This window comes from Muntiacus reevesi, unplaced genomic scaffold (assembly GCF_963930625.1).
Source record: "Muntiacus reevesi unplaced genomic scaffold, mMunRee1.1 SCAFFOLD_50, whole genome shotgun sequence".
Taxonomy (NCBI): domain Eukaryota; kingdom Metazoa; phylum Chordata; class Mammalia; order Artiodactyla; family Cervidae; genus Muntiacus; species Muntiacus reevesi.
Genome location: NW_027077807.1, coordinates 188,529 through 259,266, shown reverse-complemented (window position 1 = coordinate 259,266; position 70,738 = coordinate 188,529). Strand labels below are relative to the sequence as shown.

General features: G+C 53.1%; 1 non-coding gene across 1 annotated transcript; it reads right to left on the bottom strand.

The window, feature by feature from the left end:
* Positions 1 to 42,541: 42,541 nt before the first annotated feature.
* TRNAC-GCA (transfer RNA cysteine (anticodon GCA)) lies at positions 42,542 to 42,613 on the bottom strand. Its single transcript has one exon. It is a non-coding gene; the product is annotated as a tRNA-Cys (tRNA).
* Between the last annotated feature and the right edge of the window lie 28,125 nt (positions 42,614 to 70,738).

Sequence of the window (70,738 nt, the reverse complement as noted above, 5' to 3'; positions counted from 1 at the left end):
ACTTCCAGCGGCACAGTGCTGGTTCTGCACAGAGGATCCACAGGCCCGCGGCAGGTCCCAGCACGGACCCTGCCCCAGGCCAGCCTTGTCCAGACCTACCTGGCCTCCGAGGATACTGCCTCACGAAGGGGCAGGTGGTGGGGAGTGTGTCCAGACATGCCCAGGCACCTCCCCAGGCTCATTCCCTGAGCGCCTTTCCCATGGTTCCTAGGCCTCATTTGAGGCCTGCTTGGAGGGGAGGTTTCTGGCAGGGCCTCACTCCAAACTGCAAGGGAGTGGAGCACGGACGGCCTGGTCAGAGGAAAGAGGCCAGCAAGGGGGTCTCTGTCCCCTCAAGGCCTCTTTGTCCCAGAAGCGTCAGTGCAGCATTGTGAGCAAGTGGCCCTCAGTGCCCCTAGGTCGGCCCTGCCCCATCACACACAGGCATTGCTGCTGGGCCTACCCAGGAGCTGCCTGACAGACTCTTGCTCACCCAAGCTCTCTGATGGTGCAGGGGTAGGAAAATACTTGTGCATGTGGTTCTTCCTTGACTGGGTGTGTGGAGCCCCTAGCTGGCGCCCAGGCTTGGGGCAAGGTCCCTGAGAGAGCACAACCCCGAAGCGCTTTTCTCCCGGGCTTGGGGGCAGAGTGCGCAGCTTACGGGAATTGCGGGCCACCCTCGGGGAGGGTGCTTGCAAACTGGCCTTTGGAGGCAGCCGGGGAGGTCTTCCAGCGGCAGAGTGTTGGTTCTGCTCAGAGGCCCCAAAGGCGACAGGGAGGATCCAGCATGGACACTGCCCCAGGAGAGCCTTGTCCAGACCTTTCTGGCCTACGGGGGAACTGCCCCACGAAGGAGCAGGCTGCCGGAACTGAGTCCAGACATGCTCAGTCACCTCCCCAAGCTCATTCCGTGAGCGCTTTTCCCTGGTGCCTAGGCCGCATTTGAGGCCTAATTGGAGGGGAGGTTTCTGGCAGGGCCTCTCTCCACACTACAAGGGCCTGGAGCTCTGATGGCCAGGTTAGAGGGAAGAGGCCAGCAAGGGAGTCGATGCCCAAGGCCTGTTTGGCCCAGCAGCCTCAGGGCAGCAGGGGAAGCAAGTGGCCAACTGTGCCCCTAGGTCGGTCCTGTCCCGTCACACACAGGCGCGGCTGCTGGGCTTGCCCAGTAGCTGCCTGACACACTCTGGCTCACCCGAGCTCTCTGACGGTGCAAGGGGCAGGAAGATACGTGTGCATGTGGTTCTGCATTGGCCTGGGTGTATGGAGCCCCTAGTTGTCCCCAAGCACCAGGCCAAGCGCCTGACAGCGGACAAACCCAATGCACTACTGTCCTGGGCTTGGGACCAGAGTGGGTGACTTGTGGGAAACGCGGGTCTCCCTCGGGGAGAGTGCTTGCAAACCGGCCTTTGGAGGCAGCCGGGAGGTCTTCCAGTGGCAGAGTGCTGGATTTGCTCTGTGGCCCCACAGGCCAGGGGCAGGTACCAGCATGGACCCTGCTCCAGCCCAGCCATGCCCAGACCTTCCTGGCCTCTGGGGGTACTGCCCCATGAAGGAGCAGGCTGTGGAATGTGTGTCCAAACATGCCCAGGCGCCTCGCTAGGCTCATTCCATTAGCGCCTTTTCTCTGTTGCCTAGGACTTTTGAGGCCTACTTGCAGGGGAAGTTTCTGGCAGGGGCTCTCTCCACACTGCAAGGGTCTGGAGGACAGATGGCCTGGTCAGAGGAAAGAGGCCAGCAAGGGGGTCGTTTCCCAAGGCCTCTTTGTCCCAGCAGCCTCAGGGCAGCAGGAAGAGCAAGTGGCGCACTGTGCCCTTAGGTAGGCCCTGCCCCTTCACACAGAGGCGCTGTTGCTGGACTTGCCCAGGGGCAGCCTGATAGGATCTGGCTCACCCGAGCTCTCTGATGGTACAGAGGGCCAGAAGAGACGTGTGCATGTGGTTCTGCCTTGGCCTGGGTGAGTGGAACACCTAGCTGTCCCCAGGCTCCGGGGCAAATGCCTGAGAGAGGAACACACTGAAGCGCTTTTCTCCCAGGCTTGGGAACAGAGTGTGCGGCTTGTGGGAAAGACGGGCCTCACTCAGTGAGGAGAGGCGGCCAGCTGGTGAGACTGCATGCAAACCGGCCTTTGGAGGCGGCCGGTGAGGTCTTCCAGCGGCACAATGTTGATTCTGCTCAGAGTACCCACCGGCCAGGGGCAGGTCCCAGCATGGACCCTGCCAAGGCCAGCCTTGACCAGACCTTCCTGGCTTCCGCGGGAACAGACCCACGAAGGGGCAGGTGGCAGGGAGTGTGTCAAGACATGCACAAAAGCCTCCCCAGTCTCATTCCCTTAGCGCCTTTCCCATGGTTCAAAGGCCTCATTTGAGGGCTACTTGGAGGGGAGGTTTGCGGCAGGGGCTCTCTCCACACTGCAAGGGCCTAGACCCCGGACGGCCTGGTCAGAGGGAAGAGGCCAGCAAGGGGGTCGATGCCCAAGGCCTCTTTGTCCCAGCAGCCTCAGGGCAGCAGGGTGAGCAAGTGGCCCACTGTGCCCCTTGGTCGGTCCTGACCCTTCACACACTGGCGCTGCTGCTTGGCTTGCCCAGGATCTCCCTGACAGACTCTGGCTCACCCGACCTCTCTGATGGTGCAGGTGACAGAAAGACTCCTGTGCACATGGTTCTGCCTTGGCCTGGGAGTTTGGAACCCCTAGCTGACCCCAGTTTCAGGGGCAAGGCCCTGAGAGGGGACCACACAAGAGCTTTTTTCCTGGGCTTGGGAACAGAGTGCATGGCTTGCGGAAATCGCAGTCATCCCTCGGTGAGGGAGAGGTGGACTGCCGGCGAGAGAGCTTGCAAACCGGCCTTTGGAGGTTGCCGGGGAGGTCTTCCATCGCCACAGTGCTGGTTCTACTCAGAGGACCCACAGGCCAGGGGCAGGTCCCAGCACGGACCCTGCCCAGGCCAGCCTTGACCAGACATTCCTGGCCTCCGGGGGTACTGCCTCACGAAGGGGCAGGTGGCGGGGACAGTGTCGAGACATGCCCAGGCACCTCCCCAGGCTCATTCCATTATGCCTTTTTCCTGGTGCCTAGGCCTCATTTGAGGCCTACTTGCAGGGGAGGTTTCTGGCAGGGGCTCTCTCCACATTTCAAGGGCCTGGAGCACAGAAGGCCTGGTCAGAGGGAAGAGGCCAGCAAGGGGGTCGATGCCCAAGGCCTCTTGGTCCCAACAGCCTCAGGGCAGCAGGGTAAGCAAGTGGCCCACTTTGCCCCTAGGTCGGCCCTGCCCCTTCACACACAGGCTCTGCTGTTGGGCTTGCCCAGGAGCTGCCTGACAGACTCTGGCTCACCTGAGCTCTCTGATGGTGCAGGGGGCAGGAAGACTCGTGTGCATGTTGTTCTGCCTTGGCCTGGGAGTGTTGAGCCCCTAGCTGGCCCCCAGGGTCAATGGAAAGGGCCCTTAGAAAGGACCACCCCGAAGCGCTTATCTCCCGGGCTTGGGAACAGAGTGCACAGCTTGCGGGAAGCGCGGGCCTCCTTTGGGAAGGGTGCTTGCAAACCGGCCTTTGGAGGCAGCCGGGGAGGTCTTCCAGCGGCAGAGTCCTGATTCTGCTCAGAGGCCCCACAGGCCACGGGCAGGTTCCAGCATGTGCCCTGCCCCAGGCCAGCCTTGACCAGACCTTCCTGGCCTCTGGGGGGTACTGCCCCAGGAAGGTGCAGGCAGCAGGGCATGAGTCCAGACATGCTCAGGCACCTCCCCAGGCTCATTCCATTAGCGCCTTTTCCCTGGTGTCTATGCCTCATTTGAGTCCTACTAGGAGTGGAGGTTTCTGGCAAGGCTCTCTCCACACTGCAAGGGCCTGGAGCCCGGACGACTTGGTAAGAGGGAAGAGGCCCGCAACGGGGTCAATGCCCAAGGCCTCTTTGACCCAGGAGCCTCAGGGCAGCAGGGAGAGCAAGTGGCCCACTGTGCCCCTAGGTCGGCCCTGCCCCTTCACACACAGGCGCTGCTGCTGGGCTTGCCTAGGAGCTGCCTAAAAGACTGTGGCTCACCCGAGCTCTCTGTCGGTGCAGAGGGCAGGAAGAGCCGTATGCATGTGGTTCTGCCTTGGCCTGGGTGTGTGGAGCCCCTGGCTGTCTCCCAGGTTCAGGGGCAATGGCCTGAGAGTGGATCACCCTGAAGCAGTTTTCTCCCAGGCTTCGGAGCAGAGTGCGCGGCTTGTGGGAAACGCAGGCGTCCCTTGGTGAGGGAGAGGCAACCATGCGGCGAGAGTGTTTGCAAACCGGCCTTTGGAGGTTGCCGGTGAGGTCTTCCAGCGGCACAGTGCTGATTCTGCTCAGAGGACCCACAGGCCATGGGCAGGTCCCAGCAAGGACCCTGCACCAGGTCAGACTTGACCAGACATTCCTGGCCTCTGGGGGTACTGCCCCACAAATGGGCAGGTGGCGGAGAGTGTGTCCAGACATGCCCAGGCACCTCCCCAGTCTAATTCCTTTCATGCCTTTCCCATGCTTCATAGGCCACATTTGAGGCCTACTTGGAGGGGAGGTTTCTGGCATGGCCTCTCTCCAACTGCAACGGACTGGAGTCTGGGTGGCCTGGTCAGAGTGAAGAGGCCAGCAAGTGGGTTGATGTCCAAGGCTTCTTTGTCCCAGCAGCCTCAGGGCAGCAGGGTGAGCAAGTGACAAACTGTGCCCCTAGGTCAGCCCTGCCCCTTCACACACAGGCACTCCTGCTGGGCTTGCCCAGGAGCTGCCTGACAGACTCTTGCTCATTCCGAGCTCTCTGACGGAACAGAGGGCCGGAAGAGACGTGTGCATGTGGTTCTGCCTTGGCCTGTGTGTGTGGAGCCCCTAGCTGTCTCCCAGGCTCATGGGCAAAGGCCTGAGATGGGACCACACAAGCGCTTTTCTCCCAGGCATGGGAGCAGAGTGCGCGGCTTGCGGGAAACGTGGGCCTCCGTCGGTGAGGGAGAGGCAGCCAGCCTGCGAGAGTGATTGCAAACCAGCCTTTGGAGTCTGCTGGTGACGTCTTCCAACGGCACAGTGTTGTTTCTGCTCAGAGGCCCCACAGGACAGGGGCAGGCCCCAGCAAGGACCCTGCCCCAGAACGGCCTTGACGAGACCTGCCTGGCCTCTGGGTGTACTGCCCCACGAAGAGGCAGGCTGCAGGGAGTGTCTCCAGACATGCCCAGGCGCCTCCCCAGTCTCATTCCCTGAGCACCTTTCCCATGATACCTAGTCCTCATTTGAGGCCTACTTGGAGGGGAGGTTTCTGGCAGGGCCTCTCTCCACACTGCAAGGGACTGGAGCCCAGGCGGCCTCATCAGAGGGAAGAGGCCAGTAATGGGTTCGATGTCCAAGGCCTCTTTGGCCAAGCAGCCTCAGGGCAGCAGGGTGAGCAAGTGGCCTTCAGTGCCCCTAGGTCAGCCCTGCCCCATCACACACAGGCGCTGCTGCTGGGATTGCACAGGCGCTGAGTGACACACTCTGGCTCACCCGAGCTCTCTGACCGTGCAAGGGGCAGGAAGAGACGTGTTCATGTGGTTCTGCCTCTTCCTGGGTGCGTGGATCCCCTAGTTGTCCCCAAGGCAAATGGCCAAGGGCCTGAGAGCGGACGAACCCGATGCGCAATTGTTGTGGGCTTGGGAGCAGAGGGCGTGGCTTGCGGGAAATGCAGGTCTCCCTCGGGTAGAGTGCTTGCAAACCAGCTTTTGGAGGCTGCCGGGGAGGTCTTCCATCGCCACAGTGCTGGTTCTGCTCAGAGGCCCCACAGGCCAGGGGCAGGTCCCAGCACGGACCCTGCCTCAGGCCAGCCTTGACCAGACATTCCTGGCCTCTGGGGGTACTGCCTCACGATGGGGCAGGCAGCGGGGACAGTGTCAAGACATGCCCAGGCACCTCCCCAGGCTCATTCCATTATGCCTTTTCCCTGGTGCTTAGGCCTCATTTGAGGCCTACTTGGAGGGGAGGTTTCTGGCAGGGGGCTCTCTCCACATTGCAAGGGCCTGGAGCCCAGAAGGCCTGGTCAGAGGGAAGAGGCCAGCAAGGGGGTCGATGCCCAAGGCCTCCTTGGCCCAGCAGCCTTAGGGCAGCAGGGAGAGCAAGTGATCCATTGTGCCCCTAGGTCAGCCCTGCCCCTTCACACACAGGCGCTGCTGCTGGCTTGCCCAGGAGCTGCCAAACAGACTGGCTCACCCGAGCTCTCTCACAGGGCAGAGGGCCAGAAGAGACGTGTGCATATGGTTCTGCCTTGACCTGGGTGTGGGGATCCCCTAGCTGTAACCAAGGCCCTGGGTCAAGAGCATGAGAGCGGACGAACCTAATGTGCTATTGTCCTGGGCTTGGGAGCAGAGTGCGTGGCTTGCGAGAAACGCGGGTCTCCCTTGGGGACAGTGCTTGCAAACCGGCCTTTGGAGGCTGCCAGTGAGGTCTTCCAGCGGCACAGTGCTATATCTGATCAGAGGCCCCACAGGCCAGGGGCAGGTCCCAGCACGGACCCTCCCCCAGGCCAGCCTTGACCAGATCTTTCTGGCCTCCGGGGGTACAGCCTCACGAATTGGTAGGCGGCGGGGAGTGTCTACAGACATGACCAGGCGCCTCCCCAGTCTCATTTCCTTAGCTCCTTTCCCATGATTCCTAGGCCTCATTTGAGGCCTACTTGGAAGGGAGGTTCCTGGCAGGGCCTCTCTCCAAACTGCAAGAGACTGGAGCCTGGACGGCCTGGTCAGAGGAAAGAGGCCAGCAAGGGGGTCGATGCCCAATGCCTCTTGGTCCCAGCAGCCTCAGGGCAGCAGGGTAAGCAAGTGGCCCACTGTGCCCCTAGGTCGGCCCTGCCCCTTCACACACAGGCTCTGCTGTTGGGCTTGCCCAGGAGCTGCCTGACAGACTCTGGCTCACCTGAGCTCTCTGATGGTGCAGGGAGCAGGAAGATCGTGTGCATGTGGTGCTGCCTTGGCCTGGGTGTTTGGAGCCCCTAGCTGTCCCCCACGCCTAGGGGCAAATCCATTAGAGGGGACCACTCAAGCACTTTCCTCCTGGGCTTAGGAGCAGAGTGCATGGCTTGCGGGAATCGCGGGCCTCGCTCGATGAGGGAGAGGTTGCCAGACAGCGAGAGTGCTTGCAAACCGGCCTTTGGAGGCTGCCAATGAGGTCTTCCATGGCCACAGTGCTGTTTCTGCTCAGAGGCTCCACAGGCCAGTGGCAGGTCCCAGCACGGACCCTGCCCCAGGCCAGCCTTGACTGGACCTTCCTGGCCTCCGGAGATACTTCCTCACAAAGGGGCAGGCGGCGGGGTATGTGTCATAACATGGCCAGGGACCTCCACAGGCTCATTCCCTGAGCGCCTTTCCCTTGGTTCATAGGCCTCATTTGAGGCCTACTTGGAGGGGCGGTTTCTGGCAGGGCCTCTCTCCACACTGCAAGGGACTGGAGCCCGGACGGCCTGGTCAGAGTGAAGAGGCCAGGAACGGGTTCGATGCCCAAGGCCTCTTTATCCCAGCAGCCTCAGGGCAGCAGGGTGAGCAAGTGGCCTTCAGTGCCCCTAGGTCAGCCCTGCCCCATCACACACAGGCGCTGCTTCTGGGATTGCCCAGGAGCTGCCTGACAGACTCTGGCTCACCCGAGCTCTCTGATGGTGCAGAGGGTAGGAAAAGACGTGTGCATGTGCTTCTGCCTTGGCCTGGGAGTGTGGAGTCCCTAGCTGGCCCCCAGGCTCTATGGAAAGGGCCCTGAGCGAGGACCACCCCGAAGCGCTTTTCTCCCGGGCTTGGGAGCAGAGTGCGCAGCTTGCGGGAAGCGCGGGCCTCCTTCGGGGATGGTGCTTGCAAACCGGCCTTTGGAGGCAGCCGGGGAGGTCTACCAGCGGCAGAGTCCTGGTTCTGCTCAGAGGCCCCACAGGCCACGGGCAGGTTCCAGCATGGACCCTGCCCCAGGCCAGCCTTGCCCAGCCCTTTCTGGGCTCTGGGGGGTACTGCCCCATGAAGGTGCAGGCCGCAGGGCGTGTGTCCCAAGATGCTCAGGCACCTCCCCAGGCTCATTCCATTAGCGCCTTTTCCCTGTTGCATATGCCTCATTTGAGGCCTACTAGGAGTGGAGGTTTCTGGCAGGGGCTTCTCCACACTGCAAGGGCATGGAGCCTGGATGCCCTGGTCAGAGGGAAGAGGCCCACAAAGGGGTCAATGCCCAAGGCCTCTTTGGCCCAGTAGCCTCAGGGCAGCAGGGAGAGCAAGTAGCCCACTGTGCCCCTAGGTCGGCCCTACCCCTTCAAACACAGGTGCTGCTGCTGGGCTTGCCCAGGAGCTGCCTAACAGACTGTGGCTCACCCGAGCTCTCTGACGGTGCAGAGGGCCGGAAGAGCCATGTGCATGTGGTTCTGCCTTGGCCTGGGTGTGTGGAGCCCTTAGCTTTCTCCCAGGTTCAGGGGCAATGGCCTGAGAGAGGATCACCCCGAAGCCCTTTTCTCCCAGGCTTCAGAGCAGAGTGCGCGGCTTGCGGGAAACGCAGGCGTCCCTCGGTGAGGGAGAGGCAGCCAGCCGGTGAGAGTGCTTGCAAACCGGACTTTGGAGGTTGCTGGTGAGGTCTTCCAGCGGCACAGTGCTGGTTCTGCTCAGAGGACCCACAGGCAGCTCCCAGCAAGGACCCTGCACCAGATCAGCCTTGACCTCTGGGGTACTGCCCCACAAAGGGGCAGGTGGCGGGCAGTGTGTCCAGACATGCCGAGGCGCCTCCCCAGTCTAATTCCATTTGCGCCTTTCCCATGCTTCATAGGCCACATTTGAGGCCTACTTGGAGGGGAGGTTTCTGGCATGGCCTCTCTCCAACTGCAACGGACTGGAGCCCGGACGGCCTGGTCAGAGGGAAGAGGTCAGCAATTGGGTTGATGCCCAAGGCCTCTTTGTCCCAGAAGCCTCAGGGCAGCAGGGGGAGCAAGTGGCACTCAGTGCCCCTAGGTCGGCCCTGCACCATCACACACAGGTGTTGCTGCTGGGCCTGCCCAGGAGCTGCCTGACAGACTCTTGCACACCCATGCTCTCTGACGGTCCAGGGGGCAGGAAAAAACTTGTGCATTTGCTTCTTCCTTGGCTGGGTTTGTGGAGCCCCTAGCTGGCACCGAGGCTTGGGGCAAGGGCCCTGAGATAGCACCACCCCGAAGTGCTTTTCTCCCGGGCTTGGGAGCAGAGTGCGCAGCTTACGGGAATCGCGGGCCACCCTCGGGGAGGGTGCTTGCACACTGGCCTTTGGAGGCAGCCAGGGAGGTCTTCCAGCGGCAGAGTGCTGGTTCTGCTAAGAGGCCCCACAGGCCACAGGGAGGATCCAGCATGGACACTGCCCCAGGAGAGCCTTGTCCATACCTTCCTGGCCTCTGGTGGAACTGCCTCACGAATGGGCAGGCGTCGGGGCATGTGTCCAGACATGCCCAGGCACCTCCCCAAGCTCATTACCTGAGCGCCTTTCCCATGGTTCCTAGGCTTCATTTGAGGCCTACTTGGAGGGGAGGTTTCTGGCAGGGCCTCTCTCCACACTACAAGGGCCTGGAGCCCGTACAGCCTGGTCAGAGGGAAGAGGCCAGCAAGGGGGTCGATGCCCAAGGCCTGTTTGGCCTAGCAGCCTCAGGGCAGCAGGGGAAGCAAGTGGCCAACTGTGCCCCTAGGTCGGTCCTGTCCCGTCACACACAGCCGCGGCTGCTGGGCTTGCCCAGTAGCTGCCTGACACACTCTGGCTCACCTGAGCTCTCTGACGGTGCAAGGGGCAGGAAGATACGTGTGCATGTGGTTCTCCCTTGGCCTGGATGTGTGGAGCCCCTAGTTGTCCCCAAGCACCAGGCCAAGCGCCTTAGAGCGGACAAACCCAATGCACTACTGTCCTGGGCTTGGGAGCAGAGTGCGTGACTTGCGGGAAACTCGGGTCTCCCTCGGGGTGAGTGCTTGAAAACCGGCCTTTGGATGCAGCCGGGAGGTCTTCCAGCGGCAGAGTGCTGGATTTGCTCTGTGGCCCCAAGGCCAGGGGCAGGTCCCAGTATGGACCCTCCTCCAGCCCAGCCATGCCCAAACCTTCCCGACCTCTGGGGGTACTGCCCCATGAAGGAGCAGGCTGTGGAATGTGTGTCCATACATGCCCAGGTGCCTCCCTAGGCTCATTCCATTAGCGCCTTTTCCCTGTTGCCTAGGCCTTTTGAGGCCTACTCGGAGGGGAGGTTTCTGGCAGGGGCTCTCTCCAGACTGCAAGCGTATGGAGGACGGTTGGCCTGGTCAGAGGAAAGAGGCCAGAAAGTGGGTCGTTTCCCAAAGCCTCTTTGGCCCAGCAGCCTAAGGGCAGCAGGGAGAGCAAGTGGCGCACTGTGCCCCTAGGTCTCCCCTGCCCCTTCAAACACAGGCGCTGTTGCTGGGCTTGCCCAGGAGCTGCCTGACAGACTCTTGCTCACCCGAGCTCTCTGACGGTACAGAGGTCGGGAAGAGACACGTGCATGTGGTTCTGCCTTGGCCTGTGTGTGTGGAGCCCCTAGCTGTTTCCCAGGCTCATGGGCAAAGGCCTGAGATGGGACCACATAAGCGCTTTTCTCCCAGGCATGGGAGCAGAGTGCGCGGCTTGCGGGAAACGTGGGCCGCCGTCGGTGAGGGAGAGGCGGCCAGCCTGCGAGAGTGCTTGCAAATCAGCCTTTGGAGGCTGCTGGTGACTTCTTCCAATGGCACAGTGCTGTTTCTGCTCAGAGGCCCCACAGGACAGGGGCAGGCCCCAGCAAGGACCCTGCCCCAGACCAGACTTGACCAGACCATCCTGGCCTCTGGGTGGACTGCCCCACGAAGAGGCAGCCTGCAGGGAGTGTTTCCAGACATGGCCAGGCGCCTCCCCAGTCTCATTCCCTGAACACCTTTCCCATGATACCTAGGCCTCATTTGGGGCCTACTTGGAGGGGAGGAGTCTGGCAGTGCCTCTCTCCACACTGCAAGGGACTGGAGCCCGGACGGCCTCATCAGAGGGAAGAGGCCAGCAATAGGGACGATGTCCAAGGCCTCTTTGTCCCAGCAGCCTCAGGGCAGCAGGGTGAGAAAGTGGCCCTCCTTGCCGCTAGGTCGGCCCTACCCCATTACTCACAGGCGCTGCTACTGGGCTTGCCCAGCAGCTGCCTGACAAACTCTGGCTCACCCAAGATGTCTGACGGTGCAGGGGGCAGGAAGAGACGTGTGGATATGGTTCTGCCTTGGCCTGGGTGTGTGGAGCCCCTAGCTGTCCCCCAGGCACTGGACCAAGGGCCTCAGAGCGGATGAACACGATGTGCTATTGTCCTGGGCTTGGGAGCAGAGTGTGTGGCTTGCGGAAATGCGGGTCTCCCTCGGGGAGAGTGCTTGCAAACCAGCATTTGGAGCCAGCCACGGAGGTCTTCCAACGGCAGAGTGCTGGATTTGCTCTGTGGCCCCACAGGCCAGGGGCAGGTCCCAGCATGGAACCTGCCCCAGGCCAGCCTTGCCCAGACCTTCCCGGCTCTAGGATACTGCCCCATGAAGGAGCAGGCTGCAGGAAGTGTGTCCAGATATGCTGAGGCACCTCCTCAGGCTCCTTCCCTGAGTGCTTTTCCCCTGGTTCCTGGGCCTCATTTGAGGCCTAGTTGGAGGGGAGATTTCTGGCAGGGGCTCTCTCCACACTCAAAGGGCCTGGAGCCCGGATGGCCTGGTCAGAGGAAAGAGGCCAGCAAGGGGGTCGATGTCCAAGGCCTCTTTGGCCCAGCAGCCTCAGGGCAGTAGGGAGAGTAAGTGGCCCACTGTGCCCCTAGGTCGGCCCTGCACCATCACACACAGGCGCTGCTGCTGGGTTTGGGCAGGAGATGGCGTGACAGACTCTGGCTCACCCAAGATCTCTGACAGTGTAGGGGGCAGGAAGAGACATGGTCATGTGATTCTGCCTTGGCCTGGGTGTGTGGACACTTGCTCTGCATTTCCCTGTGACCAGGCTGTCTGAGCTCCAGGCTCTGAGTGTGTGAAAACAGCCCATGCCAGCACCTCCCATTTGAGTAGGCCTTAAATTAGGTCAAGCTCAGGGGAAAAGCACTAGGGGTAAGAGCCTGGGGAGGCGACCGGGCATGTCAAGAAACACACACCCCGCAGCCTGCCCCTTCATGGGGCAGCAGCACCAGAGGCCAGGAACGTCTGGGAAAGGCTGGCCAAGGACAGGGGTATTGCTGGGTCCTTCCCACGGCCTGTGGGGACTCTGAGCAGAACCAGCACTGTGCCGCTGGAAGACCTCACCGGCAACCTCCAACAGCTGGTTTGAAAGCACTCTCGCCGCATGGTTGCCTCTCCCTCACCAAGGGACGCCTGCGTTTCCCGCAAGAAGCGCACTCTGCTCCGAAGCCTGGGAGAAAAGCGCTTCAGGGTGATCCTCCCTCAGGTCATTGCCCCTGAACCTGGGAGAAAGCTAGCCCCTAGAAATCTAGGGGCTCCACACACCCAGGCCAAGCTAGGGTAGGTAAGAGACTGGGGAGGCGACCAGGCATGTCTGGACACACTCCCCGCAGCCTGCCCTTCATGGGGCAGCAGCCCCGGAGGCCAGGAAGGTCTGGGCAACCCTGGCCAAGGGCAGAGACCATGCTGGGTGCTGCCCCTGGCCTGTGGGTCCTCTCAGGAGAACCACCGCTTTCCCACATTAAGACCTCGCCGGCTGCCTCCAAGAGCCGGTTGCAAGCCTTCTCGCCGGCTGCCGCACCTCCCAACGCAAGGGAGGCTTGTTTTTCCCGCAAGGCGCGCAATCTGCTCTTAAGCCGGGGAGAAAAGCGCTTCGGGGTGGTCCATTCTCTGGGCCCTTGCCCCTGAGCCTGGAGGCAACCCTGAAGGTCCACACTCCCAGACCAAGAAAGAACCACATGCACACGTCGTTTCCTGAGCCCTGCACCTTCCGAGAGGTTGAGTGAGCCAGAGTCTCTCAGGCAGCTCCTCGGCAACCCCAGCAGCACAGCCTGTGTGTCAAGGGGCAGAGTGGGCCTCTTACTCTCCCAGCTGCCCTGAGGCTGTTGGGAGAAAAAGGCTTTGGGCATCCAACCCGTTGCTCCCCACTTCCCTCTCACCAGGCCGTCTGAGCTCCAAGTCCTTGCAGTGTGGAGACAGCCTCTGCCAGCACGTCCCCTCCGAGTTGGATTCAAAAGAGGCCTAGGCCAGGGGAAATATGCTAGGGCGTAAGAGACCGGGAGGCGACCAGGCATGTCTGGACACACTCCCCGCAGCTTGCCCTTCATGGGACAGCAGCCCCGGAGGCCAGGAAGGTCTGGGCAGCCCTGGCCAAGGGCAGAGACCATGCTGGGTGCTGCCCCTGGCCTGTGGGTCCTCTCAGCAGAACCACCCCTTTCCCGCATGCAGACCTCCCAGGCTGCTTCCAAGGGCCGGTTACAAGCATTGTCGCCGGCTGCCGCACCTCCCAGCGCAAGGGAGGCTTGTTTTTCCCGCAAGTCGCGCAATCCGCTCCCAAGCCGGGAGAAAAGCACATCGGGGTGGTCCTTTCTCTGGGCCCTTGCCCCTCAGCTTGGAGTCAAGCTTGGAAGTCCACACTCCCAGGTTGAGGCAGAACCACATGCACATGTCTATGGGTCCTCTCAGCAGAACCACCCCTTTCCCGCATGAAGACCTCCCCGGCTGCCTCCAAGGGCCGGTGGCAAGCAATCTCGCCGGCTGCCGCACGTCCCTCCCCAAGGGAGGCCTGTTTATCCCGAAAGTCGCGCAATCCGCTCCCAAGTCGGGAGAAAAGCACATCGGGGTGGGTCCTTTCTCTGGGCCCTTGCCCCTGAGCCTGGAGTCAACCTTGGAGGTCCACACTCCCAGACCAAGAAAGAACCACATGCACACGTCGTTTCCTGAGCCCTGCACCTTCCGAGAGCTCGAGTGAGCCAGAATCTGTCAGGCAGCTCCTCGGCAACCCCAGCAGCACAGCCTGTGTGTCAAGGGGCAGAGCCGACCTAGGGGCAGAGTGGGCCTCTTGCTCTCCCAGCTGCCCTGAGGCTGCTGGGAGAAAAAGGCTTTGGGCATCCAACCCGTTGCTCCCCACTTCCCTCTCACCAGGCCGTCTGAGCTCCAAGTCCTTGCAGTGTGGAGACAGCCTCTGCCAGCACGTCCCCGCCGAGTTGGACTCAAAAGAGGCGTAGGCCGGGGGAAATATGCTAGGGGGTAAGTGACTGGGGAGGCGACCAGGCATGTCTGGACACACTCCCCGCAGCCTGCCCTTCCTGGGGCAGCAGCCCCGGAGGCCAGGAAGGTCTGGGCAACCCTGGCCAAGGGCAGAGACCATGCTGGGTGCTGCCCCTGGCCTGTGGGTCCTCTCAGGAGAACCACCGCTTTCCCGCATGAAGACCTCCCCGGCTGCTTCCAAGGGCCGGTTACAAGCATTGTCGCCGGCTGCCGCACCTCCCAGCGCAAGGGAGGCTTGTTTTTCCCGCAAGTCGCGCAATCCGCTCCCAAGCCGGGAGAAAAGCACATCGGGGTGGTCCTTTCTCTGGGCCCTTGCCCCTCAGCTTGGAGTCAAGCTTGGAAGTCCACACTCCCAGGTCGAGGCAGAACCACATGCACATGTCTATTACTGTGCCCTGCACCTTCCGAGAGATCGAGTGAGCCAGAGTCTGTCAGGCACCTCCTCGGCCACCCCAGCAGCACAGCCTGTGTGTCAAGGGGCAGAGCCGCCCAAGGGGCAGAGTGGGCCTCTTGCTCTCCCAGCTGCCCTGAGGCTGCTAGGCTAAAGAGGCCTTGGGCATCCACCCCCTTGCTCCCCACTTCCCTCTCAGCAGGCCGTCTGAGCTCCAAGCCCTTGCAGTGTGGAGACAGCCTCTGCCAGCAACTCCCCTCCGAGTAGGACTCAGAAGAGGCCTAGATCCAGGGGAAATGCGCTAGGGGATAAGAGACTGGGGAGGAGACCGGGCATGTCTAAACACACATGCCGCAGCCTGCCCCTTCATGGGACAGCAGCCCTGGAAGCCAGGAAGGCCTGGGCAAGGCTGACCAAGGGCAGGAAACTTGCTGGGTGTTTTCCCTGGCCTGTGGGGACTCTGAGGAGAACCAGGCCTCTCCCGTAGGAAGACCTCCCCGACTGCCTCCAAAGGCCGGTTTGCAAGCATTCTCGCCAGACTGCTGCCGCTCCCTGCCGAGGGAGGCTTGCTTTTCCTGCAAGTCGCGCAATCTGCTCTTAAGCCTGGGAGAAAAGCGCTTCGGGGTGGTCCTTTCTCTGGGCCCTTGCCTCTGAGCCTGGAGTCAAGCTTGGACATCCACATTGCCAGGAAGAGGCAGAATCACATGCATATGTTTGTTCCTGCCCCCTGCACCTTCCGAGGACTTGGTTGAGCCAGAGTCTGTCAGACATGTCCTCCGCAGCCCCAGCAGGCGTGCCTGAGTGTCAACGGGCAGAGCTGATCTAGGGGCAGAGTGGGCCTCTTGCTCTCCCAGCTGCCCGGAACCTGCTGGGCCAAAGAGGCCTTGGGCATCCACACACTTCTTCCGCACTTCCCTGTGACGAGGCCGTCGGAGCTCCAGGCTCTTGCTGTGTGAAAACAGCCCATGACAGCACCTGCCTTCCGAGTAGGCCTTAAAATAGGCCAAGCACAGGGGAAATGCGCTAGGGGGTAAGAGACTGGGGAGGTGACCAGGCATGTCTGGACACACTCCCCGCAGCCTGCCCTTCATGAGGCAGCAGCCCCGGAGGCCCGGAAGGTCTGGGCAACCCTGGCCAAGGACAGAGACCACGCTGGGTGCTGCCCCTGGCCTGTGGGTCCTCTCAGCAGAACCACCCCTTTCCCGCATGAACACCTCCCCGGCTGCCTCCAAGGGCCGGTGGCAAGCAATCTCGCCGGCTGCCGCACGTCCCTCCCCAAGCGAGGCCTGTTTATCCCGAAAGTCGCGCAATCCGCTCCCAAGTCGGGAGAAAAGCACATCGGGGTGGGTCCTTTCTCTGGGCCCTTGCCCCTGAGCCTGGAGTCAACCTTGGAGGTCCACACTCCGAGACCAAGAAAAAACCACATGCACACGTCGTTTCCTGAGCCCTGCACCTTCCGAGAGGTTGAGTGAGCCAGAGTCTCTCAGGCAGCTCCTCGGCAACCCCAGCAGCACAGCCTGTGTGTCAAGGGGCAGAGCCGACCTAGGGGCAGAGTGGGCCTCTTGCTCTCCCAACTGCCCTGAGGCTGTTGGGAGCAAAAGGCTTTGGGCATCCAACCCGTTGCTCCCCACTTCCCTCTCACCAGGCCGTCTGAGCTCCAAGTCCTTGCAGTGTGGAGACAGCCTCTGCCAGCACGTCCCCTCCGAGTTGGATTCAAAAGAGGCCTAGGCCAGGGGAAATATGCTAGGGCGTAAGAGACCGGGAGGCGACCAGGCATGTTTGGACACACTCCCCGCAGCTTGCCCTTCATGGGACAGCAGCCCCGGAGGCCAGGAAGGTCTGGGCAGCCCTGGCCAAGGGCAGAGACCATGCTGGGTGCTGCCCCTGGCCTGTGGGTCCTCTCAGCAGAACCACCGCTTTCCCGGATGAAGACCTCCCAGGCTGCTTCCAAGGGCCGGTTACAAGCATTGTCGCCGGCTGCCGCACCTCCCAACGCAAGGCAGGCTTGTTTTTCCCGCAAGTCGCGCAATCCGCTCCCAAGTCGGGAGAAAAGCACATCGGGGTGGTCCTTTCTCTGGGCCCTTGACCCTCAGCTTGGAGTCAAGCTTGGAAGTCCACACTCCCAGGTCGAGGCAGAACCACATGCACATGTCTATTACTGTGCCCTGCACCTTCCGGGAGATCGAGTGAGCCAGAGTCTGTCAGGCACCTCCTCGGCCACCCCAGCAGCACAGCCTGTGTGTCAAGGGGCAGAGCCGCCCAAGGGGCAGAGTGGGCCTCTTGCTCTCCCAGCTGCCCTGAGGCTGCTAGGCTAAAGAGGCCTTGGGCATCCACCCCCTTGCTCCCCACTTCCCTCTCAGCAGGCCGTCTGAGCTCCAAGCCCTTGCAGTGTGGAGACAGCCTCTGCCAGCAACTCCCCTCCGAGTAGGACTCAGAAGAGGCCTAGATCCAGGGGAAATGCGCTAGGGGGTAAGAGACTGGGGAGGAGACCGGGCATGTCTAGACACACACGCCGCAGCCTGCCCCTTAATGGGACAGCAGCCGCGGAAGCCATGAAGGCCTGGGCAAGGCTGACCAAGGGCAGGAAACTTGCTGGGTGTTTTCCCTGGCCTGTGGGGACTCTGAGGAGAACCAGGCCTCTCCCGTAGGAAGACCTCCCCGACTGCCTCCAAAGGCCGGTTTGCAAGCATTCTCGCCAGACTGCTGCCGCTCCCTGCCGAGGGAGGCCTGCTTTTCCTGCAAGTCGCGCACTCTGCTCTTAAGCCCGGGAGAAAAGCGCTTCGGGGTGGTCCTTTCTCTGGGCCCTTGCCCCTGAGCCTGGAGTCAAGCTTGGACATCCACATTGCCAGGAAGAGGCAGAATCACATGCATATGTTTGTTCCTGCCCCCTGCACCTTCCGAGGACTTGGTTGAGCCAGAGTCTGTCAGACATGTCCTCCGCAGCCCCAGCAGGCGTGCCTGAGTGTCAACGGGCAGAGCTGATCTAGGGGCAGAGTGGGCCTCTTGCTCTCCCAGCTGCCCGGAACCTGCTGGGCCAAAGAGGCCTTGGGCATCCACACACTTCTTCCGCACTTCCCTGTGACGAGGCCGTCGGAGCTCCAGGCTCTTGCTGTGTGAAAACAGCCCATGCCAGCACCTGCCCTCCGAGTAGGCCTTAAATTAAGCCAAGCACAGGGGAAATGCGCTAGGGGGTAAGAGACTGGGGAGGTGACCAGGTATGTCTGGACACACTCCCCGCAGCCTGCCCTTCATGAGGCAGCAGCCCCGGAGGCCCGGAATGTCTGGGCAACCCTGGCCAAGGACAGAGACCATGCTGGGTGCTGCCTGTGGGTCCTCTCAGCAGAACCACCGATTTCCCGCATGAAGACCTCCCAGGCTGCTTCCAAGGGCCGGTTACAAGCATTGTCGCCGGCTGCCGCACCTCCCAGCGCTAGGGAGGCTTGTTTTTCCCGCAAGTCGCGCAATCCGCTCCCAAGCCGGGAGAAAAGCACATCGGCGTGGTCCTTTCTCTGGGCCCTTGCCCCTCAGCTTGGAGTCAAGCTTGGAAGTCCACACTCCCAGGTTGAGTCAGAACCACATGCACATGTCTATGGGTCCTCTCAGCAGAACCACCCCTTTCCCGCATGAAGACCTCCCCGGCTGCCTCCAAGGGCCGGTGGCAAGCAATCTCGCCGGCTGCCGCACGTCCCTCCCCAAGGGAGGCCTGTTTATCCCGAAAGTCGCGCAATCCGCTCCCAAGCCGGGAGAAAAGCACATCGGGGTGGGTCCTTTCTCTGGGCCCTTGCCCCTGAGCCTGGAGTCAACCTTGGAGGTCCACACTCCCAGACCAAGAAAGAACCACATGCACACGTCGTTTCCTGAGCCCTGCACCTTCCGAGAGCTCGAGTGAGCCAGAATCTGTCAGGCAGCTCCTCGGCAACCCCAGCAGCACAGCCTGTGTGTCAAGGGGCAGAGCCGACCTAGGGGCAGAGTGGGCCTCTTGCTCTCCCAACTGCCCTGAGGCTGCTGGGAGAAAAAGGCTTTGGGCATCCAACCCGTTGCTCCCCACTTCCCTCTCACCAGGCCGTCTGAGCTCCAAGTCCTTGCAGTGTGGAGACAGCCTCTGCCAGCACATCCCCGCCGAGTTGGACTCAAAAGAGGCGTAGGCCGGGGGAAATATGCTAGGGGGTAAGTGACTGGGGAGGCGACCAGGCATGTCTGGACACACTCCCCGCAGCCTGCCCTTCATGGGGCAGCAGCCCCGGAGGCCAGGAAGGTCTGGGCAACCCTGGCCAAGGGCAGAGACCATGCTGGGTGCTGCCCCTGGCCTGTGGGTCCTCTCAGGAGAACCACCGCTTTCCCGCATGAAGACCTCCCCGGCTTCTTCCAAGGGCCGGTTACAAGCATTGTCGCCGGCTGCCGCACCTCCCAGCGCAAGGGAGGCTTGTTTATCCCGCAAGTCGCGCAATCCGCTCCCAAGTCGGGAGAAAAGCACATCGGGGTGGTCCTTTCTCTGGGCCCTTGCCCCTCAGCTTGGAGTCAAGCTTGGAAGTCCACACTCCCAGGTCGAGGCAGAACCACATGCACATGTCTATTACTGTGCCCTGCACCTTCCGAGAGATCGAGTGAGCCAGAGTCTGTCAGGCACCTCCTCGGCCACCCCAGCAGCACAGCCTGTGTGTCAAGGGGCAGAGCCGCCCAAGGGGCAGAGTGGGCCTCTTGCTCTCCCAGCTGCCCTGAGGCTGCTAGGCTAAAGAGGCCTTGGGCATCCACCCCCTTGCTCCCCACTTCCCTCTCAGCAGGCCGTCTGAGCTCCAAGCCCTTGCAGTGTGGAGACAGCCTCTGCCAGCAACTCCCCTCCGAGTAGGACTCAGAAGAGGCCTAGATCCAGGGGAAATGCGCTAGGGGGTAAGAGACTGGGGAGGAGACCGGGCATGTCTAGACACACATGCCGCAGCCTGTCCCTTCATGGGACAGCAGCCCCGGAAGCCAGGAAGGCCTGGGCAAGGCTGACCAAGGGCAGGAAACTTGCTGGGTGTTTTCCCTGGCCTGTGGGGACTCTGAGGAGAACCAGGCCTCTCCCGTAGGAAGACCTCCCCGACTGCCTCCAAAGGCCGGTTTGCAAGCATTCTCGCCAGACTGCTGCCGCTCCCTGCCGAGAGAGGCTTGCTTTTCCTGCAAGTCGCGCACTCTGCTCTTAAGCCCGGGAGAAAAGCGCTTCGGGGTGGTCCTTTCTCTGGGCCCTTGCCCCTGAGCCTGGAGTCAAGCTTGGACATCCACATTGCCAGGAAGAGGCAGAATCACATGCATATGTTTGTTCCTGCCCCCTGCACCTTCCGAGGACTTGGTTGAGCCAGAGTCTGTCAGACATGTCCTCCGCAGCCCCAGCAGGCGTGCCTGAGTGTCAACGGGTAGAGCTGATCTAGGTGCAGAGTGGGCCTCTTGCTCTCCCAGCTGCCCGGAACCTGCTGGGCCAAAGAGGCCTTGGGCATCCACACACTTCTTCCGCACTTCCCTGTGACGAGGCCGTCGGAGCTCCAGGCTCTTGCTGTGTGAAAACAGCCCATGCCAGCACCTGCCCTCCGAGTAGGCCTTAAATTTGGCCAAGCACAGGGGAAATGCGCTAGGGGGTAAGAGACTGGGGAGGTGACCAGGCATGTCTGGACACACTCCCCGCAGCCTGCCCTTCATGAGGCAGCAGCCCCGGAGGCCCGGAAGGTCTGGGCAACCCTGGCCAAGGACAGAGACCATGCTGGGTGCTGCCTGTGGGTCCTCTCAGCAGAACCACCGCTTTCCCGCATGAAGACCTCCCAGGCTGCTTCCAAGGGCCGGTTACAAGCATTGTCGCCGGCTGCCGCACCTCCCAGCGCAAGGGAGGCTTGTTTTTCGCGCAAGTCGCGCAATCCGCTCCCAAGCCGGGAGAAAAGCACATCGGGGTGGTCCTTTCTCTGGGCCCTTGCCCCTCAGCTTGGAGTCAAGCTTGGAAGTCCACACTCCCAGGTTGAGGCAGAACCACATGCACATGTCTATGGGTCCTCTCAGCAGAACCACCCCTTTCCCGCATGAAGACCTCCCCGGCTGCCTCCAAGGGCCGGTGGCAAGCAATCTCGCCGGCTGCCGCACGTCCCTCCCCAAGCGAGGCCTGTTTATCCCGAAAGTCGCGCAATCCGCTCCCAAGTCGGGAGAAAAGCACATCGGGGTGGGTCCTTTCTCTGGGCCCTTGCCCCTGAGCCTGGAGTCAACCTTGGAGGTCCACACTCCCAGACCAAGAAAGAACCACATGCACACGTCGTTTCCTGAGCCCTGCACCTTCCGAGAGCTCGAGTGAGCCAGAATCTGTCAGGCAGCTCCTCGGCAACCCCAGCAGCACAGCCTGTGTGTCTAGGGGCAGAGCCGACCTAGGGGCAGAGTGGGCCTCTTGCTCTCCCAACTGCCCTGAGGCTGCTGGGAGAAAAAGGCTTTGGGCATCCAACCCGTTGCTCCCCACTTCCCTCTCACCAGGCCGTCTGAGCTCCAAGTCCTTGCAGTGTGGAGACAGCCTCTGCCAGCACGTCCCCGCCGAGTTGGACTCAAAAGAGGCGTAGGCCGGGGGAAATATGCTAGGGGGTAAGTGACTGGCGAGGCGACCAGGCATGTCTGGACACACTCCCCGCAGCCTGCCCTTCCTGGGGCAGCAGCCCCGGAGGCCAGGAAGGTCTGGGCAACCCTGGCCAAGGGCAGAGACCATGCTGGGTGCTGCCCCTGGCCTGTGGGTCCTCTCAGGAGAACCACCGCTTTCCCGCATGAAGACCTCCCCGGCTGCTTCCAAGGGCCGGTTACAAGCATTGTCGCCGGCTGCCGCACCTCCCAGCGCAAGGGAGGCTTGTTTTTCCCGCAAGTCGCGCAATCCGCTCCCAAGCCGGGAGAAAAGCACATCGGGGTGGTCCTTTCTCTGGGCCCTTGCCCCTCAGCTTGGAGTCAAGCTTGGAAGTCCACACTCCCAGGTCGAGGCAGAACCACATGCACATGTCTATTACTGTGCCCTGCACCTTCCGAGAGATCGAGTGAGCCAGAGTCTGTCAGGCACCTCCTCGGCCACCCCAGCAGCACAGCCTGTGTGTCAAGGGGCAGAGCCGCCCAAGGGGCAGAGTGGGCCTCTTGCTCTCCCAGCTGCCCTGAGGCTGCTAGGCTAAAGAGGCCTTGGGCATCCACCCCCTTGCTCCCCACTTCCCTCTCAGCAGGCTGTCTGAGCTCCAAGCCCTTGCAGTGTGGAGACAGCCTCTGCCAGCAACTCCCCTCCGAGTAGGACTCAGAAGAGGCCTAGATCCAGGGGAAATGCGCTAGGGGGTAAGAGACTGGGGAGGAGACCGGGCATGTCTAGACACACACGCCGCAGCCTGCCCCTTCATGGGACAGCAGCCGCGGAAGCCAGGAAGGCCTGGGCAAGGCTGACCAAGGGCAGGAAACTTGCTGGGTGTTTTCCCTGGCCTGTGGGGACTCTGAGGAGAACCAGGCCTCTCCCGTAGGAAGACCTCCCCGACTGCCTCCAAAGGCCGGTTTGCAAGCATTCTCGCCAGACTGCTGCCGCTCCCTGCCTAGGGAGGCTTGCTTTTCCTGCAAGTCGCGCACACTGCTCTTAAGCCCGGGAGAAAAGCTATTCGGGGTGGTCCTTTCTCTGGGCCCTTGCCCCTGAGCCTGGAGTCAAGCTTGGACATCCACATTGCCAGGAAGAGGCAGAATCACATGCATATGTTTGTTCCTGCCCCCTGCACCTTCCGAGGACTTGGTTGAGCCAGAGTCTGTCAGACATGTCCTCCGCAGCCCCAGCAGGCGTGCCTGAGTGTCAACGGGCAGAGCTGATCTAGGGGCAGAGTGGGCCTCTTGCTCTCCCAGCTGCCCGGAACCTGCTGGGCCAAAGAGGCCTTGGGCATCCACACACTTCTTCCGCACTTCCCTGTGACGAGGCCGTCGGAGCTCCAGGCTCTTGCTGTGTGAAAACAGCCCATGCCAGCACCTGCCCTCCGAGTAGGCCTTAAATTAGGCCAAGCACAGGGGAAATGCGCTAGGGGGTAAGAGACTGGGGAGGTGACCAGGCATGTCTGGACACACTCCCCGCAGCCTGCCCTTCATGAGGCAGCAGCCCCGGAGGCCCGGAAGGTCTGGGCAACCCTGGCCAAGGACAGAGACCATGCTGGGTGCTGCCTGTGGGTCCTCTCAGCAGAACCACCGCTTTCCCGCATGAAGACCTCCCAGGCTGCTTCCAAGGGCCGGTTACAAGCATTGTCGCCGGCTGCCGCACCTCCCAGCGCAAGGGAGGCTTGTTTTTCGCGCAAGTCGCGCAATCCGCTCCCAAGCCGGGAGAAAAGCACATCGGGGTGGTCCTTTCTCTGGGCCCTTGCCCCTGAGCCTGGAGTCAACCTTGGAGGTCCACACTCCCAGACCAAGAAAGAACCACATGCACACGTCGTTTCCTGAGCCCTGCACCTTCCGAGAGCTCGAGTGAGCCAGAATCTGTCAGGCAGCTCCTCGGCAACCCCAGCAGCACAGCCTGTGTGTCAAGGGGCAGAGCCGACCTAGGGGCAGAGTGGGCCTCTTGCTCTCCCAACTGCCCTGAGGCTGCTGGGAGAAAAATGCTTTGGGCATCCAACCCGTTGCTCCCCACTTCCCTCTCACCAGGCCGTCTGAGCTCCAAGTCCTTGCAGTGTGGAGACAGCCTCTGCCAGCACGTCCCCGCCGAGTTGGACTCAAAAGAGGCGTAGGCCGGGGGAAATATGCTAGGGGGTAAGTGACTGGCGAGGCGACCAGGCATGTCTGGACACACTCCCCGCAGCCTGCCCTTCATGGGGCAGCAGCCCCGGAGGCCAGGAAGGTCTGGGCAACCCTGGCCAAGGGCAGAGACCATGCTGGGTGCTGCCCCTGGCCTGTGGGTCCTCTCAGGAGAACCACCGCTTTCCCGCATGAAGACCTCCCCGGCTGCTTCCAAGGGCCGGTTACAAGCATTGTCGCCGGCTGCCGCACCTCCCAGCGCAAGGGAGGCTTGTTTTTCCCGCAAGTCGCGCAATCCGCTCCCAAGCCGGGAGAAAAGCACATCGGGGTGGTCCTTTCTCTGGGCCCTTGCCCCTCAGCTTGGAGTCAAGCTTGGAAGTCCACACTCCCAGGTCGAGGCAGAACCACATGCACATGTCTATTACTGTGCCCTGCACCTTCCGAGAGATCGAGTGAGCCAGAGTCTGTCAGGCACCTCCTCGGCCACCCCAGCAGCACAGCCTGTGTGTCAAGGGGCAGAGCCGCCCAAGGGGCAGAGTGGGCCTCTTGCTCTCCCAGCTGCCCTGAGGCTGCTAGGCTAAAGAGGCCTTGGGCATCCACCCCCTTGCTCCCCACTTCCCTCTCAGCAGGCCGTCTGAGCTCCAAGCCCTTGCAGTGTGGAGTCAGCCTCTGCCAGCAACTCCCTTCCGAGTAGGACTCAGAAGAGGCCTAGATCCAGGGGAAATGCGCTAGGGGGTAAGAGACTGGGGAGGAGACCGGGCATATCTAGACACACACGCCGCAGCCTGCCCCTTCATGGGACAGCAGCCCCGGAAGCCAGGAAGGCCTGGGCAAGGCTGACCAAGGGCAGGAAACTTGCTGGGTGTTTTCCCTGGCCTGTGGGGACTCTGAGGAGAACCAGGCCTCTCCCGTAGGAAGACCTCCCCGACTGCCTCCAAAGGCCGGTTTGCAAGCATTCTCGCCAGACTGCTGCCGCTCCCTGCCGAGGGAGGCTTGCTTTTCCTGCAAGTCGCGCACTCTGCTCTTAAGCCCGGGAGAAAAGCGCTTCGGGGTGGTCCTTTCTCTGGGCCCTTGCCCCTGAGCCTGGAGTCAAGCTTGGACATCCACATTGCCAGGAAGAGGCAGAATCACATGCATATGTTTGTTCCTGCCCCCTGCACCTTCCGAGGACTTGGTTGAGCCAGAGTCTGTCAGACATGTCCTCCGCAGCCCCAGCAGGCGTGCCTGAGTGTCAACGGGTAGAGCTGATCTAGTTGCAGAGTGGGCCTCTTGCTCTCCCAGCTGCCCGGAACCTGCTGGGCCAAAGAGGCCTTGGGCATCCACACACTTCTTCCGCACTTCCTTGTGACGAGGCCGTCGGAGCTCCAGGCTCTTGCTGTGTGAAAACAGCCCATGCCAGCACCTGCCCTCCGAGTAGGCCTTAAATTAGGCCAAGCACAGGGGAAATGCGCTAGGGGGTAAGAGACTGGGGAGGTGACCAGGCATGTCTGGACACACTCCCCGCAGCCTGCCCTTCATGAGGCAGCAGCCCCGGAGGCCCGGAAGGTCTGGGCAACCCTGGCCAAGGACAGAGACCATGCTGGGTGCTGCCTGTGGGTCCTCTCAGCAGAACCACCGCTTTCCCGCATGAAGACCTCCCAGGCTGCTTCCAAGGGCCGGTTACAAGCATTGTCGCCGGCTGCCGCACCTCCCAGCGCAAGGGAGGCTTGTTTTTCGCGCAAGTCGCGCAATCCGCTCCCAAGCCGGGAGAAAAGCACATCGGGGTGGTCCTTTCTCTGGGCCCTTGCCCCTGAGCCTGGAGTCATGCTTGGAAGTCCACACTCCCAGGTTGAGGCAGAACCACATGCACATGTCTATGGGTCCTCTCAGCAGAACCACCCCTTTCCCGCATGAAAACTTCCCCGACTGCCTCCAAGGCCCGGTGGCAAGCAATCTCGCCGGCTGCCGCACGTCCCTCCCCAAGCGAGGCCTGTTTATCCCGAAAGTCGCGCAATCCGCTCCCAAGCCGGGAGAAAAGCACATCGGGGTGGGTCCTTTCTCTGGGCCCTTGCCCCTGAGCCTGGAGTCAACCTTGGAGGTCCACACTCCCAGACCAAGAAAGAACCACATGCACACGTCGTTTCCTGAGCCCTGCACCTTCCGAGAGCTCGAGTGAGCCAGAATCTGTCAGGCAGCTCCTCGGCAACCCCAGCAGCACAGCCTGTGTGTCTAGGGGCAGAGCCGACCTAGGGGCAGAGTGGGCCTCTTGCTCTCCCAACTGCCCTGAGGCTGCTGGGAGAAAAAGGCTTTGGGCATCCAACCCGTTGCTCCCCACTTCCCTCTCACCAGGCCGTCTGAGCTCCAAGTCCTTGCAGTGTGGAGACAGCCTCTGCCAGCACGTCCCCGCCGAGTTGGACTCAAAAGAGGCGTAGGCCGGGGGAAATATGCTAGGGGGTAAGTGACTGGGGAGGCGACCAGGCATGTCTGGACACACTCCCCGCAGCCTGCCCTTCCTGGGGCAGCAGCCCCGGAGGCCAGGAAGGTCTGGGCCGCCCTGGCCAAGGGCAGAGACCATGCTGGGTGCTGCCCCTGGCCTGTGGGTCCTCTCAGGAGAACCACCGCTTTCCCGCATGAAGACCTCCCCGGCTGCTTCCAAGGGCCGGTTACAAGCATTGTCGCCGGCTGCCGCACCTCCCAGCGCAAGGGAGGTTTGTTTTTCCCGCAAGTCGCGCAATCCGCTCCCAAGCCGGGAGAAAAGCACATCGGGGTGGTCCTTTCTCTGGGCCCTTGCCCCTCAGCTTGGAGTCAAGCTTGGAAGTCCACACTCCCAGGTCGAGGCAGAACCACATGCACATGTCTATTACTGTGCCCTGCACCTTCCGAGAGATCGAGTGAGCCAGAGTCTGTCAGGCACCTCCTCGGCCACCCCAGCAGCACAGCCTGTGTGTCAAGGGGCAGAGCCGCCCAAGGGGCAGAGTGGGCCTCTTGCTCTCCCAGCTGCCCTGAGGCTGCTAGGCTAAAGAGGCCTTGGGCATCCACCCCCTTGCTCCCCACTTCCCTCTCAGCAGGCTGTCTGAGCTCCAAGCCCTTGCAGTGTGGAGACAGCCTCTGCCAGCAACTCCCCTCCGAGTAGGACTCAGAAGAGGCCTAGATCCAGGGGAAATGCGCTAGGGGGTAAGAGACTGGGGAGGAGACCGGGCATGTCTAGACACACACGCCGCAGCCTGCCCCTTCATGGGACAGCAGCCGCGGAAGCCAGGAAGGCCTGGGCAAGGCTGACCAAGGGCAGGAAACTTGCTGGGTGTTTTCCCTGGCCTGTGGGGACTCTGAGGAGAACCAGGCCTCTCCCGTAGGAAGACCTCCCCGACTGCCTCCAAAGGCCGGTTTGCAAGCATTCTCGCCAGACTGCTGCCGCTCCCTGCCGAGGGAGGCTTGCTTTTCCTGCAAGTCGCGCACTCTGCTCTTAAGCCCGGGAGAAAAGCGCTTCGGGGTGGTCCTTTCTCTGGGCCCTTGCCCCTGAGCCTGGAGTCAAGCTTGGACATCCACATTGCCAGGAAGAGGCAGAATCACATGCATATGTTTGTTCCTGCCCCCTGCACCTTCCGAGGACTTGGTTGAGCCAGAGTCTGTCAGACATGTCCTCCGCAGCCCCAGCAGGCGTGCCTGAGTGTCAACGGGCAGAGCTGATCTAGGGGCAGAGTGGGCCTCTTGCTCTCCCAGCTGCCCGGAACCTGCTGGGCCAAAGAGGCCTTGGGCATCCACACACTTCTTCCGCACTTCCCTGTGACGAGGCCGTCGGAGCTCCAGGCTCTTGCTGTGTGAAAACAGCCCATGCCAGCACCTGCCCTCCAAGTAGGCCTTAAATTAGGCCAAGCACAGGGGAAATGCGCTAGGGGGTAAGAGACTGGGGAGGTGACCAGGCATGTCTGGACACACTCCCCGCAGCCTGCCCTTCATGAGGCAGCAGCCCCGGAGGCCCGGAAGGTCTGGGCAACCCTGGCCAAGGACAGAGACCATGCTGGGTGCTGCCTGTGGGTCCTCTCAGCAGAACCACCGCTTTCCCGCATGAAGACCTCCCAGGCTGCTTCCAAGGGCCGGTTACAAGCATTGTCGCCGGCTGCCGCACCTCCCAGCGCAAGGGAGGCTTGTTTTTCGCGCAAGTCGCGCAATCCGCTCCCAAGCCGGGAGAAAAGCACATCGGGGTGGTCCTTTCTCTGGGCCCTTGCCCCTCAGCTTGGAGTCAAGCTTGGAAGTCCACACTCCCAGGTTGAGGCAGAACCACATGCACATGTCTATGGGTCCTCTCAGCAGAACCACCCCTTTCCCGCATGAAGACCTCCCCGGCTGCCTCCAAGGGCCGGTGGCAAGCAATCTCGCCGGCTGCCGCACGTCCCTCCCCAAGCGAGGCCTGTTTATCCCGAAAGTCGCGCAATCCGCTCCCAAGCCGGGAGAAAAGCACATCGGGGTGGTCCTTTCTCTGGGCCCTTGCCCCTGAGCCTGGAGTCAACCTTGGAGGTCCACACTCCCAGACCAAGAAAGAACCACATGCACACGTCGTTTCCTGAGCCCTGCACCTTCCGAGAGCTCGAGTGAGCCAGAATCTGTCAGGCAGCTCCTCGGCAACCCCAGCAGCACAGCCTGTGTGTCAAGGGGCAGAGCCGACCTAGGGGCAGAGTGGGCCTCTTGCTCTCCCAACTGCCCTGAGGCTGCTGGGAGAAAAAGGCTTTGGGCATCCAACCCGTTGCTCCCCACTTCCCTCTCACCAGGCCGTCTGAGCTCCAAGTCCTTGCAGTGTGGAGACAGCCTCTGCCAGCACGTCCCCGCCGAGTTGGACTCAAAAGAGGCGTAGGCCGGGGGAAATATGCTAGGGGGTAAGTGACTGGGGAGGCGACCAGGCATGTCTGGACACACTCCCCGCAGCCTGCCCTTCCTGGGGCAGCAGCCCCGGAGGCCAGGAAGGTCTGGGCAACCCTGGCCAAGGGCAGAGACCATGCTGGGTGCTGCCCCTGGCCTGTGGGTCCTCTCAGGAGAACCACCGCTTTCCCGCATGAAGACCTCCCCGGCTGCTTCCAAGGGCCGGTTACAAGCATTGTCGCCGGCTGCCGCACCTCCCAGCGCAAGGGAGGCTTGTTTTTCCCGCAAGTCGCGCAATCCGCTCCCAAGCCGGGAGAAAAGCACATCGGGGTGGTCCTTTCTCTGGGCCCTTGCCCCTCAGCTTGGAGTCAAGCTTGGAAGTCCACACTCCCAGGTCGAGGCAGAACCACATGCACTGTGCCCTGCACCTTCCGAGAGATCGAGTGAGCCAGAGTCTGTCAGGCACCTCCTCGGCCACCCCAGCAGCACAGCCTGTGTGTCAAGGGGCAGAGCCGCCCAAGGGGCAGAGTGGGCCTCTTGCTCTCCCAGCTGCCCTGAGGGTGCTAGGCTAAAGAGGCCTTGGGCATCCACCCCCTTGCTCCCCACTTCCCTCTCAGCAGGCCGTCTGAGCTCCAAGCCCTTGCAGTGTGGAGACAGCCTCTGCCAGCAACTCCCCTCCGAGTAGGACTCAGAAGAGGCCTAGATCCAGGGGAAATGCGCTAGGGGGTAAGAGACTGGGGAGGAGACCGCGCATATCTAGACACACACGCCGCAGCCTGCCCCTTCATGGGACAGCAGCCCCGGAAGCCAGGAAGGCCTGGGCAAGGCTGACCAAGGGCAGGAAACTTGCTGGGTGTTTTCCCTGGCCTGTGGGGACTCTGAGGAGAACCAGGCCTCTCCCGTAGGAAGACCTCCCCGACTGCCTCCAAAGGCCGGTTTGCAAGCATTCTCGCCAGACTGCTGCCGCTCCCTGCCGAGGGAGGCTTGCTTTTCCTGCAAGTCGCGCACTCTGCTCTTAAGCCCGGGAGAAAAGCGCTTCGGGGTGGTCTTTTCTGTGGGCCCTTTCCCCTGAGCCTGGAGTCAAGCTTGGAAGTCCACACTCGCAGGGTGAGGCAGAACCACATTCACACGTTTGTTCCTACCCCCTGCACCTTCCCAGAGCTCGGTTGCGCCAGATTCTCTCAGACTTGTCTTCGGTAGCCCAGCAGCACCGCCTTTGTGTCAAGGTGCAGAGCCGACCTATGGGCAGAGGGGGCCTCTTGCTCTCCCAGGTGCTCTGAGGCGGCTGGGCCAAAGAGGCCTTGGGCATCCACACCTTTGTTCAGCACTTCCCTGTGACCAGGCCGTCTGAGCTCCAGACCCTTTCAGTGTGAAAACAGCCCAGGCCAGCACCTTCCCTCTAAGTAGGCCTTAAATTAGACCAAGCCCAAGAGAAACGCGCTAGGGTTTAAGAGCCTGGGGAGTCGACCAGGCGTGACTGGACACACTCTAGGCAGCCTTCCCTTCATGGGACAGCAGCCCCGGAGGCCAGGAAGGTCTGGGCAAGGCTGTCCAAGGTCAGGAATCTTGCCCGGTGTTTCCCCTAGCCTGTGCGGACTCTGAGCATAACCAGCCCTCTCCTGCAGGAAGACCTCCCCGAATGCCTCCAAGGGCAGGTTTGCAAGCATTCTCGCCAGACTGCTGCCGCTCCCTGCCCGTGGGAGTCCTGCTTTTCGCGCAAGTCGCGCACTCTTCGCCCAAGCCTGGGAGAAGAGCGCCTCGGGGTGGTCCTTTCTCCAGGCCCTTACCCCTCATCCTGGGGTCAAACTTTGATGTCCACATTGCCAGGCCGTGGCAGAACCACATGCACATGTCTGTGCCTGCCCCCTGCACCTTCCGAGCGATCTGGTGAGCCAAATTCTTTATCCAAACTGCAAGGGCCTAGAGCTCAGAGTACCTCGTCAGAGAGACGCGTGGATCAAGAGGGAGAATGCCCCATACTTCTTTGGCCCAGTAGCCTCAGGGCAGCAGGGAGAACAAGAGGCCCACTGTGCCCCGACATCGGTTCTGCTCAGAGGCCTCACAGGCCAGAGGCAGAACCCAGCATGGCCCTTGCCTTTAGCCAGCCTTGCCCAGACCTTCCTGGCCTCCATGGGTACTTCCCCATGAAGCGGCAGGCTGTGGGGAGTGAGTCCTGTTTCGCCCAGGCCCCTCCCCAGGCTTATCCCCGCTAGCACCTTTCCCCAGATGCTGGGGTCCAGCCTCTGCAGGATCCAGGGGTACCGTCAGGATGAATGGCATCAGTGAGAAAAGGAGAGAGAGAGAGACCAGACTGGAGGGGTGTAGTAGAGACTGGAAAATCTTTAATTTTTTACTGTAGCTATTATATTCTAAATTAGTACATTTTTAAGGTTAAGATAGCTTAATAATTTCATCAGCTTAACCTTCATGAAACCAGGATGTTTTCTATAACTTCTTTGTGAGAGTCTTATATATTATCTTCTGGCCTTGGGGCCTATAGACATTTTGTGACCTAGGTGAATGCAAAGAATCTATTCTTTAATGAACACAGATCAGTCCTTTTGCAGAAGTTATCAGTTAAATTCATCTAAAAGGTTTACCACACAAAGACTCTGCAGCTCCGGTGAGGCAGTCCCTGTTTAGCATTCCTGGTTAAATTTAACAGGTTTAAACTACTATTTTTCTAAATCTTTAACTATAACCCCTTTTAGAATAATATTCTTATGTTTTCTAATAGGGCTTCCTCACCCCTGAAGGGCTCTGTGTCTATTAGGGCCCTTTGTGTGATCAGGTTCTTTATGCTGTTCATGATTAAGTTGTTGTGAGCAGTCAAGTAGATTAGTACCAAGGGCATAATCGCATTTGCTGAACAGACAAAAATACAGCAAAGGAGTTTAAATTAAAACACTCCTTTCACCCTGGATAATCTCATAAAATACCATCACCTGGGAAACATTGATTAAAGCTCTAAATTTACTGTTATTTGGAAAGAGATCAGGGAAGGCCTGTTACCTGTGTCACAGAATTAGGAAGTAGCTTCTATTGAAGCAAGCATCAGAAAGACAGATATCATCTTTAAGGTGATATCTTTAAGCACCAGGGCCAGCTTTTTGGAATCCCTGAAAATATGATCTGACTTGCTGGTCGGCCTTCTCCTCATGACCTTGTCATGGGTGGGAGCTGGGGTGCTGGCTCCCGGCACCATGGGGCTAGGCATCATTTGAGGTCTACTTGGAGGGGAGGTGTTGACAGGGGCTGTCTCCACACTGTAAAAGCCTAGAGGGCAGAGGCCCTGGTCAGAGGGAAGGGGAAGCAAGGGGGTGGAGGCCCAAGACCTCTTTCTTTGGCCCAGGGTTGCAGGGAGACCAAGAAGCCCACTGTGCCCCTTGGTCAGCTCTGCGCCTTCACACAAAGGCGGTGCTGCTGGGGTTGCCTAGGAGCTGCCTGACAGACTCTGGCTCACCTGAGCTATCTGAAGGTGAAGGGGGGCAGGAATAGATTTGTGCATGTGGTTCTGCCTTGGCCTGGGAGTGTGGACTCCCTAGCTGGCCCCAAGGCTCAAGGGCAAGTGCCCTGAGAGAGGACCACCCCAAAGCACTCTTCTCCCGGGCTAGGGAGCAGAGTGAGCGGCTTGGGGGAAAAGCAGGCCTCCATCAGGGAGGGAGTGGCAGCCAGTTGGCGAGAGTGCTTGCAAACCAGCCTTTGGAGGCAGCCGGGGAGGTCTTCCAGTGACAGAGGGCCGATTCTGCTCAGAGGCCCCACAGGCCAAGGGCACAACCCAGCATGGTGCCTGCCCTTGGTCATGCTTTCCCAGAACTTCCTGGCCTCCGGGGGTTCTGCCCCTTGAAGGTGCAGGATGTGGGAAGTGTGCCAGACATGCCCAGGCGCCTCCCCAGTCTCATACTCCCTAATGCCTCTCACCCAGGCCAAGCCTCATTTGAGGTCTACATGATGGGGAGGTGCTGGCAGGGGCTGTCTCCACACTCCAAGGGCCTGGAGCGCAGAGTGAGTGGCTTGGGGGAAAAGCAGGCCTCCATCGGGGAGGGAGCGGCAGCCAGTTGGCGAGAGTGTTTGCAAACCGGCCTTTGGAGGCAGCCGGGGAGGTCTTCCAGCGGGAGAGGGCCGGTTCTGCTCAGAGGCCCCACAGATCAGGGGCAGGTCCCAGCATGGCCTCGGCCCTTGGCCAGCCTTGCCCAGAACTTCCTGGCCTCTGGGGATACTCTCCCGTGAAGGGGCAGGCTGCAGGGTGTGCCAGACATGCCCGGGTGCCTCCCCAGGCTCATCCCTGCTAGCGCCTTTCCCTTGGGCCTAGGTCTCATTTGAGGTTTGCCCACACGAGGCTCAGGGGCAAGGGCCCTGGGAGAGGACCACCCTGAAGTGCATCTCTCCCAGGCTAGGGAGCAGAGTGTGCGGGTGCCCAGACCTTCCTGGCCTCCACAGATACTGCCCCATGTAGGGGCAGGCTGTGGGTTGTGAGTCCATTCATGCCCGGGCCGCTCCCCAGACTCATCCCCGCTAGCACCTTTCCCTTGGTGCTGGGGTCCAGCCTCAGCAGGATCCAGAGGTACCCTCAGGATGAACCGCATCGGTGAATAAAGGAGAGAGAGAGAGAGACCAGACTGGATGAGTGTAATAGAGTCTGGCAAATCTTTAATTTTTTACCATAGCTTGTATATTCTATGTTAGTACATTTTTAAGGGGAAGATAGTTTAATATTTCATCAGCTTATCCTTCATGAAACCAGGGTGCTTTCTGTAACTTCTTTGTGAGAGCCTTATACATTATCTTCTGACCTTGGAGTCTATTGACATTTTGTGTCCTAGAATGCAAAGAATCTATTCTTTAATGAACACAAAGGTCAGTCCTTTTGCAGAAGTTATCAGTTAAATTCATCTAAAAGGTTTACCACACAAAGACTCTGCAGCTCCGGTGAGGCAGCCCCTGTTTAGCATTCCTGGTTAAAATTAACAGGTTTAAACTATTATTTTTCTAAATCTTTAACTATAACCACTTTTAGAAAAATAGTTTTATGTTCTTTAATAGGGCTTCCTCACACCCAAAGGGCTCTGTGTCTATTAGGGCCTTTTGTGTGATCAGGTTCTTTATGCTGTTCATGATTAAGGTGTTGTGAGCAGTCATGTACATTAGTACCAAGGGCATAAACGCATTTGCCAAACAGACTAAAATACAGTGAAGGAGTTTAAATGAAAACACTCCTTTCACCCTGGATAAGCTCATAAAATACCACCACTTGGGAAACATTGATTAAAGTTCTAAATTGACTGCTATTTGGAAAGAGATCAGGGAAGGCCTGCTGCCTGTGTCACAGAGTTAGGAAGTAGTCTATTGAAGCAAGCATCAGAAAGACAGATATCATCTTTAAGGTGAGAACCAGGGGGCAGCTTTTTGGAATCCCTGAAAACATGATCCTCCTTGCCTGTCAGGCCTTCGCCTCATGACCTTGTCATGGATGGGATCTTGTGTGCTGGCTCCCGGCACCATGGGGCTAGGCCTCATTTGAGGCCTACTCAGAGGGGAGGTGCTGGCAGGGGCTGTCTCCACACTGCAAAGGCCTAGAGGGCAGAGGCCCTGGTCAGAGGGAAGGGGGAGCAAGGGGGTGGATGCCCAAGACCTCTTTGACCCAGCAGCCTCAGGGCAGCAGGGAGAGCAAGAAGCCCACTGTGCCCCTAGGTCAGCTCTGTGCCTTCACACAAAGGCAGTGGTGCTGGGTTTGGTGCAGCACCAGGTGCACCAAAGGTGCAGGGGGCAGGAACAGACGTTTGCATGTGGTTCTGCCTTGGTCTGGGAGTGTGGACCCCCTAGCTGGCCCCCAGGCTCAGGGGCAAGGGCCGAGAGAGGACCACCCCAAAGCGCTTTTCTCCCGGGCTAGGGAGCAAGGTGCGCGGGTTGCGGGAAAAGCGGGCCTCCGTCGGAGAGGGAGCGGCGGCCAGCCGGCGAGAGTGCTTGCAAACCGGCCTTTGGACGCAGCCAGGGAGGTCTTCCAGCGGGAGAGGGCTGGTTCTGCTCAGAGGCCCCACAGGCAAGGGCAGGACCCAGCATGGCCCCTGACCTTGGCCAGCCTTGTCCAGACCTTCCTGGCCTCTGACGGTACTGCCCAATGAAGGGGCAGTCTGCCGGGAGTGTGCCAGACATGCCCAAGCACCTCTCCAGGCTCATCCCCGGTAACGCCTTTCCCCTGGGCCTAGGCCTCAGTTGAGGCCTTCTCGGAGGAAAGGCAGGGGCTCTCTCCACACTGCAAGGGCCTGAAGTGCAGAGGGGAGTCAGAGAAAAGGGGAGAGCAAGGGGCTATATGCCCTATACCTCTTTGGCCCAGCAGCCTCAGGGCAACAGGGAAAGCAAGAGGCCCACTGTGCCCCTAGGTCGGCTCTGCCCCTGGACAACACAGGTGGTGCTGCTGGGGTTGCCGAGGTGCTGCATGACAGACTGTGGCTCACCCGAGCTCTCTGAAGTTGCAGGGGGCAAGAACAGACGTGTGCATGTGGTTCTGCCTTGGTCTGGGAGTGTGGACGCCCTAGGTGGCCCCAGGGCTCAGGGACAAGGGCCCTGAGAGAGGACCACCCTGAAGAGCTTTTCTCCCAGGCTGGGAGCAGAGTGCACGGGTTGCGGGAAAAGCGGGCCTCCGTCGGGGAGGTAGTGGCAGCCAGCTGGCGAGAGTGCATGAAAAACCTTCTTTGGAGACAGCCGGGGAGGTCTTCCAGCGGGAGAGGGTCGGTTCTGCTCAGAGGTCCCACAGGCCAGGGGCAGGAGCCAGCATGGCCTCTGCCCCAGGTCTGCCTTGCCCAGACCTTCCTGGCCTCTGGTGGTACTGTCCCATGAAGGGGCAGGCTGCGGGGAGTGTGCCAGACATGCTGGGGTGCCTCCCAAGGCTCATCCCCGCTAATGCCTTTTCCCTGGGCCTAGGCCTCAATTGAGGCCTACTCGGAGGGGAGGTGCTGGCAGGGGCTGTCTCCACACTGCAAGGACCTGGAGCGCAGATGGCCTCGTCAGAGGGAAGGGGGGAGCAAGGGGGTGGATGCCCAAGACTTCTTTGGCCCAGCAGCCTCAGGGCAGCAGGGACAGCATGAGGCCCACTCTGCCCCTACGTCGGCTCTGCTCAGAGGCCCCACAGGCCATAGGCAGAACCCAGCATGGCCCCTGCCCTTGGCCAGCCTTGCCCAGACTGTTCTGGCCTCCACGGGTACTGCCCCATGAAGCGGCAGGCTGTGGGGAGTGAGTCCAGTCATGCCCGGGTGCCTCCCCAGGGTCATCCCCTGGGCGCCTTTCCCCTGGTGCTGGGGTCCAGCCTCAGCAGGATCCAGGGGTACCCTCAGGTGAACGGCATCGGCGAGAAAAGGAGAGAGAGATCAGGCTGGAGGGGTGTAGTAGAGTCTGGCAAATCTTTATTTTTTTACCGTAGCTTTTATATTCTATGTTAGTACATTTTTAAAGGGAAGATAGTTTAATATTTCATCAGCTTATCCTTCATGAAACCAGGGTGCTTTCTGTAACTTCTTTGTGAGAGCCTTATCTTCTGGCCTTGGGGCCTATTGACATTTTGTGACCTAGGTGAATGCAAAGAATCTATTCTTTAATGAACACAAAGGTCAGTCCTTTTGCAGAAGTTATCATTTAAATTTATCTAAAAGGTTTATCACACAAAGACTCTGCAGCTCCGGTGAGGCAGCCCCTGTTTAGCATTCCTGGTTAAAATTAACAGGTTTAAACTATTATTTTTCTAAATCTTTAACTATAACCACTTTTAGAATAATAGTTTTATGTTCTCTAATAGGGCTTCCTCACACCCAAAGGGCTCTGTGTCTATTAGGGCCTTTTGTGTGATCAGGTTCTTTATGCTGTTCATGATTAAGGTGTTGTGAGCAGTCATGTACATTAGTACCAAGGGCATAAACGCATTTGCCAAACAGACTAAAATACAGTGAAGGAGTTTAAATGAAAACACTCCTTTCACCCTGGATAATCTCATAAAATACCACCACTTGGGAAACCTATTGATTAAAGTTCTAAATTGACTGTTATTTGGAAAGAGATCAGGGAAGGCCTGCTGCCTGTGTCACAGAAATTAGGGAGCAGTCTATTGAAGCAAGCATCAGAAAGACAGATATCATCTTTAAGGTGAGAACCGGGGGGCAGCTTTTTGGAATTCCTGAAAACCTGATCTGCCTTGCCTGTTAGGCCTTCGCCTCATGACCTTGTCATGGATGGGATCTTGTGTGCTGGCTCCCGGCACCATGGGGCTAGGCCTCATTTGAGGCCTACTCAGAGGGGAGGTGCTGGCAGGGGCTGTCTCCACACTGCAAAGGCCTAGAGGGCAGAGGCCCTGGTCAGAGGGAAGGGTAAGCAAGTGGGTGGATGCCCAAGACCTCTTTGGCCCAGCAGCCTCAGGGCAGCAGAGAGAGGAAGAGGCCCACTGTGCCCCTAGGTCAACTCTGCTCAGAGGCCCCACAGGCCATAGGCAGAACCCAGCATGGCCCCTGCCCTTGGCCAGCCTTGCCCAGGCCTTCCTGGCCTCCAGGGGTACTGCCCCATGAAGGGGCAGGCTGCGGGGAGTGTGTCCAGACATGACTGGGCGCCTCCCCAGGCTTATACCCACTGTCGCATTTCCCCTGGGCCTAGGCCTCATTTGAGGTCTACGTGGAGGGGAGGTGTAGGAGGGGCTGTCCACACTTCAAAAGCCTTGAGGGTGGACTGCCTTGTCACAGGGAAGGTGGGAGCAAGGGGGCAGATGCCCAAGTCCTTGTTCGCCCAGTAGCCTCAGGGCAGCATGGAGAGCAAGAGACCCACTGTGCCCCTAGGTCGGCTCTGCCCCTTCACACACAGGCGGGGCTGCTGGGGGAGCCAAGGTGCTCCCTGATAGACTCTGGCTCACCGGAGCTCTCTGAAGTTGCACGGGGCAGCAACAGACGTGTGCATGTGGTTCTGCCTTGGCCTGGGAGTGTGGGCCCCCTGACTGGCCCCCAGGCTCAGGGAGAAGGGCCCTGAGAGAGGACCACCCCGAAGTGCTTTTCTCCCAGGCCTGAGAGCAGAGTGTGCGGGAGGCGGGGAAAGCTGGCCTCCCTCGGGGAGGTAGAGGCAACCAGCTCTCGAGAGTACTTGCAAAGTTTGTGCTTTTATCATTTTAACAGGTAAAGCTATTACATTTCATACATTTCATAGTGAAGTTATCAATTCTTTGTCATCTGTACTGGAAATATTTCCCCCATTTAATTCTTGTTTTTGGTGCTTTGTGAAGTCAAGAAGTATTACATTTTTATGTAGTCAGTTCCTTTTAAGCTTTCTTTACTAATGAGATATGCTTTTCCCACCCTGACCTGAAAACTGATAAATACTTATATCTATTTTTCTAGTTTTTTTTTTTATAGGGAGAAATATCAATAACCTCAGATATGCAGATGACACCACCCTTATGGAAGAAAGTGAAGAACAACTGAAGAGCCTCTTGATGAAACTGAAAGAAGAGAGTGAAAAATTTGGCTTAAAACTGATTCAGAAAACTAAGATCATGACATCCAGTCCCATCACTTCATGGCAAATAGATGGGGAAACAATGGAAACAGCGACAGACTTTAATTTGGGGGCTCCAAAATCACTGCAGATGGTGACTGTGGCCATGACATTAAAAGATGTTTGTTCCTTGGAAGAAAAGCTATGACCAACCTAGACAGCATATTAAAAAGCAGAGACATCACTTTTCCAACAAAGGTCCATCTAGTTAAAGTCATGTTTTTTCCAGTCGCCATGTACAGATGTGTGAGTTGGACCATAAAGAAGGCTGAGTGCTGAAGAATTGATGCTTTTGAGCTGTGGTGAGGGAGAAGACTCTTGAGAGTCCCTTGGACTGCAAGGAAATCCAACCAGTCCATCCTAAAGGAAATCAGTCCTAAATATTCATTGGAAGGGCGGATGCTGAAGCTGAAACTCCAATACTTTGGCCACCTGATGCAAAGAACTGACTCACTGGAAAAGACCTTGATGCTGGGAAAGATTGAAGGTGGAAGGAGAAGGGGGCAACAGAGGATGAGATGGTTGGATGACATCACTGACTCGATGGACATGAGTTTGAGTAAGCTCTGGGAGTTGCTGATGGACAGGAAAGCCTGGTGTGTTGCAGTCCATAGGGTGGCAAAGAGTTGGACATGACTGAAAGACTGAACTGAACTGACAAAAAGAATAAGTGAAAACTAATAATGTGCCAAGAATTATAAAGGAGGAAAATCTATCATTGAAAAATCCCATCATCAAGACTTTTACCTTTAATATTTTACCATTTCCTCTTCCAGTGTTTCTACCATGATTTATTTACAGATTTATTTATAGCCCACTCAAATTTGTATTCAGTTTAATCTAAAATTATAACCACATTCCCATTTTATTAATAATTTCTTGGAAAAAATTGCTTAATGACTTCACAATAATCCATTATAAATATATAATATCTGTCTTACAGCTTTGAATTTTCTTAAACTGTGATAAAATACATATCACATAAAATTTACCATCCTAACCAATTTTAAGTATACTATGCAAGACTGTAAGTATTTTCACATTGTTGTACAGACACTAGGCTTCCCTGGTGGCTCAGATGGTAAAGAATCTGCCTGCAATGCAGGACACCCAGGTTTGATTCCTGGGTGGGGAGGATCCCCTGGAGTAGGAAATGGCAATGCACTCTGGTATTCTTGCCTGGAGAAGCCCATGGACAGAGGAGCCTGGCAGGCTACAGTCCATGGGATTGCAAAGAGTCAGCACGACTGAGCAACTAATACACACACACATACACAGACATTACCTTTTTTTTTTTTTAATATTATTTTATTAGTTGGAGGCCAATCACTTTACAACATTTCAGTGGGTTTTGTCATACATTGACATGAATCAGCCATATAGTTACACGTATTCCCCATCCCGATCTCCCCTCCCACCTCCCTCCCCACCCGACTCCTCAGGGTCCTCCTAGTGCACCAGGCCCGAGCACCTGACTCATGCATCCCACCTGGGCTGGTGGTCCGTTTCACCATAGATATATACATGCTGTTCTTTCAAAACTTCCCACCCTCACATTCTCCCCCAGAGTTCAAAAGTCTATTCTGTACTTCTGTGTCTCTTTTTCTGTTTTGCATATAGGGTTATCGCCACCATCTGTCTAAATTCCGTATATATGTGTTAGTATACTGTAATGTTCTTTATCTTTCTGGCTTACTTCACTCTGTATAATGGGCTCCAGTTTCATCCATCTCATTAGAACTGATTCAAATGAATTCTTTTTAACGGCTGAGTAATATTCCATGGTGTACCACAGCTTCCTTATCCATTCATCTGCTGATGGGCATCTAGGTTGCTTCCATGTCCTGGCTATTATAAACAGTGCTGCGATGAACATTGGGGTGCACGTGTCTCTTTCAGATCTGGATTCCTCAGTGTGTATGCCCTTTTGTGGGCACCTGTGCTATCTCTTCATTTTCTCTACCTTTAAAATTTACATACAGTAAAATTTGGTGGGGAGGGGATGCTCAATTTCATGATATTTAACAAACCCATACACTACCACAATTAACATGTGAAACAGATCCATCATCCCATAAATGCCCTCAGGTTGCCCCTTGTAGCCAACTTCTCTCCACCCTCAGACCTTGACAACTACTGGCTTGTTTTCTGCGCCCATTAATATTGCCTTGTCCTGTAAATGGAATCATACAGTTCATAGTCTTTTGAGATTGACCCCTGTCACTTAAAATAATACATGTGAAATCCATCCATGTTGATGTGTGTACCCGTAGTTCATTCCTTAATTGCTGAACAGTATTCCACTGTGTGTATCACACAGTTTATTTACCTATTCACCAGCTAGATGTTTGGGTTGTTTCCAGCTTTTAGCAATTATAGACACAAATGCCATGAACATTCACATATGGGTTTTGTGTGAACACAACTTTTCATTTCTCTTGGGTAAATACTCAGGAGAGGGATTGCTGAGTCTCCTTATTTTACATAAGTTTTTGCTAAACATCTTCATGCTTTCATTTTTGTTCAAATTTAGGATACATATCTAGAAATGGATAACAAATACCAGTCCACAAGACTCCTCAGTCCATTGAATTCTTCAGGCAAGAATACTGGAGTGGGCTGTCATTTCCTTTTCCAGGAGATCTTCCCGACCCAGGGATTGAACCCGGGTCTCCTGTATTGCAGGCAGACTCTTTACCAACTGAGCCACCAGGGAACAGAAAGAGAAATAGCACAATAGCACAATAACTGGACTGCACTTGAAACACCCCCTAACCTTCCCCCACCCCTGTTTGTCAAAAACTTGTCTTCCAAAAAATTCCCAAGGTCAAGGAAGAAACTGCAAGTGTACTCAATTGTCCCAGGTTGCTGGCTAAGGGAGATGCTGAAGCAGGGGTGTCCCAAGAGGTAGACCCTCCCTTGTGTGGAGTCCTCAACAGACCTCCAAAAGCCTTGGTGATGATCATAGAGATTTGTTTAATTTTTTTTAATATCCTTGTGAGATAAACTTAAAACTTAGCAATTCTGTTACAGTCTTCCTAAGAAAAAGTTTTCTTTCTTTACTGATCCGTGAAGTACCAACTCTGATGACCACTGTTCTAATATACCTCATAGTGTTGCTGACACTATGGATAAAATTGTGTGACATTGAATTTATTCAATAAAAATGATGAAGCATCTGCCCTGTGCTCACCACTTTCCAAGGGTTGGGGAGTACAATGAAAATACTCCATAAGATGCACAGCTCGTAGGCACATTCTTTTAAAAACCTTTTACACTTCCACCAATAGTTTATTTTCAATGTCAACACTTGCCAATTTATGACAATGCTGGGTAGAAAGCTCATTAAAAACCCAGGCGCCAGGGTTCCTGGAAGGATATCCCATTCTCCCTTGGACAGTCCTCCACCCTCTCTGGCTCTGTTTCCTCATTAGCAAAATCATGGACAACTAACTATAATTCATCCCTGGAACCCAAGTCTATTGAGAGATGGGAAATATTACTCCAAGGCCTGGATGATAGACCAGATTTAAAGAAAAATATGCCATTGCTGCTTTTCAGTCAAACAGACAAATACAATGAAGGAAGGAGCCCCTGGCCCTGTGGGATTTGCCTAGGGGTCTAGTCTGGGAAATTCTTACACATCAGGAGATGGCTCTGAGCTGGATTTCCACAAACAAGAACATCCATGCAAAGGACAAGCCTGCAGAGCTCTGTGCCCATCAGTCACAAGAGACTGCCTCCCGATGGCCAGCAGCATTTACAAGTGACCTCCTAAGGCCTTCACCAAACTATAGGGGCACCTCTGGATTTTCTGTTTCCCTCACTTTTCTGACTCTTTTCTTAAAAAAAAAAAAAAGCAAATTTCTTCATAGAATGCCACAGTGGAAGGAAAATAGGCCTCCAATTTTTACACCTCAGGTTGCAAAAAAACTTGGAGCTTTTTTTTTTAACTAAAGCACCACATAATTAAAAAATTTTACACGTTCTAATTATTCAGTTCCAAAACATCACACTTATTGCACAGGGTCCCTATGGAAAGGCCCCCTTTCAGCAGGACAGCCACAGATTCCACCACGAAAGGGCAGCAAGGTGTTCTCCTCCTTTCTTTTCTGCCTGGGTGGCCACCAGGTTTTTAAATCCATGCACCCTACTAAGTTTCTAGGGTGCAATTCGTGGACCCTTCCCTTTCCCATCCCAGCAGGTGATTAAGGGCCCACTGGACTGCAAACTGTCGGTAGCAGAGCTGGGCCAGCCGGCCAGTCAGAGTAAGGGTTGTGGAGTGCCCAGCAGGTGAAAGAAATCACCAGGAAGGATAAATCCCTTGGACTTCCTGGGGACCTCACTGCAGGCACGAGGCTGCTTGGGAAAATCACAAGAGTCCGAGTTTTATATGAAGGGGTAAAGTGGTAAAGGCCTTGACCCCAATGGCGAGGTCTTTCTGTGACCTCCAGGTTGGGGGCATCGAAACTATGCCAACAGAGAGGGCGGAACACGTGGTTCCCTGCTCCACCCTACGCCACCGAGTCCCAGTTTCCTTACCTGTGGTCCGTACCCTGCCGCTCTCCTCACTGGATGCTGATCGATGGGGATCCAGGAGCCCACGAAATGTGCATTCCCAGTTGCAATGGAGACCCCTGAGACCTGGGACCCACTGCCTAGGAGCTCAGAGGAGGCACGCTCCACCCCCGACATGGGCCAGGTGTGCTTCGGCCATACGCCCACTTCCAGGAGAGGTCTGCGGGGCTCCCTACTGCCGCCAGGTGAAATCCATCCAGGAGCAAATCCACCCTAAGAGACAACCCAAGCTTTTTATCAGCTGTGAAGTGAAGTCGCTCAGTCGTGTCCGACTGAGTGACCCATGAACCTACCAGGTTCCTCCGTCCATGCAATTTTCTAGGCAAGGGTACTGGACTGAGTTGCCATTTCCTTCTCCAGGGGATCTTCCCAACCCAGGGATCGAACCTGGGTCTCCCGCACTGCAGGCAGACGCTTTACCATCTGAGCCACCAGGGAAGGTCTCCCGCACTGCAGGCAGACGCTTTACCATCTGAGCCACCAGGGAAGCCCCACACTAGGTACCCGGAAAGGGGGAGGCGGGCGAGGTGCAAGGCTTGCCCTGTGGGACACTGCCCCGATTTCGACCACCACCGCCAAATCCCCACCCGCGGGCCTCGACCCTGCCAGGCCCGTGACACATGGGGGCCCCCAGTGCGCCAGTCGACCGCCGCCCGGAGGTCCCCGTCGACGCCAAACGACCAACCCCACATCCCCCCCGAAATGGGCAGAGCCCTCCCCCACCACCTCGTACACAGGTACGGCCGCCCCCCGGGAATCTGTCCTCTCCCCTCAACCACCGGGGCCCCCTACCCGCACCCGTGTCCCAGGCACCCTCCTCCCTCCACCACCAAGGGCAGAGAAGACGGGAAGCATGGCGCCAAGCAGGCAGGGACACGACAGAGGTGAGAGGGTGAGAGACAAGACAGCTGCGCAAGGCGTGGGGAGGGGTGGCTGCGAGCAAGCCCGGAGGCTCGAAGGGCGTGAGGAGGCGTCTGGAGACAGCGCGGCAGGCCCAGAAAAGCGGACGACGACTGGCTGAGGCAAACAGGTCCAGGGCCAGCGGCGGGACGCGTCAGGCAGGCAAGCGGCCCAGCAATGGGTAGCCGCCATCTGTCACGCCGCACAGCCCACAAGACGCGACCGGAGGATCTGCGCCGTGTGGTCTGCGGCTGGGGGAATGGCAGCCATGGCCGTCGCCGCGGGTGAAGGCGCCTTCGGTGGGGTGGGGGCGCACTGAGCACCTCCACCCCTACCCCAACCCTCGGATCCAGCCTCAAGGGAAATTGGCGGGGAGGTTGGGCGGAAGAGGGACACCAGAGACGCCGCCACCGGGCGCAGGGCAAGGGTGGCGGGGCGCCCGGCCGAGGATGGAGGGGCGAGCGGGAAGGCGGAGGAGAGCTGCCTCTCCCACCCGACCCGCACTCTGCACGCCGCCCCCCACCCTCTCCCGCGGGCCCCTCTTCCCCTACCACCGGAAATGCCACCAGACCCGACCGCCCGCCCTGGGCGCGCCGCCTTCCATACCTCTTTAACTCCCTTACCTTTCCATCCGGCGCTGCCGGGGTGGAGGAGAGGCTCAGGAGCCGGGCACGGCTAGGCGAGACCTCCGCGCCGCTCTTGGAACCGACCATAGTAATGATCCTTCCGCAGGTTCAACAATGGAAAACTTGTCAGCTGATCTGTCTATAATTCAGGGATAAAACTATGACTACAGAAAGGAAAGATGACCTGACCTAGGATGGCCATGATATTCTATAGAATCAGAGGAAATTGGTTAAAATAAAAAAAATTTTCTTGGAAACTGTAAAGCTGGTTCTTTTGCACATGCAATTAAAAACATAGCTTGTTAAAAAGGCCTGCCCAGGGCAAAGCTTGAAGTTAACCATTTCCCTAGAAAACAATGCCCACTTTGCCTGAGACCTCAGCCTTGGGCAAATGAGAACTTCAACACCCCCCCCCCAAAAAAAAGGGAAGTCAAAGAGATATTTTAAATCTTAGGGGTAAAAGTAGAAGATCTCTGTGTGGATTTCTGTATGTCTCAGTGTGAGTCTTCTGTTTTTTGATTATATTGCTGAAGTTGTAAGTGAGTTCTTATTTAAATGATCTAAAGAAAAGGAAGCCCTCACAACTCAAATAGCTCTCAATACAAGAAAAAAAATTGACCTAAATTAATTTTGGATTCATGTGAATTGGGAAAGAGTCAATATTAAATATCTTGTATTTTATTTTTTTCACTGCTCTAATATAGACATGTCTAAGAGTCATTAACATTAAACATAAACTTTTCATAGTGCCTAGATTTATTATAATTTGAATATTGCTATATTGTTATATCTCTTACAAACTTGTCAACAAAGAAAGTACCTCTAAAAACAAACCAAAAAAACTCCTTAAAAATGTAAATGTGATATGAGCTTTTAGATAAACTATTAAAAATAATTATACTTTAAAATATCTGTCTATAGTAGTCTCGATTGAAGGCTGAGGAGAAGGGGACAACAGAGGATAAGATGGTTGGATGGCATCACTGACTCGATGGACATGAGGCTGAGCAAGCCCCGGGATTTGGTGATGGACAGGGAAGCCTGGCAGCCATGGGGTCGCAAAGAGTCAGACACAACTGAACTGAACTGAACTTACAATAGTTTCTCCAGATTTTGGTTACCTGAATTTCTATGGTTGTGCTAAACGAAGTGATGACAGTGTATTGAATAGCTAGATCATTTCATAAATTAAGGTTCTGAAACATTCACTACTTGACAGGACCTTCCTCTTACATAGAAACTAAAGAGATTTTGACTATCCATGAATAGTGTCTGGTGCCATGCTGAGATGTTCAGTGTAAGAAAGCAATTTTTTTTTTTTTTTAGATAGTATCACTTATACGTATGTTCACCAATCTGTAAAATGCCAATATAAAAGTCAGTTCTCGGTTGCTTAAGGAAAAATGTATGACTTGTTATTAAGGAAGGTATGAGGAATAAAATTGCATTTTATGAAGGAAAAAGTAGTAGTTTAGACTTGCAGGTGGCAGTTTCAGGATGGGGGAAGCAAAGGAATGGGTACAGAAGGCGATAAGGAGGTTTTATGGAAAGTGGACCCCCAGAAAAGAGTTTTGTTCCTAGTACAAGGTTTCTTGAGACGCTGAACTGCCTTTGCTAGTGGATTTTAAGTTTCTTTACCTCTTAAATGATCCGTCCTAGGTTTACCTTTGAAATCTTTTGGTAACTTTGGCTAAGTGGAAAAGTATTATTTCACAGCCTACCTGACTGTTATAAACCCTTTTGATATTTATGAACAAACCTTCCTAAATAATTGACTTCTAGCTAACTTTGGGATGCTTCAGAGGGCCCGTGAGACTTCCCAAAGCAAGATATTAAACAACCTGAGTTCATTTGGCATGTTAAACTACATGGGAAGTGTTGTCAGAAGGAGTGATTGAATCTTCTCAAGTTATATTGTATGGTTGATGATACTAATAGAGATATCCTAGAAATTATGTGACATTCATGAAAATCTGATATGTTCTGATAAAATGCCGTCAGTTATAATTCGAGTTATCATATTAAAGTGTTTCAAATCACAGCAATGACCAGATTTACTTTGTCAATTTCAATTTAATCAGATTTTAAACGTGCCTTCTGTGGTTTCACACTGATGCCTTTGCAAAAATACTGCTACTTCAAGATATACCGAAGCTTTTCTAATCTTACCCATAAACAATTTTTTGTTTGTTTGTTATCTGGTAAGCTGGTACCAGATTGGAAATTAGTATACTCTCTAGGTAAAGAGAGCACAGTTTTCTTAGAATGCAGCTTTCAATCACAGATTATTGATTTCTTAACCTTTCAGTGATTTATTTTTGTGTTCATAATCCTTTTTTTTTTTATACTTCGGTAAAGTAAATAACCATTGTTTAAGATTATGGTACATGTAGGATGGACCAAGCTTTCCCCACTCCTACAAATTCTCTTAAACCCTTGTATTCTTCTGATGGGACCAAGGTCTCACTTTCCTCCAGAGGGACAATCCAAGCTTTTCATCAGCTGATCTGCCCCTGATATCAGAGTCAATTTGAGCACTATTTGGTCTATAATTTAGGCATGAAACTATGACTACATAAAGGAAAGATGACTTTTTGATGCAGGATGGCCATGCTATTCCTTGGACTTCAGAGAAAATTGGTTAAAATTAAACTCCCCCCCCTCCCCCTTGGAAACTGCAAAGCTGGTTCTTTTAGCATATGCAATTGAAAACATCTAGGTTGTTAGGTCAGTTTTCATTCCAGTCCCAAAGGAAAGCAATGACAAAGAATGTTCAAAATGCTGCACAGTTGCACTCATCTCACACACTAGTAAAGTAATGCTCAAAATTCTCCAAGCCAGGCTTCAACAAAACATGGGCTGTGAGCTTCCAGATGTTCAAGGTGGATTTCGAAAAGGCAGAGGAACCAGAGATCAAACTGCCAACATCCACTGCATCAAGGAAAAAGCAAGAGAGTACCAGAGAAACATCTATTTCTGCTTTATTGACTGTGCCAAAGCCTTTGACTGCAGGTGTCACAATGAACTGGGGAAAATTCTGAAAGAGATGGGAATTCCAGACCACCTGACCTGCCTCTTGAGAAACCTGTATGCAGGTCAGGAAGAAACAGAACTGGACCTGGAACAACAGACTGGCTCCAAACAGGGAAAGGAATATGTCAAGGCTGCATAGTGTCACCTTGCTTATTTAACTTATATGCAGAGTACATCATGAGAAATGCTGGGCTGGATGAAGCGCAAGCTGGAATCAAAACTGCCAGGAGAAATATCAATAACGTCAGATATGCAGATGACACCACCCTTATGGCAGAAAGGGAAGAAGAACTATAGAGCCTCTTGATGAAAGTGAAAGTGGAGAGTGTAAAAGCTACCTTAAAGCTCAACATTCAGAAAACTAAACAGTGGCAGACTTTATTTTGGGGGGCTCGGAAATCACTGCAGGTGGTGACTGCAGGCATGAAATTAAAAGATGCTTGCTACTGCTGCTGCTAAGTCACTTCAGTCCTGTCTGACTCCGTGCGACCCCATAGATGGCAGCCCACCTGGCTCCCCCATCCCTGGGATTCTCCAGGCAAGAACACTGGAGTGGGTTACCATTTCCTTCTCCAGTGCATGAAAAGTGAAAAGTGAAAGTGAAGTTGTTCAGTCGTGTCCGACTCTTAGCGACCCCATGGACTGCAACCTACCAAACTAGTCTGTCCATGGGATTTTCCAGGCAAGAGTACTGGAGTGGGCTGGCATTGCCCTCTCCAAAAAGATGCTTTACAACTTGTGCCTTAGCCAGACTACTTTGGGTTAGAGGGCGTTTTTGAGGAGATCGAGTGGGGAGCAAATCAGAAGGCTGTTGTCGGTGTCCTGGTATACGATCTCAGGATCGTATACCTGAACAAGGATGACAGTGGGGATGGAGCTGCAACGGAGAAAAATTTTAGTGGATATGACTTCACAACTCAGCAGTTAATTACAGACAGGGGAAATATGAGCAAGAGGTAAAGAATGACGGCAGGCTTCTAGTCCAAGGAACTGACAGCAACGCCTGGAACCATACTTGCGTGGTTGAGATTCAAAATCAATGTGCTCAATTTGCTCAAGCAACTTTCTCCAAGGGGAGTAATTCCATCATTAAACTGTAGAAATACTGTTCCTGGGCCCTCATACGTGCAAGTCCCTGAGCACTTTGCATTTCACGAGAATGACAATCGCTCTTTATCTGGTCATCCAGGAAGGGTGTGGGTTTAGGAGCGAGGGATGGGTTTGTTTTAAAGGGTGTTTAGAGCCTTGCAGGATCTTGGGCAATCAAATACCTTCCTGAGCACCGACATTTATTTCTTAATTTTTAAATTTACAATTCATCCAAATCTTGCAGTCCAAAGGAAAAAAATGTGAAAACATCACAGAAAAATAATATCTGAAACTATCTGATTGCCTTGTGATTCATAGGGGATAAGCCTAAACTGCCCTTGACATTGAGGGACTGCTGAATATTGGCCCTCAGATCTCATCACAATCAACGATGAGCAACTTTTTAAGAATTGCCAGAAGTATTTTCAAGTTCAGTGACTTCTCCTGAAGTCAAGATTGCTAGCTGTAATGATTTAAGAATCACTAATTGATAAACATCAATAAAATTAATTAACATCCACATAGCCAATGTTTATAGAGCCAGGCATAACAGAGTGTAAATTCATAAGATGGGATTCCTATTTTGCAGTGCAGTTGATGAGACAAGTTACACAAGATAGGAGATAATAGAAATAAAAATTGAAGCTATATGAGCAGTGCTTTGGGGAATAAATACTGATATATAAATCGTCACTTCTGTGAAGGATTATTTCATAGTTCCAGCCTACGATTTCTTAATCTGTTCATAGACGTCAGTGTTTAAGTAAGGGTCTTACTCCAGATGAAGCAAAGTGTGAATTTTCCAGATCAGTCAAATTTAATCCTTCAAGAGACAAATAATTTTTGGAGTCAACTTCTGTTAGAGATCTCTGAAAATTGAATTCTACAATTCAAAACATTCCAACATTTCTGCCTGAAAAATCAGAGTATGTGGAGCTGTGGTAGCCATTAGGAATATTCATAAGTATTCAGCCCATGGAGGACTGCACTTCCCCACTCCCTTGGAAATTAAGTGTGATCACTGATTATATTTGGCTGATGAAATATGCATCTAAGTGTCTCTGTGACATCTGTTAGACGCTTCGAGGGTCAGCGTGTATGTCACACATTCCCCTCCTCGCTACTGTACTTATTATGGAAAATGTGTGTGCACATAAAGCCTCCCTCAGACTGGGTCTCTGAGACAGGAAAGACCCCTGCTGACCCACACTGATCAAGTAGCATGAGCTAAAAGTTATCTTTAATTGTTTTAAGCTCAGAGTTTTGGGGGTGGGGGTTTGATTATTACTGAAGGAATACCTAGCCTGTATTATATTGGAATTCTATTTAACCATTAACGGACAGAGCAAGGTCATTAACAACCTGGTGTTGTTTGAAAGTGGACACTTCACATTAAAATCTAGATTTCTGGCGCCTGTTGACAAAAACCCTGACATGTTTATACATGGGTGATCCCTTGAGCACATCAACAAGCAGGTATATATTCTCCAGCTCGTGACAGCCCCCGTGACTCACTATGACCATACCTGAGCAGTCTTCCTCCCTGGGGGGGGGGGTAGATATTTGACTTTCATCCTCTCTCCTAAACTGTCTAAGCATCATACACGTACTGTGCTGACTGTTGTCTACTAGAATTGCATCTCATTTTCAGTTACAAACTTCAGTGATGCTTGTAGCAACACAAAAAAGTACAAAAATCATCAATACAGCACAACAGTTAAGAAAAGAGATTTTGGAATTCACCTTCCTAGGTTCACATACCGGCTCTACCATTTTCTGTCTGTATCATCAGGGCAAATCACTTAGCCTCTTCAAATTCCAGTTTCCTTATGAGCAGAGCGAGGATAATGACGATCCCAGCTTCAGAGTGTCTGATGAGCTAACACAGTCAAGGGCTTAGACAGTGCCTGACCCTGAAGAAGCATCCAGTATGTGTTTACTAGAAACAGAGTGATTTCTTCATTTATCCAGTCATCAAAGAATTCAATAAACCTCAAAGATACAGTGGAATTGTTCTGCAGATCTGATTCCAACCAGGACCTGTTTCTGATAAAAATCAGGGCCCCAAAGCAGAAGCACATTTCACTGAGTTTTGTTGTCTCATGCTAGGTGCTGCGCTCAGACTCCTGGTAGGTTGTTCCTAGGAGCATGGGTACACAGGCATGGGAGAGAGCAAACTGGAAACACACTTGCAAAAATTGTTTGTAGCCTCTGCCAAGTGAACATCAGGACTCAGTTCACTGATCCCAAGGCAATCAGAGAGGACCACACAGCTTACTTTCTCCCATTCGGACAACTGTGGATGGCCACAGCCACACTGTCCAGGAAAGGGAACTTAGGTGAACATTACCCTGCTGAAGGAAAGGTACTGAATTCAACTGAGAAGCTTGTGAGTCACTTCTGAAGAAGCACACCCAATTCTTTTGACCTGAATGGCCTTGCCAGAAGAGCTCTCAGCTTTCAGCAAGGTACCACCAGCCCCAAAAATCCACTTGTCCAGCAGACTAACAAAAACATGTTAGGAAGCACACATTCTACCTTTTTTTTTTTTTTTTTTTTTGTACTTCGGTAAAGTAAATAACCATTGTTTAAGATTATGGTACATGTAGGATGGACCAAGCTTTCCCCACTCCTGCAAATTCTCTTAAACCCTCATATTCTTCTGATGGGACCAAGGTCTCACTTCCCTCCAGAGAGACAATCCAAGCTTTTTATCAGCTGATCTGCCCCTGATATCAGAGTCAATTTGAGCACTATTTGGTCTATAATTTAGGCATTAAACTATGACTACAGAAAGGAAAAATGAATTTTTGATGCAGGATGGCCATGATATTCCTTAGACGTCAGGGAAAATTGGTGAAAATGAAACTTTTCTTTCCACCCCCCTGCCCCCTTGGAAACTGCAAAGCTGGTTCTTTTAGCATATGCAATTGAACACATCTAGGTTGTTAGCTCAGCTTTCATTCCAGTCTCAAAGAAAGGCAAATGACAAAGAATGTTCAAAATGCTGCACAGTTGCACTCATCTCACACACTAGTAAAGTAATGCTCAAAATTCTCCAAGCCAGGCTTCAACAAAACATGGGCTGTGAGGTTCCAGATGTTCAAGGTGGATTTCGAAAAGGCAGAGGAACCAGAGATCAAACTGCCAACATCCACTGGATCAGGGAAAAAGCAAGAGAGTATCAGAGAAACATCTATTTCTGCTTTATTGACTGTGCCAAAGCCTTTGACTGCAGGTGTCACAATGAACTGGGGAAAATTCTGAAAGAGATGGGAATTCCAGACCACCTGACCTGCCTCTTGAGAAACCTGTATGCAGGTCAGGAAGAAACAGAACTGGACCTGGAACAACAGACTGGCTCCAAACAGGGAAAGGAATATGTCAAGGCTGCATAGTGTCACCTTGCTTATTTAACTTATATGCAGAGTACATCGTGAGAAATGCTGGGCTGGATGAAGCGCAAGCTGGAATCAAAACTGCCAGGAGAAATATCAATAACGTCAGATATGCAGATGACACCACCCTTATGGCAGAAAGGGAAGAAGAACTATAGAGCCTCTTGATGAAAGTGAAAAACAAACAAAAAAAAGTGAAAACATCATAGAAAAATAATATCTGAGAATATCTGATTGCCTTGTGATTCATAGGGGATAAGCCTAAACTGCCCTTGAAATTCACGGACTGCTGAATATTGGCCCTCAGATTTCATCATAATGAACGATGAGCAACTTTTTAAGAATTGCCAGAAGTGTTTTTAAGTGCGGTGACATCTCCTGAAGTCAAGATTGCTAGCTGTAATGATTTAAAAATCCCTAATTGATAAACAACAGTAAGATTAATTAACATCCACATAGCCAACATCTATAGTGCCAGGCATAACAGAGTCTAAATTCAACAGATGGGATTCCAATCTTGCAGTGCACTTGATGAGTCAAGCTACACAAGAGAGGAGATAATAGAAATAACAATTGAAGCTATATGAGCAATGCTTTGGGGTGGTATGCCCTTAGACGGAGGCAGCTGCCAGGTGCCGCAAGAGCCCCGCGTTGCGCCTCCCTTGCGTTCTGACCTGCCGGTCGGGCCTGGGGCCGCAGCTCTCGAGCGGGCGCGCGCTGCACTTGAGCCACACGACCCGTGACTGGACTCCGGCCGACCAGGGCCTGCAGCTCGGGGGCCAGCGGAGGGTGCCCCGGCCCGGCACACCGCCAGCCCCGGCCAGCACCCATCTGGCCCGGCCGGGGCCTGGCGTGCCTGCAGGACCTGCAATGGGGGGAGGGGGGGTGGGTAGAGCAACAAGGACGTCTCAGTGCCCCCTCACCCCCTGTCCCCCACCATCCCGTTCGCTGCTCAGGGTCACTTGGCTCCGGACGAGCGGGGATTCGGCCCGGGGCCGCGGTCCCCGGAGCCTCCTGCAGGCTTAGGGGCAGCCCAGCCGAGGCCCCAGGTGCCCATCCAGACCGCTGAACAAACCCCCTGGAGCGCCTCAGCCCCGCCAATTCGCTCTACGGGGACCCGCCCTGCCACCACGCCTCAGGCCCAGCACAGGACCTTCCTGAGAGAGCAGACGAGTGACAGCCAGGCATACGGACAGGCACTCGCACGCACCCAGGCCAGGTGACACAGAGGTAGAAAGAGACGAGCGTTCAGAGAGACACTCGAAGACAGCGTGTGGGCATGGGGGGCCTCGGGCAGGATGCCGGGCAGCTGCAGGAGCCACCCGGCCCTGAGCAGGCAAAGCGATGGGGGCGGGAGGAGGCCGCCGAGCAGGGGCGGGCCTGGAGAGGCCCAGGGTGGGAGGCCACCTGAGATTTCCACGCTCCTCGCACCGCCCCCCGGCCCCCAACCTCCTGCACGCATGCCAAGACAGGGCTCTCAGACAAAAGCTTCTCCGGAGTTTGGTCACCTGAATTTCTATCCTTGTGCTCAACTGAGTGATGACAGTGTATTGAACAGCTAGGTCATTTCCAAATAAATTAAGCTTAGTGTTTCACAGGACACCCGGACATGAATGCAGAGACCAGCACGGTTGCATGTACACCAACCCTGGTAACTGGACAACCAATGGGAAATTACTGTCTGACTCAGGAGAGAGAAAGAAACCCGAACAGATGGAATGAAATGAACAGAAACACAAACTTTGCAACTCACACCCTAATTCAATTACCAGAAAATAAACAACACTATAACCATTTTAGAAAAGCAATAGGCCTCTCCATGACCTTTGGTCGGGTGAGGACTTCTAACACACGACAAAAAAAGCCACCTTTTCCAAATCGTGAATGTGTTAGTTCACACATTGACTTTTACAATGAAATGTGTAACAAATAAACTTAAAATCATTGACTCACTACATAAGCATGGAAGTATTTTAAACATAAAATACGTTCTATAGTATTTAGGAAGCATTTGGCACATGTCTAAGTGTATGTGATCCCAAACTGGAACTTAGTGGAAGAGTCAGGATAGTCTAAAAATGAATCCCTAACTAAAAGAAACACACAGGATTACTGTAGATAAAAAACGTGAAAGAAGAGAAACTAGAAATCAGTCAATAAATGTCTTAGGGGTTAGCTTAGAGTGACTAGCCTCTGCGTGACTTTTTAAATTTTTCATGTTTGCAGCTTCCAGATATTCCATGGTGAGAATAATACTTTCGCCTCCAAACCAGAGTGACTTGGGGGTAGAAGTCAATAATTTTCTTTGCCTAGTGTCTGAATATTTACAGTCAGACGTAGAAAAGGAGGAGTCTGTCCCTTGTCTAGATGAGGTCAATCCCCAGGTGTGGGATGTCTCCAGCCCTGGTTTAGCCATAAATGTTCCACCAAAGATTTCTCTGAGACCAAATGCTCCCTAGCCCTGGAAAAGACAATATCCCTTAAAACCAGAAGCTCTTGAGGGTCTTAGACCATTAGTTAACAAATACCGAGATACTGGAACTTTAATCCGCTGTGAGTCCCCCTACAACACCCCAATCTTGCCCATTCAAAAACCAGATGGATCTTACCGATTCGTCCAGGATCTAAGAGCTGTTAATGAAGCTGTGGTTCCCAACCACCCCATAGTCCCAAACCCATATACCCTCCTATCCCAAGTCCCAGGAAATGCCAAGTACTTCTCAGTCTTGGACCTTCAAGGTGCTTTCTTTTGCATTCCTCTCCATCCTGAATCCCAAAAACTCTTTGCTTTTGAGTGGCGGGACTTGGAAACAAGAGAGACCATACAACTCTCGACTGGACTCGACTACCCCAAGGGTTTAGGGACAGCCCTCATATCTTCGGGACTTTCTCGGGGAGAGAACTACAAACAGTAGTCTAATACGGTATGTGGATGACTTGCTCATAGCTAGGCCAGATTTTACCAGCTCTCAAATGGACACTATTTAAAACGCTAAATTTCCTGTATGAAAAGGGTTATCGAGTATCCCCCAAGTAGGCTCAGATTAGCTTAACCCAAGTAAAATACCTTGGATTTATAATTATGGAGAGAAAAAGAATGCCTGACCCCGAAGGGAGATCCCTCATCTTAAATACCCCGTACCCACAAACAAAAAAACAGCTTAGGGGATTTTTAGGAAGGACCGGGTTTTGCAGGATCTGGATTCCTAATTATGGCAATCTGGCCAGACCCCTAAATGAAAAATTAAGGGGGAAAGAGGAAGAGCCACTCCACTGGCATGAGACCTGCAAGGTGGCCTTTAATGCCCTAAAAGAGTCCATCACTACAGCCCCAGCTTTAGGCCTCCCAAACCTGGAGAAGCCTTGTAGACTCCATGTTTCTGAAAGGATAGGAACTGCTCTTGGGGTGTTAGGGCAGATGATGGGGCCCGTATTACAACCTGTGGCTTATCTCTCAAAATAACTAGATGAGGTGGCCAGAGGGTGGCCCACTTGCCTCCGGGCAGTAGGAGCCACCGCTCTTATGGTTAAGGATGCATCTAAGCTGACCCTGGGTCAGCCCACCACAGTGTATACGCCTCACCGGGTGCAAGCAGTCTTGGAAACGAAAGGGGACAGGTGGATGACAGGGGGAAGGATCACCCAATACCAAGCCCTCCTCCTTGACACTCCAGAAATAAAGTTGAGGGTCTGCCAGACTTTCAATCCAGCAACCTGACTGCCAGATCCCCCTACCTCCCCTCTGGATCACCAATGCATACAAATCACAGACGAGTTATAGTCTTCTCGCCGGGACCTATCAGAGACACCTTTATCTGACCCAGAGGAAAACTGGTACACAGATGGCAGCAGTATTGTAGAAAAGGGAGAGAGGGAAGCAGGATATGCTGTAGCGAGCCTGGAAGAAACTAAGGAAAGTGGGTCTCTTCCCCCAGACACCTCAGCCCAGAAAGCTGAACTTTTTGCCCTGACAAGAGCTTTGGAGTTAGGAGAAGGAAAGAGGATTAATGTGTGTATGGACTCTAAGTATGCTTTCCTCATTCTGCATGCCCGTGCAGCAATTTGGAAAGAAAGAGGGATGCTCGGTGCCCGAAGCTCTGCTATTAAACACAAAGAGCTCATTCTCAGGCTCCTGGAGGCAGTCAAACTTCCTGCAAAATTAGCTGTCATCCACTGCAAGAGTCACCAAAAGGGGCAAGAAAAAGAGGCTCAGGGAAATAGGAAAGCTGATCAAGAGGCAGGACGAGCTGCCGGGGAAGCTACCTCTGCCACTGCTATCTGCCCCCTTTTCCCCAAGGAAACCCTGACTCCAGATTTTACCCCAGGGGGACATTCCCGATATGCTGAGCGGGGCTGGGAGATTGGGTCACATGGGTGGTTTCAGCCTGATCAGGCCCAAATAATACTCCCTGATTCTCAGGTTTAAAACATTACTAACTCCTTACATAAGAGCACCCATTTTGGAAAAGATAATCTAGAAATCTTGCTTAAGCCTATTCTCTCCCATCCCCAGTTAGCTAAGGTTGTTAAACAGGTCACACAAAATTGTGACACCTGTCTAAAAAATAACCCAAAAACCAGACCTCCTCTAATTACACCTGTCGAACATCGGGGATCATACCCAGGAGCAGACTGGCAAGTAGAATTTACAGTCATGCCCAAGACCCAATGGTTTTCTTATTTGCTAGTCTTTATTGACACATTCACAGGATGGATCGAAGCGTTCCCTACTGAGATAGAAAGAGCTACAGAAGTCTGTAAAGCTCTGCTGAAGGAGATAGTGCCTAGGTTTGGGCTGCCTCGTTAACTTCAGAGTGACAACAGGCCCTCACTTACAGCCACGATACCCCAGAACCTAGACGCATGCTTAGGCATAAAATACTGGCTCCGCTCATCCTGGAGGCCTCAAGCTTCAGGAAAGATAGGGAGAGCCAACCAGACTCTTAAAAGGTCTCTGCTCTGGCTAAGCTATGTCAAGAAAGACATAATAAGTGGACACATATGCTGCCCATAGCCCTCATGAGGCTACGGACATCCCCCAAACGGCCACTATTGTTAAGTCCTTATGAAATGATGTATGGACGTCCATTCTTAACTTCCTATTTGTTTTTTGACGAGGATGCCAATACACTCTTAAAACATATAATTGACCTGGGAAGGTTTCAGCAAGAACTCCAACGGTATGGAGAACAAACCACAGGAAGACTTGAAAAATCCCCAGGTAAAGCCAGGGGATCAAGTATCAGTAAAGACCTGGCAAGAAAAAGGGAGTCCAAACCAGCTGTCCGAGAAATGGACAGGGCCGTATCAGGTTGTTCTAGTGACTTCAACTGCTGTAAAAGTGAAGGGTCTATCTGCCTGGGTCCACAATTCTAGAATAAAAACCTATGGCCTACAGGAGGGGGAGACAGAAACTGAGACTCCGAAGCCAGAGGACAGCTATTCCTGTGAACCTGTTGAAGATCTCAGGCTCTTTTTCAAGCAGAACCCCATCAATCCTGCCTCAGATAAGTAAAATGCATCATATGATGTTCTTCCTCTTTCTAATCATATCTCCCTGGATGGCTATTGATCTCTCCCTAAACGAGGCATGTTCACTTGCAAACCACAGTGCTTCTCAACTCAACCTAACCAGCCCGGGCTGCATCTGCATTAATGCCAAAGGTTGGGGGTATGTCCAACCGTCCCAGGGTATCAATATCAAAGGCCCACCCTTCCAGCCGAGCTATGGGCTGTTACTCAGCGCCCCCATGTGGTCGTAATATGGCCTTTTGGGAAAAGGGGGAAAAAAAACTTCATGTCTTGGTACCAGCAACAACTGTCTCTATTTACCCCCTGGATGACATCTGCAATCCCACCTGGGCCCTTATTTTCTCTCATGACTAACATCCCCCAAGTGACCTTCCCTATCTCTCTAAAAAGCCACTCCCTAACAGGGGTGTCAGTGAGAAATCTAGACGACTCACAATGTGGGGTGACCGTCACTGTTGAAACTGATGGGAAAAACTGGGACAGGCCCTACAGCTGGGAGACCAGCCGACGCCAATCCCCGGCCAACACGCGCCTGGCCCGGCCCGGGGCACTTCCCGGTCCCCAGCGGCCTGGCGAGGCTGCGGGAGCTCTGGCGGTGGTTGGGGTGGGGGGTGGCTTGAGCGGGGAGGACGTCTCGGTGCCCCCCCACCCCCCGCCCCCCACCATCCCGTTCGCTGCTCAGGGTCACGTGGCTCCGGAGGAGCGGGGCGTCGGCCCGGGGCCGCGGTCCCCGGAGCCTCCTGTCGGCTTAGGGGTAGCCCAACCGGGGCCCCAGGCGCCCATCCTGCCGGCTGTGCAAACCCCCTGGAGCGCCTCAGCCCCGCCCTGTCCTCCAACCGAGGCCCGCCCTGCCCCCACGCCGCGGGCCCAGCACAGGACCTTCCTGAGAGAGCGGACGAGCGACAGCCAGGTACACGGAGAGGCACTCGCACGCACCCACGCCAGGTGAGATAGAGGCAGAAAGAGACGAGGGTTCAGAGAGACACCGGAAGACAGCGTGTGGGCAGGGGGGGACTCGGGCAGGATGTCGGGCAGCTGCAGAGACCACCCGGCCCTGAGCAGCAAACGCGATGGGGGCGGGGGGAGGCTGCCGAGCAGAGGCAGGCCTGCAGAGGCCCAGGTTGGGAGGGCACCTGAGATATCCGCGGTCCGCGCCCCACCCACCCCAACCCCCTGCACACACGCCCCTCTCCGACAAAAGCTTCTCCGGAGTTTGGTCACCTGAATTTCCATCCTTGTGCTCAACTGAGTGATGACAGTATATTGCACAGCTAGGTCATTTCCAAATAAATTAAGCTTAGTGTTTCACAGAACACCCGGACATGAATGCAGAGACCAGCACGGATGCATGGACACCAACCTTGGTTACTGGACAACCAATGGGAAATTACTGTCTGACTCAGGAGAGAGAAAGAAACCCGAACAGATGGAATGAAATGAACAGAAACACGAACTTTGCAACTCACACCCTAATTCAATTACAAAAAAAAAAAAAAAAAACACAACAACAACACTATAACCATTTAAGAAAAACAATAGACCTCTCCATGACCTTTGGTCGGGTGAGGAGTTCTAGCACACGACAAAAAAAGCCACCTTTTCCAAATCGTGAATATGTTAGTTCACACATTGACTTTTACATTGAAATGTGTAACAAATAAACTTAAAATCATTGACTCACTACATAAGCATGGAAGTATTTTAAACATAAAATATGTTCTATAGTATTCAGGAAGCATTTGGCATATGTCTCACAGTATGACACCCAAAACTGGAAGTTAGTTGAAGAGTCAGGATAGTCTAAAAATGAATCCCTAACTAAAAGGAATACACAGGATTATTGTAGATAAAAAAGGTTAAAGAAGAGAAAATAGAAATCAGTCAATAAATATTTTAGCGGTTAGCTTAGAGTGACTAGCCTCTGCGTGACTTTTTAAATTTTTCATGTTTGCATCTTCCAAATTTTCCATGGTGAGAATAATACTTTCATATCAGTTTCGAAATCAGTCTCACACTAAAGACAGTAAGAGTGGAATAAGAAATAAGAAATGCTTGGGGGAAAAAAAAATGCTTGAACTAAAGGTGGTACTGATGAAATTATTTGCAGGGCAGCCAAGGAGTCACAGATGTAGAGAACAGACTTATGGACATGGGCAGGGGGAAGTAAGGAGAGTGTGAGATGAATGCAGAGGAACACGGAAACATAGTACCATACGTTAAAAGAGATGCCAATTCAATTTGCTGTATGACTCGGGGGACTCAAACAGGGGCTCTGCAACAAGCTAGAGGGGTAGAATGGGGAGGAGGCGATGGGAGAGAGGTTCAGGAGGGAGGAGACATATGTACACCTGTGGCTCATTCACGTTCATGTCTGGCAACAAAATTCTGTAAAGCAACTATCCTTCAATTAAAAGAAAAAGTCATGTTTGGACTTACCAAACAAGGTCTTGTGTACTTCTAGCATGGCCTTCTGTTTCGTGCTGCCATCCTTAATTCATTCTTCCATATCATTAAACAGACTAGTCAAGTTTTTCCCAAAAACATCTTGAGCTCCTGCATTATGCTGATCGACTGCCTTCTCTCGATCCAGTATAGAATGGAGACCAAAGAAACCTTTTGTCGTTTCTTCAAGTGATTGAAGCCACTCTATGTGATTTTAAAAAATAAATGTGGATAAGACGGATATCACCAAAGCAATCTAATGACAATATCTGTGCTTCATTAAAGACTTCTGCAGAGAACTAGTAAATTTTATATATAGTATCAGAAGAATTTTTTAAATCCACACCAACATTTCCTTCGCCTCCGCTAGCCATCTCGACAAGGAAAACTGATTTTACCAATCAATGTCCCTAGTTCTTCTCCCTCACCGATTTTTATCCAATATGTGTTACTCAGGCAGGAGACCCTGGTTCAATTCCTGGGTCAGGAAGATCCGCTGGAGAAGGGATAGGCTACCCACTCCAGTATTAGTGTGCTTCCCTTGTGGCTCAGTTGGTAAAGAATCATTCCTCTGTACCAAGAGTAGCTCAACTCCTCTCAAAGCAAATAGAGGACGGTAGTAACTATGCAGGACAAAGCTGATTCTGTATATTTATCCTACTCACTCATGAGCTTGACAGAGGTCCTAGATCTGTTACCACGTTTTTTTTTTTAAGTGATATTCGCATGTCCAGTTGAAAGTCGCTCAGTTCGTCCCTGACTCTTTGCGGCCCCAAGGACTATACAGTCCATGGAAATCTCTAGGCCAGAATACTGGAGTGGGTAGCCTATCCCTTCTCCAGGGGATCTTCCCGACCCAGGACTCAAAGCGGGGTCTCCTGCGTTACTGGCAGATTCTTTAGCAACTGAGCTAGTAGGGCTTCCCTGGTGGCTCAGTTGCTAAAGAATATCTGCATAACTGTCTATCGATTTGGAATTAGCAATCTGTCTGTGAGCAGGGCCGGTCATAAGCAGCTTCTGTGAGAAAACAGAAGCATGTCTGTCTGACTTTCTTCTCTGGGGAGCTTTCACTGTTCTTGCGCTAGTGCACATGGCAAGTTTCTAAGTGAGAAAGTAATGGCTACTATCACAGCTGGCCACTGAGGTACTTAATGGCAGAGGCAATCCCAGCTCTGCCAAGCAGTAGCCATCACGAAATCAGCTATTGTCATTGAAGCCAAGTTCCGTGAATTTGTGGTGTTATTTGCTGTGTTCTTCAAGAAGATGCCTTCGCCCTGCCAGTAAGACGTATTTCCATAACACATAGCCATGCACTCAATCGATGTGCATATTCCAGTAAAGCCCAGCCCCGATGTCTTAGAGGAGCCTCTCTGCCCATTGTGCTAAGCCAGTCTAATTTTGTGTGAGACCGTGAAAACTCAGTGTCTTTATTACGCTTGTGCTTCTGACGAGAGGTCTGAGAAGGCACTTCTGAAGGTTTATTCCTACCAGTCATTGTCATATTTATCGAGTCTTTATTTTATATTTTTTCTTATTTTTCACTTCTACCAGTTTCTTGCTACCAACCCGTCTCCCTCCACCCTCGTGCACACAAGGTCAGTCATGGAATCCCGTGGACTTCCGCCCGCCAGACTCCTCTGCCCATGGATTTTTCCAGGCAAGAATACTGGAGTGGGTTGCCATTTCCTTCTCCATGTATGGAGTCTTTAAAGATTCCATCACTGAGGTGTTGTTTCTCCACTTGTACATGCCCTTTCTCCCTAAGTGCAGTAGAAGTCATCCTCACTGCCCAACATGTCTCTCTTCCGTCCTCTGGAGTATGTATTGCTTGAGCTCACCACAGCGTCAGGATATTCTAGAAACCCTTCTGATTGCATTCTCTTCGGGAGTTTGCAAGTGCTTCAAACCTCAGAAAGTGCTTTGTAGCACTTTTTACGACCACAGCTGAAAGGGAAGTCAACACTCAGTGACAGTCACAGGCTTCCATGGCCTGGACTTGATTATGGGCTGTGCTTTCATAAACATCGTGTTTCCGATACCAACTAAGATGTCACTGAGAAATTTTTTTCTTTCTCATCATTGTATCTTTCATGTTTATTTAGATATATTATGGGTTTTCCTATATATCTTCCCTTAGGGATGAGGGTCTTAAGTCAGTAGAACTTACTACAACTGATTTCCATTTAGCTGTGTTAGGACAGGAAAAAGAATGACCAGCTGCTCGATTCTTAAGATTATGTATGAAAATATGATTCGTTTTACTGTGTGAAGTCATCCGATTCTAACTTTCTGAAGTAGGCATTCAGAAAAATAAAAAAAAATCGCCTAACTACTAGGCGGTCTCCCATCCAAGTACTGACCAGGCCCGTCCCGGCTCACTTTCCCAGATCAGAGGAGAGAGGGCACGTTCAGGTTGGTATGGCCTTAGACTGAGGCGGCTGCCAGGCGCCCCAGGAGCCCCGAGTTGCGCCTCCCTTGCGGTCTGACCTGCCGGTCGGGCCTGGGGCTGCAGGTCTCGAGCGGGCGCGCTGCACTTGAGCCGCACGACCCGCGACTGGACTCCAGCCGGCCGGAGCCTGCAGCTCCGCGAACCGCGGAGGGCGCCCACGCTCCACACAACGCGAGCCCAGGCCAGCAACCGTTTGGCCCGGCTGGCCGGGGCCTGGCGTGCCTGCGCAACCTGGGGAGGGGGTAGGGGGGGTGGGTAGAGCAGCGAGGACATCTCGGTGCCCCCTCACCCCCTGTCACCCACCATCCCGTTCGCTGCTCAGGGTCAGGTGGCTCCGGACGTGGGTGGCTTCGGCCCGGGTCCGCGGTCCCCGGAGCCTCCTGGGGCTTAGGGGCAGCCCAGCCGGGGCCCCAGGCGCCCGTCCTGCCGGCTGCGCACCCCCCTGGAGCGACTCAGCCCCGTCCTTTCACCCTACCGAGGCCCGCCCTGCCCCCACGCCGCGGGCCCAGCACAGGACCTTCCTGGGAGAGCAGACGAGCGACAGCTAGGGACACGGACAGGCACTCGCACGCACCCACGCCAGGTGAGACAGAGGCAGAAAGAGTCGAGGGTTCAGAGAGAGACTGGAAGACAGTGTGTGGGCAGGGGGAGCCTCGGGCAGGATGCCGGGCAGCTGCAGAGACCACCCGGCCCTGAGCAGCCAAAGCGATGGGGGCGGGGGGAGGCCACTGAGCAGCGGAGGGCCTGGAGAGGCTCAGGGTGGGAGGACACCTGAGATCTCCGTGCTCCGCGCACCGCCCCCTCCCCCCAAACCCTGCACGCATGCCATGCCGGGGCGCTCTGACACTAGCTTCTCTGGAGTTTTGTCACTTGAATTTCTCTCCCTCTGCTCAACTGAGTGATGAGAGTGTATTGAACAGCTAGGTCATTTCCAAATAAATTAAGCTTAGTGTTTCACAGGACACCAGGACATGTATGGAGAGACCAGCACGGATGCATGGACACCAACCTTGGTAACTGGACAACCAATGGGAAATTACTGTCTGACTCAGGAGAGAGAAAGAAACCCGAACATATGGAATGAAATGAACAGAAACACAAGCTTTGCAACTCACACCCTAATTCAATTACCAGAAAATAAACAACACTATAACCATTTTAGAAAAACAATAGACCTCTCCATGACCTTTGGTCGGCTGAGGAGTTCAAACACACAACCAAAAAAAGCCAACTTTTCCAAGTGGTGAATATGTTAGTTCACACATTGACTTTTACATTGAAATGTGTAACAAATAAACTTATAATCATTCACTCACTACATAAACATGGAAGTATTTTAAACATAAAATATGTTCTATAGTATTCAGGAAGCACTTGGCACATCTGTAAATGTATCAGACCCAAAACTGGAACGTAGTGGAAGAATCAGGATAGTCTAAAAATGAATCCCTAACTAAAAGGAACACACAGGATTACTTTAGATAAAAAAGGTTAAAGAAGAGAAGCTAGAAATCAGTCAATAAATGTCTTAGGGGTTAGCTTAGAGTGACTAGCCTCTGCGTGACTCTTTAAATTTTTCATGTTTGCAGCTTCCAGATTTTCCATGGTGAGAATAATACTTTCGCCTCCAAACCAGAGTGACTTGGGGACACAAAGGTAGAAGTCGATAATTTTCGTTGCCTATGTCTGAATATTTACAGTCAGAGGTAGAAAAGGAGGAGTCTGTCCCTTGTCTAGATGAGGTCAATCCCCAGGTGTGGGATGTCTCCAGCCCTGGTTTAGCCATAAATGTTCCACCAGTAAAGATTTCTCTGAGACCAAATGCTCCCTAGCCCTGGAAAAGACAACATCCCTTAAAACCAGAAGCTCTTGAGGGTCTTAGACCATTAGTTAACAAATACCGAGATACTGGAAATCTAATCAGCTGTGAGTCCCACTGCAACACCCCAATCTTGCCCTTTCAAAAACCAGATGGATCTTACCGATTCGTCCAAGATCTAAGAGCTGTTAATGAAGCTGTGGTTCCCATCCACCCCATAGTCCCAAACCCATATACCCTCCTATCCCAAGTCCCAGGAAATGCCAAGTACTTCTCAGTCTTGGACCTTCAAGGTGCTTTCTTTTGCATTCCTCTCCATCCTGAATCCCAAAAACTCTTTGCTTTTGAGTGGCAGGACTTGGAAACAAGAGAGACCATACAACTCTCGACTGGACTCGACTACTCCAAGGGTTTAGCGACAGCCCTCATATCTTCGGGACTTCCTCGGGGAGAGAACTAAGGGAATTAACTTTAACAAACAGTAGTCTAATACAGTATGTGGATGACTTGCTCATAGCTAGGCCAGATTTTACCAGCTCTCAAATGGACACTATTTAAAACGTTAACTTTCCTATATGAAAAGGGTTATCGAGTATCCCCCAAGTAGGCTCAGATTAGCTTAACCCAAGTAAAATACCTTGGATTTATAATTACGGAGAGGAAAAGAATGCCTGACCCGAGGGGAGATCCCTCATCTTAAATACCCCGTACCCCCAAACAAAACAACAGCTTAGGGGATTTTTAGGAAGGACCGGGTTTTGCAGGATCTGGATTCCTAATTATGGCAATCTGGCCAGACCCCTATATGAAAATTTAAGGCGGAAAGTGGAAGAGCCACTTGACTGGCATGAGACCTGCAAGGTGGCCTTTAATGCCCTAAAAGAGTCCATCACTACAGCCCCAGCTTTAGGCCTCCCAAACCTGGAGAAGCCTTTTAGACTCTATGTTTCCGAAAGGACAGGAACTGCTCTTGGGGTGTTAGGGCAGATGATGGGGCCCGTATTACAACCTGTGGCTTATCTCTCAAAATAAATAGATGAGGTGGCCAGAGGGTGGCCCACTTGCCTCCGGGCAGTAGCAGCCACCGCTCTTATGGTTAAGGAGGCATCTAAGCTGACCCTGGGTCATCCCACCACAGTGTATACGCCTCACCGTGTGCAAGCAGTCTTGGAAACAAAAGGGGACAGGTGGATGACAGGGGGAAGGATCACCCAATACCAAGCCCTCCTCCTTGACACTCCAGAAATAAAGTTGAGGGTCTGCCAGACTTTCAATCCAGCAACCTTACTGCCAGATCCCCCTACCTCCCCTCTGGATCACCAATGCATACAAATCACAGATGAGTTATAGTCTTCTCGCCGGGACCTATCAGAGACACCTTTATCTGACCCAGAGGAAAACTGGCACACAGATGGCAGCAGTTTTGTAGAAAAGGGAGAGAGGAAAGCAGGATATGCTGTAGCGAGCCTGGAAGAAACTAAGGAAAGTGGGTCTCTTCCCCCAGACACCTCAGCCCAGAAAGCTGAACTTTTTGCCCTGACAAGAGCTTTGGAGTTAGGAGAAGGAAAGAGGATTAATGTGTGTATGGACTCTAAGTATGCTTTCCTCATTCTGCATGCCCGTGCAGCAATTTGGAAAGAAAGAGGGATGCTCAGTGCCCTAAGCTCTGCTATTAAACACAAAGAGCTCATTCTCAGGCTCCTGGAGGCAGTCAAACTTCCTGCAAAATTAGCTGTCATCCACTGCAAGAGTCACCAAAAGGGGCAAGAAAAAGAGGCTCAGGGAAATAGGAAAGCTGATCAAGAGGCAGGTCGAGCTGCCGGGGAAGCTACCTCTGCCACTGCTATCTGCCCCCTTTTCCCCAAGGAAACTCTGACTCCACATTTTACCCCAGGGGGACATTCCCGATATGCTAAGCGGGGCTGGGAGATTGGGTCACATGGGTGGTTTCAGCCTGATCAGGCCCAAATAATACTCCCTGATTCTCAGGTTTAAAACATTACTAACTCCTTACATAAGAGCGCTCATTTTGGAAAAGATAATCTAGAAATCTTGCTTAAGCCTATTCTCTCCCATCCCCAGTTAGCTAAGGTTGTTAAACAGGTCACACAAAATTGTGACACCTGTCTAAAAAATAACCCAAAAACCAGACCTCCTCTAATTACACCTGTCCAACATTGGGGATCATACCCAGGAGAGTACTGGCAAGTAGAATTTACAGCCATGCCCAAGATCCAACGGTTTTCTTATTTGCTAGTCTTTATTGACACATTCACAGGATGGATCGAAGCGTTCCCTACTGAGACAGAGAGAGCTACAGAAGTCTGTAAAGCTCTGCTGAAGGAGATAGTGCCTAGGTTTGGGCTGCTTCGGTCACTTCAGAGTGACAACGGGCCCTCACTTACAGCCACGATACCCCAGAACCTAGCTGCATGCTTAGGCATAAAATACCGTCTCCGCTCCTCCTGTAGGCCTCAAGCTTCAGGAAAGGTAGAGAGAGCCAACCAGACTCTTAAAAGGGCTCTGGCTAAGCTATGTCAAGAAAGACATAATAAGTGGACACATATGCTGCCCATCGCCCTCATGAGGCTACGGACATCCCCCAAACGGCCACTATTGTTAAGTCCTTATGAAATGATGTATGGACGTCCATTGTTAAATTCTGATTTGTTTTTTGACGAGAATGCCAATACACTCTTAAAACATATAATTGACCTGGGAAGGTTTCAGCAAGATCTCCAACGGTATGGAGAACAAACCACAGGAAGACTTGAAAAATCCCCAGGTAAAGCCAGGGGATCAAGTATCAGTAAAGACCTGGCAAGAAAAAGGGAGTCCAAACCAGCTGTCCGAGAAATGGACAGGGCCATATCAGGTTGTTCTAGTGACTTCAACTGCTGTAAAAGTGAAGGGTCTATCTGCCTGGGTCCACAATTCTAGAATAAAACCCTATGGCCTACAGGAGGGGGAGACAGAAACTGAGACTCCAAAGCCAGAGGACAGCTATTCCTGTGAACCTGTTGAAGATCTCAGGCTCTTGTTCAAGCAGAACCCCATCAATCCTGCCTCAGATAAGTAAAATGCATCATATGATGTTCTTCTTCTTTCTAATCATATCTCCCTGTATGGCTATTGATCTCTCCCTAAACGAGGCATGTTCACTTGCAAACCACACTGCTTCTCAACTCAAGCTAACCAGCCCGTGCTGGATTTGCATTAATAGCAAAGGTTGGGGGTATGGCTTCTTCCCTCAAGCCTCATGAATCAGTCTCTGCTACCTTCAAACTCTTCTGCAGCTTCCTCACCTCTCTCAGCCTTCAGAGAACTGAAGAGACTTACGAGAGTTTTAAGGCTTCCCTTGTAGCTCAGTCGGTAAATCTGCCCACAATGCGGGAGACCCGGGTTCAATCCCTGGTTCAGGAAGATCCCCTGGAGAAGGAAATGCCAACCACTCCCAGTACTCTTGTCCGGAGAATCCCACAGACATAGGAGCCTGGCAGGCCACAGTCCATGGGGTTGCAGGGAGTCAGATGCGACTTAATGACTAAATCATCATCAGGGTTTGCTCAAGATTTGGCTTTGGCTTAAGGGTCATTCAAACTTTTTCCGCATCATCAATAAGGTTGTTTCACTTTCTTATTATTCCTGTGTTCACGAACTAGCCCTTTTACTTTCAAGAACTTTTCTTTTGCACTCACAACTTGACTAACCAGCACAGAGTTCTAGTTGTCAGCCTATCTTGGCTGTCAACACACTTTCCTCACTCAGCTCATAATCATTTCTAGCTTTTGGTTTCAAGTAAGAGATACACAACTCTTCCTTTCACTTGAACACCTGGTGCCTCAGATGGTAAAGAATCTGACTGCAAAGCAGTAGGCTGGGGTTTGATCCCTGGGTCAGGAGGATCCCCCAGAGAGGGAAATGGCAACCCACTCCAGTATTCTTACCTGCAGAACTCCATGGACAGAGAAGCCTGGCGAGCTACAGTCCAGGGGTCACAAAGAGTTGGATACAACTGAGTGACAAACACACATACACTCAGAGGCCACTGCAGGGTTATTAACTGCCCTAATTTCAATACTGCTGAGTCTCAGGGAATAGGGAGACCTGAGGAGAAGGAGAGAGATAGGGAATGGCTGGCTGGTGGGGCAGTCAGAACACACATATTTTACTAAGATCACAGCACTATCTCCTGTGGGCACGGTTCATGGTTACAATTAATTACAAACTCCGAAACAATGACAACAGTATTATCAAAAGTCACCGATCACAGCTCACTCTAAGAAATAACAATGAAAAAGTGTGAAATACTGCGAGAATCACCAAACTGACACAGAGACCCAGAGTGTGCAAATGCTACTGCAAAGATGACGGACACCCTCAGTGCAGGGCTGCCGCAGAACTTCAGTTTCCAAAAACTGAATTTGCAGGTACAATAAAACACGGTCTACTTGTATGCTAAAGTATCGACAATGGGCATTTTGTCAAACAGTTTAAGAAAAGAGAAGTTCTTTGTACTGCAATTGTAATTTTTCTCCAAGTCTGAGATTGTTTCAAAACAAAAGTAAAGAAAAATACAAACAGAGACACACAAACATACATATATACAGGGAGTCTTCACTTTTGCAACTAGTGTTAACTGAAATTTGCGTACATCAGAATCCTGACTTCATAAGTGCACAACTCCAGAACAGGCATGGCAGTTTGCTACAGTGTGGAAATTGAGAGTTTTTTAAAAATATAAAAAATTTTAACAAGATTTTGTACACTTAATTTCTACACTGAAGTATTTTCTACCTAATTTTATACAGAAATGTCACACACATAAAACTGTTAATAAAATCAGAGGTTTCAAAAACAAAGAAAAATGTTCTATTTCTTAAACTAGAGTAATATTTTATTATTGTTCTTCAGAATTTAGTTAAAAAGTAGTCTTTTCAAACCATTCAAAATTTTATAAATGACAATTAAAATTAACCTTAAAACCTTGCACTGGCTCTGGAAAAGACACTTCCATTTGGGAATGATATCTCTGTCCAAAGATTCCTTTTCCCTTTTAACTACTATTTCCATCATTAATGGCAAGATCATACAATTCTTCCTTCAGTGTTTGGAAGAAATGATCATGAAGATACTAAATGAAAACTGCAAGGTCCAAATCAGAGTATGTTGTGTCTATAAAAGGAGAAGCCAAAAGAATATATATATAATCATTTGTGAAGACACAGAAGTTATCCAAAAGAATACATTTAGAAACTAAGGAAGGGACATGGATGGCTGGCAGACAGAGACTGGACGGACACTTTTACTGTTATCGTTCTGTTCTTCTACACTGTCCTGTGGGACTTTCCTAGTGGTCCAGTGGTCCAGAATATGCCACTCAGTAGGGGATACAGGTTCAATCCCTGGTCTGGGGAGGTTCCACAGGGCAGCTAAGCCTGTGTGCCAGAACTAACGAAGCCCTCGAGCCCATGCTCTGCAACAAGAGGAGCCGCCGCAGAGAGGGGCCCGCGTCCCACAGCTGAAGAGCAGCCCCAGATAGTAATCCCCACTTGCTGCAACTGGAGAAAGCCTGTACATGGTGAAGACCTCATACTGCCGTATATACATAAGTAAATTCTTAAATGTGTTAAGTAGGTAAGTAAATAAATTATACTTTGTGAAGAAAATCTACTCAGAAAAAAAAAGGTCCGATTTAAAAAAAAAAAAACAAAACACTTCAGACTAAGCAGATAGAACAAACTAAGCAAACTCACGCCATTGACTAGTAACTTTTTCAAATGAAATAATAATAAAAAATCAACTTTTACACTAAGGCTGTCAAAAACTACATATATTTCAAATAATTTCATGTGATAAGGCCAACTTAAAGGCAAATTTTATCGAAAATAGAACTGGAATCTTCATTTAACTTCAAAAGCTAAGAAAGAAACTTTCAGATTTTTCCTAATTTATGTCTTAACATTTCAAAGACAGCATCCTTGAAGTTTAATACATGTTCTTGCCAATGTACACTCAGAAATATAACCAATCACATTTTCACGACATCTGTGTCTTTACACAGATGACATGATTCAGAAAAATTAAAATTGTCAGAGAGAGATTATTGGAGTTGTTCAAGTTATCAAACTAGACACTTAACAAGTCTCTGTCTGGAATCTGGGGCCCACTGATCAATCCCCATACCACGCTTTCCCCAATCCATGCATGAGGTAGTTTAAAAACATCAGAAACAAGCTTACAGAACACTTACTGACACTAAACCCAACCCTTCAAATCCAGCAGTGTGCAAGGCTTCACTCTCTGCATGTACTATGGATTAAGATAAAATGCCAGATATTAAATATGCAGGTTGGTTACCCAACTCCTTAGTTTTCATTGTTTCTAATCCACTATTTTTTGAAAGCCAATATATGAACATAGTTAGGCACTAGGTGATACAGAGAAGAAAGTGTCCCTGGCATGACCCAAGTATTGTGATCACAGTCAAACAAAACCATGAGAGAAATGTGTTAAATGTCTACAAAAGGTGTAGCCCTAAGATACAGGAAGAATGTAAAGAGTATTCTGGAAAAGAATGAAAGAAGTCGTCAATAGATCAGCTGAATAAAATCAATTGGTACAGCAATAAAACAGATTCAGGTTCTAGAGACGACCCTGTTGAGAACACTTACAAAGGTTATCTTTTGTTTGGAAAGGCTATGGCCGAGCAATTACGAGTTACAAGGAAAGAAGTTCCCAAGGACTTCAGTGCCCCAACCAAAACCTTATGAATCATTAAAAAAAAAAAAAAATGCTAGCACAGAACACAACCTCGGAATGTGCAAGAAAGGTTCCAACCAACATTATTTGGAATGACACAACTACAATTCTACTGGGCAAGTACCTTTCAATGCAAGGAAAGAAACTGAAGAAATAAATAAAAGAAATTAACTAATATATAAATATCTTACAGACTCAAATCCTTAGTACCAGTATTTATGATGCTTTACATATTTATATATTTGTAACGTAAAACAATTCTGACTATTAGTGTAAAATATCAGCCCTATAATTTCAATTTAAAACAGAATTAACAGCTAACCTAGACTTGTAATTTTAATTTGAATTTCACTATAAATAGTACTGAAACTTAAGATATTAATATGTACCATGCTTGTAAGTTTATTAAATGTTTTAAGATTTACCATAACATTTGTGAAGGTTTGTCTGAAAACTGAACTACTTACCAAATAGTGAATATATTAAGTTATTTAAACAGTTTTTTAAAGTTTT